This window comes from Macaca thibetana, chromosome 4, assembly GCF_024542745.1.
Source record: "Macaca thibetana thibetana isolate TM-01 chromosome 4, ASM2454274v1, whole genome shotgun sequence".
Classification (NCBI taxonomy): domain Eukaryota; kingdom Metazoa; phylum Chordata; class Mammalia; order Primates; family Cercopithecidae; genus Macaca; species Macaca thibetana.
Window position 1 is genome coordinate 128,193,442 of NC_065581.1, and position 72,089 is coordinate 128,265,530.

At 40.5% G+C, this 72,089-nt stretch overlaps 2 protein-coding genes and 1 long non-coding RNA gene across 6 annotated transcripts in view; all 3 read left to right on the forward strand.

The window, feature by feature from the left end:
* The first annotated feature begins 13,499 nt into the window (after window positions 1-13,499).
* Window positions 13,500-56,881, forward strand: IL20RA (interleukin 20 receptor subunit alpha). Of its 4 annotated transcripts, none has more exons than XM_050786289.1 (7): window positions 13,500-13,615; window positions 41,111-41,246; window positions 46,720-46,898; window positions 48,667-48,842; window positions 49,431-49,575; window positions 53,406-53,545; window positions 55,803-56,881. In XM_050786289.1, the coding sequence occupies exons 1-7, from the start codon at window positions 13,531-13,533 to the stop codon at window positions 56,598-56,600; spliced, it is 1,659 nt and encodes a 552-aa protein (XP_050642246.1). In that variant the 5' UTR covers window positions 13,500-13,530; the 3' UTR covers window positions 56,601-56,881. The 4 variants fall into 4 exon arrangements, with proteins under 4 accessions (XP_050642246.1, XP_050642247.1, XP_050642248.1 ...); XM_050786290.1 differs by having other exon boundaries at window positions 48,733-48,842; XM_050786291.1 differs by lacking the exons at window positions 13,500-13,615; window positions 46,720-46,898 and having other exon boundaries at window positions 41,114-41,246.
* On the forward strand, window positions 14,005-20,354 carry LOC126952039 (uncharacterized). The gene is made up of 2 exons (XR_007724772.1): window positions 14,005-14,161; window positions 20,138-20,354. It is a non-coding gene; the product is annotated as an uncharacterized LOC126952039 (long non-coding RNA).
* A 7,546-nt stretch (window positions 56,882-64,427) lies between the features above and the next one.
* Window positions 64,428-72,089, forward strand: part of LOC126951998 (uncharacterized) — a 12,189-nt gene continuing 4,527 nt past the window's right edge. Inside the window, exons 1-2 of the mRNA XM_050786250.1 lie at window positions 64,428-64,763; window positions 68,105-68,440. Of these exons, the coding sequence (XP_050642207.1) occupies window positions 68,187-68,440 (254 nt within the window). The 5' untranslated portion in view covers window positions 64,428-64,763; window positions 68,105-68,186. The remainder of the gene's footprint in view (window positions 64,764-68,104; window positions 68,441-72,089) is intronic.

Genomic DNA, 72,089 nt, shown 5'->3' on the forward strand with positions numbered 1-72,089 from the left:
TATATTGGCTTGTTAGGGCTGCAATAACGAAGTACCACAAACGGAGTGACTTAAGTAACAGAAAGTGTCTGACATTTTGAGGGACTAGAAGTCTGAAATCAAGGTGTTGGCAGGATTGGTTCCTTCTGAGGCCTATGAGGAAAAATCTGTTCCACGTCTCTCTCGCTCCTGGCTTCTGGTGGTTTACCAGGAGTCTCTGGTGTTCCTTAGCTTACAGACACATCACCCCATCTCTGCTTTTATGTTCATGTGACATTGTCCCTGTGCATGTGTCTGTGTCCAAATTTCTCCTGATGATAAGGACACAGTCATTTGGATGAAGGGCCCACCCTACTCCAGTATGAACTCATCCTAACTTAATTGATTACATCTGCAATAACCTTATTTCTGAATAAGGTCATATTCTGAGGTACTGGGGGTTAGGACTTCAACATCTGAATATGCAGGGACATCATTCAACCCATAACAGCTCTTTAATTTACCTAAATTATTTTGTAGGTGATGTAAAATAAAGTACATACCCAGTTTTCCCAGAACCACTCCCTGAAAATCCCATCCTTTCCCCACTAATCTGAAATGTCCCTTTCACTTATCAAATGTCACTAAATGTGGGACTCTATATACTGTTTCACAGATCTTTGTGTCTACCACAATGTCTGAAGGTAATTTTATGAGTCTTGTTATGTGTAAGGGAAAGTCTCCCTCTCTAAACTTTTTCAAAAATATCTTGATTATTTTTAGACCTTTGCAATTCCACTCAAATTTTATAATCACTTTGTCAAGTTTCATAAAAATCTGTTACAATGTTGTTGGAATTGTATTACATCTGTAACCTAATTTTGAGAGATACTGAGTCCTCAGTCCATAACCACAGTCATATCCCTCCACTTAAAAAGGTCTTCTTCAAAGTCACTCAATGAAATTTCATACATTTTCCTATAAAGATCTTGTATGTCTTAGATATCTTTCATGTTATTACAAAATAGCACTTTAATTTCATTTTAAATATGTATTATTGGCACGCAATTGCTTTGAGAATATTGAATGCATGAATAGAAACCTATAAACTCTCACATTCATATTTGTAAATTACCCAGAGATACTTTTCCACTGTCTGTGCATATAATCATATTATCTATGAAAAACAACAATTTTATCATCATTTCTAATTCTTGTAACTTTCCTTCTTTTTCTGCCCTGCCATAATAGCTAGGACATCCAGCATAATATTGAATTCAGAAGGAATGACAGAAGACATACTTGCTTTATTCCTGACCTTAAAGGATACTTTCAGTATGTCATCATTAAGTATATGCTCATGAAGCACTAAGATCTTCATTATTAGATGAAGGAAGTTGACTTCTATTCAGAAGTTGCCAGATTTTTTTTTGTTTTGTCCTATTTAAATAGACATCTGATTTTTCTCCTTTATTTGTATTTGTAGTGAATTACAACTACTGATTGTTCTGATATTAAAACAACTTTACATTTTGTGAATAAATGCTGCTTTGTTATGATGGATCCTCATGCATTTTCTCAGTGTGATTTTTTGGCAATAGCTTTATGGAGCTGTAATTCACATTCCATGCAGTATATTCATGTGAAGTGTGTAACTCAATCGTTTTTAGCATGTTTGCAAAATTCAGCTACCATCATCACAATCAGTTTGGGAATATTTTCATTACCCCAGGAAAAAAATCTGTACTGTTTAGCCATCACCCCCAAACCACTCTCAACCATCACCTGCCCCAGCGCCTAAAACAACTAATCTATTTTCTGTCTCTATAAATTTGCCTATTATGGACATTCCATATAAATAGAATTTATTCCATATAAATAGAATGTGTGGCCTTTTGTGACTGGCCTCTTTCACTTAGCATATGTTTTCAAGGCTAATCCATCCATGTATCCATACTCCATTCTTTTTGACAAATAATGTTTTATTGTGTGGATATGCCTCATTTTATTTATCCATTCATCAGTTTATGGACATTTGGGTTGTTTCCAATTTGGGGCTATTATAAATAATATTGCTACGAATATTTGTGTACAAGTGTTTGTGTGGACATATATTTTCATTTCTCTTTGTTGGATACCTAGGATTGAAAGTGGTGGGTCATATCATAGCTCTTTGTTTAACCATTTGAGTAACTGACACACTGTTTTCCAAAGTGGCTGACTCATTTTATAGGCTCACGAGCAGTGTATGAAGGCTTTTATTTCTCTACATCCTTGACAATATCGTTGTCTTTGTTATTATAATATGGCACTTATACCCTAGTGGGTATGAAGTGTGGGTTTCACTGTGGTTTTAAACTGCATTTTCCTGATGAGTAATGATGCCAAGCTTCTTCTCCTGTGCTTATTAGCCATTTGTAGATCCTCTTTGGAGAAATCTCTTGTCAAGCCCTATGCCCTTTTTTTACTTGAGTTGTCTTTTTATTATCAAGCTATAAGGGTTATTTATATATTTTAGAATCAAGTCTTATTAGACATACAATTTCCAAATATTTTCTGTCATTCATTTGGTGTCTTTTCACTGTTTTAGTGGTGTTCTTTGAAGTGTGATAATTTTTAATTTTGATAAGTATAATTTACCTATCTTTTAAATTTTGATAAGTACAATTTACCTATGTTTTCTTTAGTTGCTTGTGTTTTTTCTGTCATATTTAAGAAACCATTTTCTCACTCAAGGTCATGAAGTTTACCTTATATTTTCTTCTAGGGGTTTTATAACTTCAGCTCTTACACTAGATCTTTGATCTATTTTGAGTTAATTTTTGCATATAGTATGAGACAAAGTTCAAAGAATTTTATTCTTTGGCTATGGATATACAGTGTTCTGCGTCATTTGTTGAAAAGACTACTCTTTTTCCATTGAATTGTGTTGGCACCCTTGTCAAAAGTCAATTGACCATATATTATTATTATTTTGAAACTCTCATTATATGTTATTGATGTATATGCCTGTCCTTACGTCACTGCAACATTAGCTTTGTAGTAAGTTTTGAATCAGGAAATTTGAGTCCTCCAACTTTGCTTTTTAAGATTATTTTGACTATTCTGGCTCCCTTAAATTTCTATATGAACTTTAAGATTAACTTGTCAATATCTGCAAAGAAACCAGCTGGTATTTTATTAATGATTGCATTGAATCTGTAGATCAGTTTGGGGAGTATTACCATATTATCAATATTAAATCTTCCAACTTATAAGCATTGAATTATTTCCATTTATTTAGATCTTTAATTTCCTTCAGCAATGTTTTTTAGTTTTTGTAGTATAAGTTTGTACTTCTTTTACTAAATTTATTCCTCAGCATTTTATAGCTTTTTATACTATATTTTAAGTAGAATTGCATTCATTTTCTGATTGTTTGTTGCAACCATGTAAAATAACACAATTGATTTTTGTATAATGATCTTGTATCTTTCAACTTTGCTGAACTCATTCATTAGTTCTAATAGTTTTTTAATGGGTCCCTCCGGGTTTTCCATATACATGATCTATATCTAAGGGTATGTCATCTGTGAATAGAGATAGTTTTGCTGCTTCTTTTCCATGTCTTTTATTTCTTTCTTGCTGAATTGCCCTGTCTGAAACCTCCAGTTCAATACTAAACAGAAGAGGTGAGTGTGGACATCTCATCTTGATCCTCATTTTATAGGGAAAACATCCAGTCTTTCACTATTAATTGTGATCTTAGCTGTTTATTCATACATGCCATTTATCAGGTTGAAGAATCCATTTTATTTTTAGTTTCTTGAGTATTATGAAGGGGTGCTAGACTTTTTCAAATGCTTTTTCTGACTCTATGGAGACAATCATGTCCGTGGTTTTTGTCTTTTGTTCTGTTGATATGGTATATTACATTAATTGATTTTTGGATATTAAACTAACTTTGCATTCCTCAGCTAAATCCCACTTAGTCATGATATATAATCTTTTCTATATGTTGGTGGATTCAGTTTGCTAGTATTTTGTTGAGGATGTTTGTGTCTATATTCATAAGGAATACTGATGTGTAGTTTCATTTTATTATTATATCTGTGTCTGATTTTGGTATTAGAGTAACACTGGCCACTTAGAATGAGTTAAGAAGTGTTCTCTTCATTTTTGGAAGTGTCTATGACAGACTGATAGTCATTCCTCTTTAAATGTTTGGCAGAATTCACCAGTGAAGCCATCTGGACCCAGGACATTTTAAAGATGCCTTTCCACATACATTTTATGAATAAATTCATCTATATCTAAAAGATAATCTTGCTAGTATTTTGATAGGAATGGAATTAAACCTATTCTTTCTTTGGAAAGAATTGACAGCCTTACAAAACTTTTTTTAAAAATTAAAAAGAAAACAAAGAATTTACAGCCTTGATTTTTAAATGTATTAGTTCATTGAGTACTTACATTACTGTGCAGTGGTATACATGATTGATATATTTGAATATACACAAGATTGATATATTTGAATATTTGAATAACCATGCCTTGGAATACTAAGTAAATAAAGAAGTACTTAACTGAATTATCAAAACTAACACCAAAACTTTACATTCCACTTTAAATGTATAAATCCTTTCTGTGCAAATCTCTCTTAGGTTTACCTCATATTAATTCAATACACAGAATAAGAAAACAACTGATGAAAGAAGAAAAAAAGTCAGAATATATGGATGATAAACAAGATATGATTCTGACTTTCAAATAATAGCTAATTTGTCCAAGTTACTTCATATCGTGTACAGGATAGTTGAACACTGAAATGGAGATGTGAGGATTTCAGAAAGGGAGTGTGTCTGCACATAGACATGTGTGTATTTTCTGTGTGGGTGCATATACATGCTGGTTAAGAAACAGACCCTTTGGATTTGCAGCTTAAAATACATAGAAAAAAACTTCAGAGAGGTTTTATTTGTTTTAACAAAATTCATTAGGAATGTACTACATTCCCAACATTATACTAGACACTGGAAATATAAAAGAGAACAAGGCTGGGTGCCATGGCTCACGCCTGTAATCCCAGCACTTTGGGAGGCTGAGAAGGACAGATCACCTAAGATCAGGAGTTCAAGACCAGCCTGGCCAACATGGTGAAACCCTGTTTCTACTAAAAATACAAAAAAAATTAGCCAGGTGTAGGCGCGGGCACCTGTAATCCCAGTTACTCTGGAGGCTGAGTCAGGAGAATCACTTGAACCCGGGAGGCGAAGGTTGCAGTGAGCCAATATCATGCCATCGCACTCCAGCCTGGGCAACAACAGCAAGACTCCATCTCAAATAATAAAAATAAAAATAAAAAAGAAGAAAGAACAAGGTACAGTTCTTGCCCTCAAGAAGTTCACAGTCTAATAGCCATATACGTAACCACTTCAATGTACTGTTATAAATACATATATAATTGATACGTATTTTTGACATTATCCGAACTGTGCGATATATATGGAATACATATAACAGTGGCACAAAGGAGCCATAAGAAACACTGGAAGTAATGCAAGAAATATACTGAAGACGAAGATGGAAGGATATGATGATTGAGTAGAGCCACAGAAGTCTAAGAGAACTCCCAGACTTCTCACTTGGGTAACAGAAGATATAGACACTGTACAGATGAGTTCAGCTTGGGACAAGTTGAAATTGAGGTACATGGGACTTACAAGTAGAGATGGGGAATTAAGAGAGGGATTTCTAGAGCTCAGCAAAGAGGTCTAGATTGGAGATTGAAAATTGAAATTGGTCTGCTGCAGTGCCTCACACCTTCAGGAGCCGAGGCAGGAGGGCCAACACTTCGGGAACCGAGGCAGGAGGACCACTTGAGGCCAGGAGTTCAAGATCAGCCTGGGCAACATGGCAAAACTCATCTCTACAAACATAAAAATAAAATTTAAAAGTTAACCAGGCATGGTGGCACGGACCTGTAGTCCTGGCTACTTGGGAGGTTGAGGTGGGAGGACTGCATGAGCCCAGGAGTTCAACACTGCAGTGAGATATGATTGTGCCACTGCACTCCAGCCTGTGCCACAGACATTGTCCCCCCTGCCAAAAAAAAAAAAAAGGAAATCACCCATGGAAATATTGTAGAGTGAGAAGAAAAGTGAATAAAAAGACAAAACTGAAGAACTCTAGTGTGTAGGTGATTGTTAGAGAAAGAGGAACACAGGGATAAAATCCAGATGCCACTGATTGTATATTATAAAGGTAGCCTGTGGTTGCCTGGGAACACGGCTGGGGGTGGGGGTGGATATATAAATATATATCTGTCTATATAAAAATGACCCATCTTTTAAAAAATTGTTTCTCCTTGGTTTCCTCCAGATTAAAGCGCACACAAACTTTCTCTCTCTCTCTCTCTCTCTCTCTCTCTCACACACATACACACACACACACACAGAGTACCTTTATATTCTGCAATTTCCAAACAATGGAATACCATTCTCCAATAAAATAAACCAGGGTTCCATGGAAAAATAGCTGGTTTTAGGGCTAGCAGAGATAAATCCAAGACGAGGCTGGAGTCTCTTACATTACCAGAAAGCAAGGAAGTGCTCAGGACAAATCAAAACAGTATGGGGGTGTATCAAGGCGACACAGGAGTCAACCTGAAAGAGCTCACAATGGCAAAAGCTGGAACAATTTGAGCAAGAAAATAAAGAATGTAGCATTGGACTATAACCCAAAGTATAAAATAAATACATCTGAATCCATATTAATTTAAATAAGTGATTTAAATAAATCAATAAGTAAATAGGGAGAAGGGACAGATCTTCCTTGTAGAAGATTCCCAAATAACATACAAAGATACTTCCTCCCGTCAGAAGGGGGAGCTTAATTTTGGCCACCACCACTGTCCCTCCCCAAGGGTAGGTTAGATTTAATGATTGTCTTCTCAAATATAGAGTAGGAAAATGTAAAACAATACCTTTACAGTAGAGAAACCTGGCAAACACTTCCTTAAGCAAGTGATGAAGGTTAACATCATTATCAATGTCATGTAATGTCATATACTCTTGATATAAAGAGTAGCCCTTCATAAAAAGAGCCCTTCACCTCTGTGGTACTTTTTCAAGAAACCATTAACTCCAGTCTAATCATAAAAAAAAACCATAAACCCAGACTTGGACACATTCTATAGGATACCTGGCCAATATTCCTTAAGACTGTCAAAAAAAAAAAAAAAGGAAAAACTGAGAAACTATCAGACTAAAGTCTGAGGAGACATGCGGACTAAATGTAGCAATGATACCCTGGATTGGACCCTGGAACAGCAATAGAAAAGCTAGAGAAATCCTGGCCATGTGTGGTGGTTCACACCTGTAATCCCAGAACTTTGGGAGGCCGAGGCAGGTGGATCACTTGAGGTCAGGAGTTCAAGACCAGCCTGGCCAACATGGTGAAACCCCATCTCTACTAAAATACAAAAATTAGCTGGGCGTGGTGGTGGGCGCCTGTAATCCCAGCTACTCGGAAGGCTGAGGCAAGAGAATCACTTGAACCCTGGAGACAGAGGTTGCAGTCAGCAAGAGATCATGTCACTGCACTCCAGCCTGGATGACAGAGTGAGACAAAAAGACAAAAAAAAAAAAAGGAAAGAAAGAAAGAGAGAGAGAGAAAGAGAGAGAGAGAGAGAGAAAGAAAGAAAGAAAGAAAGAAAGAAAGAAAGAAAGAAAGAAAGAAAGAAAGAAAGAAAGAAAAAAGAAAGAAAGAAACAAAGAAAGAAAGAAAGACAGACAGACTAGAGAAATCCAAATAAAATCTAAGTTTGCTTAATAGTAATGTGCCAATGGAAATGGAAGTTTCTTAGTTTTAGAAATGAACAATGGTGATGCAACTGTGTGAGGATTGTACAGAAACTCTGCACTACTGCCTTTGAAACTTTTCAGTATACAAGTACAAAAATAAAAACTAAAAAGTTCCTTTTGTTAAAACATGGTATTGGTGCAAAATGGACAAAGAGACCAAAGAGTAGACATCTAAAAAAGATCCAATACATATATCTTCAATTGACTTTCAACAATAATGGCTAAAGCAATTTAATGTGGAATGAGTCTTTTTAACAAATAGTACAAAAACAGTAAGACATCTATTTGGAAAGAAAATAATCTCTAATCTTTTCTCATACTATATACAAAAATTAGCTCAATGTATTGTAGACCTAATTATAAAAGCTAAAACTACATTTCTAGGAAAAACTATCTTTCAACCTTCGGATACACAAAGACTTCTTACATGAGACGCCACAATCATAAAGAAAAAAATGAAAAACTTGATTATATCAATATTAAAAACTTTTGTTCTTGCAGACATCATTGTAAAAATGAAAAGGCAAGTGATGAAGTGGGCAAAAATATTCGCAACACACATATCTGACAAAGAACTTGTACCCAGAATACGTAAAGGACACCTACAACTCAATAATGAAACAACCCAAATGTCTATCAACTGGAGAATGGACAATCAAATGGAGTATATTCAAATAATGAGACAGCAGGGAAACACAGATATGTTCACGTTTCTGGATGGCTTATGCCATAGACTGTCTCCTCTTCCACAGGGTCATTTGCTCCTCACATTGCAAGGGTGTTAGACCTGGAGCCATCTAGTCTCATTGAAAGAGTAATAAAATTTATCTCCCCACCATAGCCAAATGTTTATATTCCAGGGTAGGTACTTTCCCCTTTGCCTTCCTGAGAGAATTAATTTACTTTCCAAGAAATGTGTTGACATTAGGGAGCTAGGGTTTTTCTTCCTCTCTCAGAAGAAGACAGTGGCAACTAACTGGTATGTAACCTATATAAACTCAATATTAGATTGTCTTTTTATTTTGTTTTTAATTTGTTTGAAGCAATTCATTACATACGCTGGATATCAGGCCTTTGGCAATTATATTCATGCTGTTTTACAGTTCAGACCTCAAAAAACAGTAAGATATCTATATGAAAAAAATCAATCTTGACTCTTTTCTCATATACAAAAATTAGCTCAATGTATTATAGACCTAATTATAAAAGCTAAATCATAACATTTTCTCAAGTGTAAGAGGCATATAAGGAAATTATTAAAAGCACAAACTTTGAAAATAGATGAACCAGCATTCAGTTTCCAGTTTCTGTTGCTTATTAAAGGAATGACCTGTCCAAGTCTGTCTCCTTGTTTTGAAACTTGGGGTAATGTGACTAATTCTCAGAATTGTTGTCAGGATTGAAGGAGGTAGTTAGTAAATTTAAATTTCTTAGGTAGGATCTGACTCAAAGAAAGAATTCAATAACTTCATATTATTAGTATGTGTTATCCTTGGAAACCATTTAGGAATTAAACTAGGATAGAAAAAAATTATTTTTTGTCTATGGTATTAGTGTTTGGGGTGGGAGGTAAGGAGTAGTGGTTTATGGCCTTTTTGATCAGGAAGCTTGGAAATCCTATACATCAGGTTCCACAAAATTAAGATCTCAATGTGGTAAATCATGACAAGAGGAGTTGTAAAGTTGAGAAGTAGAAGAAAACCTCAATTCAAAAACATCATTTCAAAAATCTCTGAAGGACACACTAAAGATTACATTGCCTGGGAAGGCTTAGATGGGGAGGAACCAGGACAGCTAATTCCCAAAGTTAACAGAGGTGGGTAAGAGGTCAGATGCAAAGGTACTAAGGAAACCCACTAAGGTGAGTTCTGGGTCACAGATGCAAACAAAAGAAAAACTATTACTCCATTCTTTATTTCAATCCATGGGAAACATCAACTGCATACATGGCAAGTTCTCAGGTCACACTCATCCTGCAGAACCCTTAGGCATTCTGAGGACAGAGTGGTGAGTCTGTGAATATGTAAAAGACAAGCCTTAGAGGTCAAATTTTGACTGCCTCTGACAAGTGTCAAGGGGAACTTGAAGAGGAAAGGAGAGAGGGGACGAGAGGCATGCAGAAAACTGTTGGTTATCAAACAAGTGACAGCCCACTCATGAGGGGAGAAACTCCAATTCGCAGTTACCCCATGGCCTACCCCATTCCCACTTCCTGGCTGGACGAAAAACTTGGTGGAATAGTGAAACGTCACTGTGCAAGTTCAGAACGCTTAGGAGGTAAGGGAAGGCTTTGTACAAGTCTGCTTTAGCCTCTTGAAGGATCTGATCGATTCATATTTGAACAGAAATGTATAAAAAAGTTTAGATATCTAAAAATGATTGGCCCCAAACACTTTTGTAGCAAACATTTACCCTATTTAACCCACAAGACTTAAGATAATAATGATGAAACTAAACTAATACAATGTATAATTAAAAAGTAAGAACAACAGCAACTCAAGATAATATTGATAATGTACTGATCACACAGAGTCCTTCCTAAAATGTTCTGGGATTACAATGGAATCAATAAGAGTCCAGTTGGGAAGACAGAAACCACACTAGTCATTTCAACAGAAAGAATCTGCTGTAAGGAATTGGTTAAACAAATGTTGGAGTACTAAAAAAGTAAAAAGGGGATACTGAGATTGAAAGAGAGAGAGTGACCACTAGAAGCAACTACCACCATGGGGTTTAGATCCTAGAAGCAGACATGGGGTTTAGATCCTAGAAGCAAAGCCTCCACGAAACTGGGACTCAGACCTTTGAGAATGGGGCACAGCCTACTCAGTGCTGTTATTTCTCAGGAGATGCAGTGAAGCTGATTCTGGGAGTACAGGAAGGAGCTGGGAACTAGAAACAATTGCTCCTGGAACTAGCTGTCCTTGCCAGGGTAAAGAGGCACTGTGGGGCCTTAGTGACAAGAACAGCAAATAAATAGGAAGCAAGTTCCTTCTTTCCTCGTCCACCTTTCAGGATTCCTTCAGGGCCCCTTTTGGTGGAAAGGAAAAGAACCAGCTAACAAACAAGAAAAGTAGTTTGAAGAGGCCTCACGTCTCAGCACCACGAAGCTAACATCTCAGCCTAAGGGGCCCTCTGACCCAGATTCCTCCTCTGTTTCTAAGTCTTTCAGGGAGGAGAAAGTAGCATATTTAGGCAACTCAGAAAATCGTGCCCCATCCTCTATCTCCTTATTCCCTCCTCACCAAAAAAGATCTTTTTTTAATACTAAAGACCACTTAAAAAAAAAAAAGAAAAAAGAAAAAAAGAAAAGAAAAAGGAAACAATAGTTGCTCTAATTGGAGTATCATTGGAGCATTTGAAAACAGGCATTTAAGGGCAAAAGAGATGGAACACATCCGAGGTAAATTGTGTATCTCTCTACGGCTGCACCCAACCTTTAGAACCACCTAGAAAGGTGCAAAGCTGCAAGCCTCTCTCGGATGTTTCATATAGTATTTCAAGACTTACCTCTTAATTGCACTCTTCCCTGCTCCCATTATGAAGAGCATGGAACCTAGAACACACCGCCTTGTGTGGTAGTCCACACACCACTGGTCACAGGCCACTCACAGGTTTGGGGGACTTCACGCTGATTCCTAGACTTTCTGAGTTTCCCTTGCCTCATCTGAAAACTGGGCCAGGACCTAATTTTAGGTTGTGAGAGTTGAATGAAATCAAATTAGGTCAATGACAGACTGCATATACAAAAGTGGTCCCATAAGATTATAATGGAGCTGAAACATTCCTATTGTCTCTAAAGACCTTCCAGGAGGACAGGATGTGGAGGTGGCATCAGTAGCACTGACAGTCCTGACCCTGTGCAGGCCTAGGCTAATATGTGTGGTTGTGCCTTAGTTTATAACAAAAAAAAAAAAAAAAGAAAAAGAAAAATAGAAAAAGCTTATAGAAAGAACACAAAAAGGCCGGGCGTGGTGGCTCAAGCCTGTAATCCCAGCACTTTGGGAGGCCGAGACGGGCGGATCACGAGTTCAGGAGATCAAGACCATCCTGGCTAACACGGTGAAACCCCGTCTCTACTAAAATACAAAAAAAATTAGCCGGGCGAGGTGGCGGGCGCCTGTACTCCCAGCTACTCGGGAGGCTGAGGCAGGAGAATGGCGTGAACCCGGGAGGCGGGGCTTGCAGTGAGCTGAGATCCGGCCACTGCACTCCAGCCTGGGCAACAGAGCTAGACTCCGTCTCAAAAAAAAAAAAAAAAAAGAAAGAAAAAAAAAAAGAAAGAACACAAAGAAAAAATATTTTCATACTGCTGCACAATGTGTTTGGGTTTTAAGTTAAACGTTATTACAGGTCAAAAAGTTTAGGTCGGGTGTGGTGGTTCACATCTGTAATGCCAGCACTTTGGGAGGCCAAGTTGGGTAGATCACCTGAGGTCAGGAGCTCGAGACCAGCCTGGCCAACATGGCGAAACCCAGTCTCTACTAAAAATACAAAAAAAAAAAAAAAAAAAAAAAAAAAAAAGCCAGGCGTGGGGGCACACACATGTAATCCCAGCTACTCTGGAGGCTGAGGCAGGAGAATCATCAGAATCGGAAGGTAGAGGTTGCAGTGAGCCGAGATCCCCGCACTGCACTCCGGCCTGGGCTACAGAGCAAGGCTCTGTCTCAAAAATAAATAAATAAATAAATAAATAAATAAATAAAGTTTAAAAGATTTAAAAGTAGAAAGTAAAAAATCATAGTAAGCTAAGGTTAATTTATGATTATTGAAGGAATAATTTTTAATAAATTTAGCGTAGCCTAAGTGTAATACAGTGTTTATACAGCCTATAGTACTACACAGCGATGTCCTAGGCGTTCACATTCACTCACCGCTCACCGACTCAGCCAGAACGACTTCCAGTCCTGCAAGCTCCATTCATGGAAAGTGCCCTATACTGTACTTTTGCTGTACCTTTTCTACGTTCAGACATGTTTAGATACACAAATATTACCATTGTGTTACAACTGCCTGCAGTATTCAGCATAGTCACTTGCTGTACAGGTTTGTAGCCTAGGAGCAACAACAGCCTATACCATAGAGCCTAGGCGTGTAAGAGGCTATACCATATAGGTGTGTGTAAGTACACTCTAAGATGTTCACACAAGAAACTCGCCTAAGACGCATTTCTCAGGAGGTAATCCTGTCATCTTAAATGATGCATGACTGTAAGATCTACGGCTGAGTGCCTAACTGTATATTGAGAAATAACTCTCCATTTCATCCGTCTTCCGGTATTGAACTTTAAGTGACCATCAGACCGGCCTAAATACCAGAATCTCTTTGCAATGCGCTCACCTCGCTCATTACCAGAAGGTTTTACCTGCCTAGTGACTCGGTTGGTCTGGGCATGAGCCCGGAGAGGTGGAAACTTTCAGTGTCTCAGGACTGACAGTCGAGTGGCTGGGGACTATAAATCCCCGAGAACTGCCCTCGCGCTGCCATCCAGCTGGGTAGTCGGGGTCGCGCGCGTGGGGGCTGCGCGAGTCGCTCGCCCCTGGTTCCTGCGGAAGCCCGGGGAATGCGGACGCGGCCGCGGCGCCTCGGTCCTGGGCCTCGGGTCTCCTGAAGCGTCGCGCGCAGAGCTTCGGGAGAGAAGGAGGCGCCGCGCCGACGCGCTTGGCTCCAGCGGGCATGGGACGGAGCAGTCTGCTGCCCCCCGACATGTGACCCAGCCCAGCCGCCCATGCGGGCTCCCAGCAGCCCGGCCCTGCGGCCGCTGCTGCCGCCGCTGCTGCTGCTGCTTCTGGCGGCGCCGTGGGGACTGGCAGGTAAGTGGGTCGCGCCGCCAGGTGCGGGTCGGGGATGTCTCCCGGCCGGGGCCCCACCGGGCAGAGCGCGCGACCGAGTTCTTCCCTCCCGCTCGCCGGCCGGGTTTCGCTTTCCTGCAGGCGGAGTACGAGGTGCGCGGGGGCCGGCGCTTCCAGCCCGGGGGTGCGGGAAGCCCGGGGGACACTCGCCGCCGCCGCGCGCACCCTGGCTCGGGGTCAAGTTTGCAGGACCCCGCGTTCCGCACTTTCGGTCTGGAGGATTGAGGTGGGGTGGGGGGAGTTCGTTCGGGGGCGCTCTGCGCAGTGCCCACAGCCTTTAACTTGCCGTCGGGGACGGTTACCAAGCGGGGCCCCTAGCCCGCACGTCCCAGGCTCCCGCCACCACCGCCGCGGCCGCGCCGAGGCGCCCCTGTGAATTCCGCGTCTCGGCCGCCGGGCCCCGCGGTCCTGCAAGCCGCGCGTCGCGAGATCCGCGCTTTAAAAACCAAACTCCCTGAAAGGGTCAGCCCCGAAGGAACGGGATCCAGAAAGACGCAGCTTCTTAAAGTAAGCTCCCCCTGCCCTGGGTACGCTGTTGTTTCCTTTGCAGTTATGACCATGTACAGACAGTGCTCTTTGATTTTTCAGAAATAACAAAAGTTTTAACTCGTTTACGACGTAAGGTAACTGAAGAGCTCTTTCGTTTTGTTTGGTTTTTAAGTTTAAACTCTCTACCAGTTGGAATCCAGTAAACCAAAATGATTCACCTGATTGCTTTTTTTCCTGTATTTCTCATATATGAGAAAAAGATTTTTTTTTTTTTTAAAAACAGAAAAACAAAAAACAAGATATCTGGGATCCTTTTTTTAAAAAGTTATTTTAAAAAACAACAACAAAGTTTCTCCAGATACTGTGCTTTGTAGACACTTGGTTCAGGCCCCGCTGTCTTTTAACCCAGAACTGAACAGTAAGAGTGAATGCGGGAAGAAAGTTGACGGTGAATCTGGAGTCCTTGGTAGTTAAAGAAGAAGTTAAGTTCAATATAGTTACAACGGTAAGAAAAGTATGCACACAGATCTTGAAGAGATTTTCAGTGATAGCTATTATACATAAAATATTTTATCTTCTACATTTATCAGAAGTTATAGTTATTTTGCCTTTTAATATTCGTGGGTAAGCTGAATGGGAAGAAACGACTGACGGGCAAATATTGAGCCTTCAACTAACAGAAATTTGTTTTTATTTTTAATCGAAGAGAGAAGGCTGGGCGCCGTGGCTCACACCTGTAATCCTAATACTTTGGGAGACAGAGGCATAGGTGGGAGGATTGCTTGAGGCCAGGAGTTTCAGACCAGCCTGGGCAACATAGGGAGACCCCTGTCTATACTAAAAATTAAAAAAATAAAAATAAAAAACTAGCCAGACATGGTGGCAAACACCTGTAGTCCTAGCTACTCCGTGTGCCCAGGAGTTCCAAACTGAAGTGAGTTATGATCACACCACTGCAGTCCAGTCTGGGCAAGGGTGAGACCCTGTCTTTGTTGGGGGGACGGGGGAACAAAGAAAGAGAGAAAGAGAAATAAAATCGTTGGGTGCTGACATTACCAGGTAGTAATATTCTTGACTTCAAAACAAAATTCGCAAAAGAAACAATAAGAACGCTTTTCTGACCCAAGAGACCTGGATACTTTCTTAGCTCTTCTTAGGGTGTTCCTGTCCTCTCCTGGGTCTTCGGGCTAAGGTCTAAGGACTGCTGGGAAGACCTCCTTAGAAGCTGTATGTAGTTACCTGGATACTACCTGCTCTTAATTGAAGGTTTAACTACAATGTCTTCTGTACAACATGGGCTTACTAAGAGTTCTATGAATTTACTACTCTCAGGTAGATTAATGCTTTAATGCTCTCATTTTTTTGAACTTTTAAAAAATTTCATCTCGCACCTCAGTGCCAGATCAGGCTGTAAAATACCAAAACATCCAAAGAGGAAAAAAAAAAAAAAATTCATCATGTCATGAACCTTGTAGGGAAATCGTGGTATTTCATTTCAGATAAAGTTGTGACGGAATTCAGAATGTCTATGCGGCCCCCTCAAGGCAGGTGCGAGACACCGTCATTCACTCTTGGACCCCTCCAGGGACAGAATTTCACAGGGAAGTTTATCCTTATGGCTTATCAAACTCTGCCCTGTTGGCCTATCCCATATCCTGTCCTCAGGAAAGATAAAGAACCATGGTTAGCATAATATACACAGGCATTTAAAGTCACTAAGATGGAGTGGGAGACGGTGACTTCTCAGGTCATGTGTCTCCTCTGCTCAAAGCCCTTCAGAGGCTTCTACTGTTCCTGGAATCATTCTCAATTCTTCTACAAGATCCTGTGTGGCCAATTCCTGTCTGTCTCTCCAGCATTATCTCACACCACCTAGTTCCTGCTATCCTGGCGTGTTTCTACTTCCCAGAGCAAGCCAAAGTGTTTCCCATCTCACTCATAGTGGCAGTTCCTCTGGAAGTTCCTACTGGAGATTCATACTGGCAGCCCCTCTGCTAGAATGCCACTGTCCCACTCTATCTGCAGCTAACTCCTGCTCAGACTTTGGCCTCTCACTGCCAATGGGCTTCCCTCAGGAAAGTCTTCCCTAGGGAGTTGAACAATGAAAACACATGGACACAGGGAGGGGAACATCACCCACCGGGGCCTGTCGGGGGTGGGGGGTAGGGGAGGGATAGCATTGGGAGAAACACCCAATGTAGATGACAGATTGGTGGGTGCAACAAACCACCATGGCACATGTATACCTATGTAAGAAACCTGCATGTTCTGCACATGTATTCCAGAACTTAAAGTGTATATATATCAAACAACCAAAAACAACAGGGTCTTCCCTAAATCCCCAAAGAGGAAAAAAGTACATCTTTTGATGTCTATTAACAAATAAACCTAACTTTAGTTTTGGAGCTTTAGATTGCAGTCTAGATATTAAAACAACTATGCTTATTAGAATGAATTAATGGAGTGAGAGTATTTGTCAGAATGTCTCTTCTTTGATACAAACATAGCAGCATTCAGTATTTTATTTCACTGAGAAGTTATTCCTGGAAATACTTCACTCACACACACACACAGAGACATAAATGATTCTAGTGAACTAATTAAACTTGCAGAATTATTTTCTTTTTTTAACTTTTAATTTTGAACTAATTTGGGACTTGCAGAAAAGTTTCAGAAACAGCACAGGGGGATAAAGAGTTCCCATATCCCCCTCACCTAGTTTCCCCCAGTTAGAACATCTTATATAACCATTGTACAATGTTCAGAACCAGGAAATTAACACTGGTATAACACTACTTACTAAATGATAGACCTTGTTGGAGTTTCACCCGTTTTTCCAATAATGCCCTTTTTCTGTTTCAGGATCCAATCCAGGATCTCCCATTACGTTTAGTGATCATGTCCCCTTAGTCTCCTCCAATTGGTGACAGTTCCTCAGCCTTTCTTTACTTCATGACCTTGATCCTTTTGAAGAGTCCCGGTTACCTCTTCCTTAGAATATCCCTCAGTTTGGGTTCATGTAAAGTTTCCTCAAGCTTAGAATGAGGTTATTCCATTTTGGCAAAAATGCCACGTAAATTGTCACTTCAAAGAATTTGTAATATCAACATGTCTTCTTAATGGTGATGTTAACCTTCATCGCTTGGTTAAGGTGGTCTCTTCAGAGTTTACTATAAAGTTACCATTTTTCACTTTGGGACTAATAAATATTTTGCAGACAGATACTTTGAGATTATGCAAAAATCCTGCTTCTCCCCAAACTCACACCCAACTATTTTTAGTATCCATCAGTGGATTTTGACTGCAACAACTACTATGTCTAGTAGTGATTTTTTATTTCACTCTTTTCTTCCACGTTTATTCATTGGAATTCTGTTGCAAGGAAGGGCCATCTTTTTTGCTTTTTTAGTTATTTATTCAATTGGTTAAGTATATCAGTATGGACTCGTGGATGTGCCTTATTCTTTCATTTATAATCCAATACTATCATTATCAGTTTTATTGCTCATGCTGTTCCAGCTTTGGCCACTAAGAGTTCCTTCAGTTTGGCTTCTGTGTCCCTCAGAGGAACCCCATCTTTTTTGAGCGCTTCATTAACTTTCTAGCACCAACAGCATTCCAGACTCATCTGTGTTTTCCCTGCCCCAGGCCTGGAATTAATGACTTCCTTAGGAAGCTCTGGTTCCTTCTATTGGAGAAAGGTGTTTAGAAACTAAGATTTGGGTGTGAGGCATGCTTATTGCTACTGGAATGTTGTTTCTAGGTGCTCTCGGTGGACAGAGCTGAGAAATATGTGTGTGTAGACTAACCTAATTATACACGCACATCTATATTTCTGTATCTATCTCTGGGTGTGTATATATATTTAAGACCGTGAGTTTATAATGGTGCCACCAATTTCAACCTAATAGTCAAGGTTCATTCTAGCCCTCCTGTTTCATTTATAGCTTCTTTGTCTAACAGTGAGAAACCCAGATGTCATTATCTACAATAGACGTATTTACCTAATTCTAATATAGTTTCAGGATTGCTAACTCATGCTCCTATGAGAAAAACATGTACTTACTAAATTATAGCCTTTATGTACAGTTTTCTTGTCTTAATCTTTATAATATCCAGTGAAGATACTGTTGACCAAAGTTACCTGGGTTAGTCCTTTCTTTTTCTTTACTCCTTTTGGTGTGGTTATTCTATCCATTTGGGAGAAGTTCAGTTCATTTGTTAAACTACTTGTATTACAATTTGGGTTCCCCCCGTGCTAGTCGTTTTGTTTGTGGCGTTTGGGGTATTAGGCAGCTAGGTGAAATAATTACTGTGCTTATAAAAGTCAGAACTATACAAAACGGTTTTCTCAGAGAACTGTGGCTCCCTCCTGAGCCCTACTACTCCCTTTCCATTCCTCACCATACCACCACCTCTTTCCCATTACACTATAAATGTGATTACGACGTTGTACTTACGCTGTCATTGTGATATTCTGACAGCATTTCTACTTTGTTCTTGGTCCACATTCCATGCCATCTCCTTAATTTCTTGTTTATTTTTTCTGAATTTCTTTTGCACCGATGAGCAAATATGTGTATGTTTTAAGATCCAGGTCTAAATCTGATTTCTGTACCGCACCTCATGGAAGATTTGTTCGCTCAAGTGTTCTTTTTATCGAAAAAGAATGTCTTCTTTTTCAACCTCTCTCCTATTGCCTTTCAAGCAGATTTGGGGTGATTTCTTATCTATAGATTTGCAGGCCTCGCCATCTATCAGCTTGAGGCCCAGCCCCAGCCTCCCCAGAGAGTATCATGTACCCAACATCCAAGTGTATGGCTATAGGTATATCCAGCCTCACTCCTCACAATGTGTACTCCTCCTGCCTGGAACTACTCAGCTTCCTATAGAATGAATTCAGGAAAGGCAGTATTCGCCACCTGGAGAGCAGTCAAGGAGATTGGTTTTCCATGGGAAGCGGCGAGGAATAGGAACGAGGTAGTAGGGCTGAGGAGGAAGCACCACTTCCCTGATTATACCTTTTCGTTTAGCTCTGACTCTTAGAACCATGAGGTAGGACGTATATATTTCATTTACTTATAAACTGTGGGTAAAGACAATAGGCAAGTGGGATTACTGCTGTAAAATTAAGATTTCAGTATAAACATTTCAACATAAAGCATTTGCTGTTTTTATAATTTTTTAATACTGCATGTCTCTATGTTGCCTTTTTTAGTGCTTGGCATAGTATTTTCACAAAATGGTTGTTCAGTAAAGTTGTATGGTTTGCTTAAAATCAACTTTCATTATATGCATTGACATTTTAAAAATGACTTTCTATTGCACCATTTTCTTCAAAGTACAGTTTTACCAGGTGTCATTGACATGTTGACTTCCATATTGATTTAAAAAAAAATGATCATCTGAGGCTTAAGGCAGCATATATTTTATGGAGTAAAACCACGTTATCCATCTTAATTATAACATTATACTTTTGCTATCATCGTGATGTTCTGACAGCATTTTTACATGTTCTTAGTCTACAGTTTATGACTACATGACACAAAATACAGAAACATGAATTAAATCACTTTAATCAATTCCAAGATCTATCAATTACATATAAAACTGGAGAACAAGGCCGAGGGTAATGGCTCATGCCTGTAATCCCAGACCTTTGGGAGGTTGAGGCAGGAGGGTCACTTGAGGCCAGGAATTTGAGAGCAGCCTGGGAGAGACTCCATCTCTACAAAAAAAAAAATTTTTAATAGCCAGCCTTGGTAATGCCAGGCTACTTGGGAAGCTGAGGCAGAAGGATCACTTGAGCCTAGGAGTTTGAGGCTGCAGTGAGCTATGATCTCACCACTGCAACTCCAGCCTGGGCAACAGAGCAAGGCTCTGTCTCAAAAAAAAAAAAAAAAAAAAAAAAAAAAAGGAGAACGAAAGAACTATAGAAAGTATCTGCTGATCAGAGACATTAAAATTAAATACTTCTTCTGCTTTATCTTTCAGAATTCCTTTTGATGTAGAAACCCAGAGTTGACAGGACCTTAAAGGTCACCTCACCCAGCTGCCACTCTCTTGATTGTCCTCTGCAGCATCACTTCCAAGTAATGACCTGTCTGCTATGTGAGCACCTCTCATCACAGGATACTCACTACCCTGCACCCAGGCAGGCAGGATGTCCTGTCACTGCAGATTTCAACTATTAAAAAGTTCTTTCATAAAATGAGCTGAGCCTTGATCCTTCAATTTTCACTTGTTGTTAGTCCTCATTCTAAGCTGATGAAGTCATACTGGACAAGTTGTTCAGATCATTGAATGCAACCATCACATTTCCTCTGTGTCTTCTTTCCTCTCCAGAAAACCACTTCCCCAGAAAACTGCCAGGTGCCTTCTTTCTCCCAGTATTTCCAGTGTATGTTCCAGTTTGTTTGCAGCCTCTCGGGCTGACTTCCTATAGATCATGATGAGACTGCACAATGTGTGTTAGAAGGTCTACGACATTCTAAACACTGAACCTTGGAAGGTTCATTTACCCTCCAGTGATTCAGCATCAGGTTCTTGATGAACACAGGCCTCTGATGTCTAAAAGGCGCCCTCCTTCCTTATCTTTGTTGTCATCTGTGAGACACAGACCCTCATTCAAACGCAGAATTTCATATTGCTCTGGAGGTGATTTTGTTTCTGTTTGCTTCTTACAATATAGAGAATGAAAGTATGGCATAGTGTTTTATCTAGAATTTATGACAATGGTCTTAAATGCAACTAAGGCTACTCTTTTCTGAAAGGACAATTTTTATTGACTATAAATATCTATACGAAATTGGGTCTGTTTTTTGAGGGTAGCGATCCCTGCATTACACTTTGCACCACCAAAATGGATACCTCAATTACTATCCACTGTTCAAGCAAATGCCAGCTCTACCCACAACACAGAGAAAAGGCATACTTTGTCCTGTACAGACTTGTGGGGAAGCTTTGTTTGTACTTCTTGATTTCAACATATATACCATGTCTACTTTTCACCGAGCTTCCTCTCGGCTGGATAATCCAAAGTTCCATTCCATACAGCTACATTTGCATTTTGATGACGTGGGATATTTTGGCAGCTATATGCTCCTAGTTAAACCATTTGTTTACATTATCAACCCTATTTAAATGTCCTCCTTACCAACTTTGCAGGATTTTCTTTGTTTTTGTTTTTTTGCTCAACATCAATCCCCTCATCTTCACTTTCAGGAGACTCCAGCAGCTCTTAGAGCATTCATTTTTCTTTTCAATAAACATTGTGCTCATTGTTGAGGAAAGATACGAGAAAGCAACAGACACCTAGTCTATTGGCTTCTCAAGGCTGCCATGGCAAAATGCCACAAACTGGGTGACTTAAAATAACGCAACTTGATTGCCTCACAGTCCTGGAGCCTAGAAGTCTGAAACCAAGGTGTCAGCAGGGTGGATTCGTTCTGAAGGCTGTGAGGGAGAATCCATTCTGTGCCTTTTCGAGCTTCTGGTGGTGCTGGCAATCTTAGGCACCCCTTGGCTTGTAGACACGACACCCTGATCTCTCCCCGATCTTCACATGGCGTTCTTCCTGTTTGCCTTCACGTAGTCTTCCAGAAGACTCTGCATGTCCGTCTGTGTTCAGATTTCCCTTTTTATGAGGACACCAGTCATACTGCATTTCAGCCCACCCTAATGACCTCATTGTAACTTGCTCATCTCTCTAAAGACCTTATTTCTGAGTGAGATCACTTTCTGAAGTACTGAAGTTAGGATGTCAACGTATTTCTTTTGGGCAAGACAGTCCAACTCATCACATCTACCACCCTCAAAGACTTACAGAGTAGCAAGCAGGATCTGTGGGCATCCTGGTGGAAAAGAATCTGTTTTCTCAGCCACATGCAGTGGTTCCTCCTCTCTAACATGTTTTGGAGTCTGTGTCCAGTGAAGGAAAACTTTTGCAGAAGGGTCAGAGCTGAAAGCCTCTACTGAGAATGTTGAGGGCCCGGACAAGGTCTCTTCTCTTGTGCTTTCCATAACTTGACCATAAGGCAGAGCTGTCAGTGGTTACTTGATATCAAGAATAAAGACCTTTATATCCAGCAGAGAAGCTCACTCTTCTGAGACCTCTGCCTCCCATCTTGCCTGCTTTAGGGAGCAGTTGCCCTGAGAAATCCTCTGCCTTGTTCCAACAAAGACCGTTTTCATATGTAAGGCATAACTACCCATAGTCTTCCAGCCCAGCATCCCTCTCCATTTCCAACGAACCTATCTATGTTGCAGAATGTCTATGAATTATCTACTAAATGCTCAACTTGTTATTTTTTTAAATTAGCGTATCAATTTTAAGTGCAAAGTAGAATATCACATGCAGCCCATAATTTAGGGGAATGAGGTATTTGAAGTGATCAGATTTAACAAAATAGGATTACCTTAATACCCCATGCCTCCATTTTGAGTTTTCAAAAAGTTTAACTATATCCCGACTCAATATAATTTCTAAATAATCCTTCGAGTGCTTTTTGTTCACTCATTCATTCAGTGTCATCCTTTTACACATATGAAGAGCTGCTCTAGGCTTCAGGGTAAACAAGAAAGCAAGGTCCCTTTCTTCATTTAGTCTTCAGAGAAATATAGACAAGTAAGTGATTGCATTAAAATATAAATGCCAGAATTGAGGACAACAGTTTCTTTAGAGGCATAGGATAACACAGCTGATCTAATAATAGTGTCAGGCAGGGCTTCCTACAGGAAGGTCCTTTCAACTGAGACTTATAAGAGTTGTTGGTTAATTAATATACATGTATGTATATGTATATATCACATCACATTCTTCTTACTCAAGGATAAAAGGTGAATCAGAAAAGAAACTTGATATCCCAGTAAATGCCTTTCTATGAATAAATGCCTTAAATACTTTTAGGAAAAACCATAGTAATTCAATCAGTAGTCATAAGTAGGTTGTCATCTGTATTATATAAAATATTTATAATTCAATATAAATTTAGGTCTTTTTAAAAATGTGGTACATACACACCGTGGAATACTATGCAGCCATAAAAACGAATGGGATCATGTCCTTTTGCAGGGACATGGATGAAGCTGGAATTCATTATCCTAAGCAAACTAACACAGGAACAGAAAACCAAATACCACATGCTCTCACTCCTTTTTTTTTTTTTTTTTTTTTTTTTTTTTGAGATAGAGTCTCGCTCTGTCGCCCAGGCTGGAGTGCAGTGGTGCGATCTCAGCTCACTGCAACCTCCACCTCCCAGGTTCTCGCCATTCTCCTGCTTCAGCCTCCCGAATAGCTGGGACTACAGCCGCCCCCCCACGACGCCCAGCCAATTTTTTTTTGTATTTTTAAAATATAAAACAAGTCCCTTGTATTAGTTTCCTGTATTTTTAAAATATAACATGGGGTTTCACCGTGTTAGCCAGGATGGTCTCGATCTCCTGACCTTGTGATCTGCCCGCCTCCACCTCCCAAAGTGCTGGGATTACAGGCGTGAGCCACAGCACCCGGCCCACATGTTCCTACTCTTAAGTGGGAGCTGAGCAATGAGAACACATGGACACAGGAAGGGGAACAACACTCATCAGGGCCTGTGAGGGGTGCTGGGGGAGGGAGAGCATCAGGATAAATAGCTAATGCATGCGGGGCTTATTACCTAGGTGATGGGTTGATAGGTGCAGCAAACCACTGTGGCACACGTTTACCTAGGTAACAAACCTGCACATTCTGCACATGTATCCTGAAACTTAAAATTAAATATAAAAAATAAAATAAATTCAGGTCTTTTAAATTTAAATATTAGCAAACAAATAAAGCTAAGTCCTGCTATCAGCATATTCCATGTATAAATTACCAAGTAGTTAATATTCCTTTTCACATTCTTTCTTATAACACTAAAAATGAACAAACAAACAAAAAGCCAGTAATAGCAAAATCCCATGGAAAGGATGATTTTTCTGAGTGGTAGTCATCTAGTGGGTAGGAGTCAGGAGCTTTGTGACTATAGGACACTGACCTCAAGATCATTGGCAGCCTCAGCAAGCCACTGTGGTCTGCGGCTCCTTGCAATACTCACTCAAACCACAGTAATCAAAAGGCACACATTATGCTGTGGCTTCTGACATAGGTACTATTTACCACTTCCTGAGTCAACTCAGTCCTTTAAGGACTCTGTTATGAACAAGATCAAAGGGACTGTCTCACCGGGTCCAGTATCCAAGTTGTTTCGGGAGGTGTTCCAGTGAAACAGTGAATTGAATAGTGTCCCCTCAAAAGTAATTTCCACCTACAACCTCAGAATGTGACCTTATTTGGAAGTAGAATTTTTTCAGATGTAATTAGTTCAGAATTTTGTATTGGTCCATTCTCGCCTTGCTACAAAGAAATACCTGTGACTGGGAAATTTATAAAGAAAAGAAGTTTAATTGGCACTTGGTTCTGCCGGCCACACTGGAAGCATGGTGCTGGCATCTGCTTGGCTTTTAGGGAGGCCTTAGGAAACTTACAATCAGGGCAGAAGGCAGAAGGGGAGCAAGCATGTCACATGGCCTGAGCAGAAACAGGAGAGAGCAATGGTGGGGAGGCGCTGCACACTTTAAACAACCAGATCTTGTGAGAACTCACTCAGTCTCAGGAGAACAGCATTCCATTCGTGAGAAATCCACCCCCATGGTCGAATCACCTCCCACCAGGCCCTACCTCTAACATTGGGAATTTTTAATACTTCAACATGAGATTTGGGTGAGGACACATAACCAAACTATATTCGATTTCACAATGAAATCATCCCAGAATTAGGGTGGACTGGTGTCCTTGTAAGAAGAGGATGGGACTCAGAAAATCCACATGAAGGCTGAGGTGGGCAGAGACTTGAGTGATGTTGCCATGAACACCTGGGGCCACCAGGAGCTGAAAGAGGCAAGGAAGGATTGTTCCCTAGAACCATCTGAGGGAGTGTGGCCTTGCTGACACGTTGATACCAGACATCCAGCTTCCAGAGCTGTGAGATAATGAATGTCCATTGTTTTAAGCCACCTAGTTTGTGGTACTGTTTTGGCAGCCCTAGGAAACTAATACAAGGGACTTGGACTGTTCTTTGTGGACATCTCTTCATTATTGCCCTGCTTTTATCCTGACTACTCTTCTTTTATATCTTGTGGCAAAATAATGCAGGTACCTTAAAGAGTCAGTCTACTGCTGCAAGGTCTGTTCAGCGTGTGGAAACTGTTCATTTTACTGCATTTAGTTACATAACTTTATCAAGGCATAATTCAGCCTTAAAGAGGTCTGATCCTAGTCTGGGTCACCTTCAGAACAATTCACCATTCTGATAGTGTTTTTGATGGCTACTGAACACTTCCATCTTCCTAGTGTGTGATTGGAAAGTCTGAGATTCCAGTTGAGATCACACCATCAATCTCATTTGCCTCCAAATTCCAAGCAACAATCAGCAGAAGTAAATACTGTTCATTATTTTCTTGAAAGTTAAAAGAAATGCAACATTGAAATTACTGTACACAAATGCTTCCACCAAAACAGAAAGTGAGAACTTGGAGCCAGGATCTCAGGGCCATGTGGAAAGAATAGCAATCGGGAAATCAGAGGATGGAAGTTCAGCCCCTCCTCATCCACTGCCCTCTGTGGGCAAGTCACTTACCTTGAATGGGCTTTGGTTTTCTCATCTATGAAAGAGTAGGTTCCATGATTTCTGAGGCCCAGAGATGACCACTGCCTGGGCAGTACCAGGCCATCACTTCACCTGCCTTGTGCCCTCCACCTGCCTGAGGGAACCTGCCCTGTCACTCTGTCCTTGGGGCTGGCCTCTGTACCCTGGTTCCCACTAGCTCTCTCCTGCCACTGAGACTAGCCCCTGCCTAACACTCCACATTTCTTACGTTTCCCCCAGGAGGCTCCCCACATTACCACCTATGCAACAACACAAAAATCTTTTTTCTCTCCACAGAGCTTATTCTAATTCATTCCTAGTGGATACCATACTGGATTTCTTTCCTTTTTTTGAGACAGAATCTTGCTCTGTTGCCCAGGCTGGAGTGCAGTGGCACGATCTTGGCTCACTACAACCTCTGCCTTCCAGGTTCAAGTGATTCTCATTACTCAGCCTCCCAAGTAGCTGGGATTACAGGTGCATGCACTGCCACACCCGGATAATTTTTGTATTTTTAGTAGAGGTGGGTTTTTGCCATGTTGGCCAGGCTGGTCTAGAACTCTCAGCCTTAAGTGATCTTCCCACCTCTGCCTCCCAAAATGTTGTGACTACAGGCATGAGCCAACACACCCAGCCTCATACTGGATAACCATCCTCTTTCATTTTCTTGATCACAACCTGATACAGGATTATACGAAGGACATAGTTCTAGACAGTGAAGCATCACTTGATGATGGGAATACCTTCTCAGAAGTGTGTCCTTAAGTGATTTCATCCTTGTGCAAACATCATAGAATGTACTTACCCAAACCTAAATGAAATAGCCTATCACTACACACCTAGGATATATGGCATAGCCAATTGCTCCTAGGTTACCAAGCTGTACTGCATGCTACTGTACCGAATACTGTAGGCATTTGTAACACAATGGTAAGTATTTGTGTATCTAAAAATACATACACATCTTATATATACATAATCTTATGGGACCAGCATCACCAAACGTCGTTATGCAGCGCATGACATATTTCTGAAGTGTGCACCAGTGGTTTAAGTTGATCTTTGAGCTAGCAGTGCAGTTAACCAGCTATACCCAGCTGTACATTGCATCATCCAGAGCCCCAGCAACAGCACTGTTTGTTAATTTATTGTGGCTGTTATGGGATGAAAGGTAACTTGTGCAGGAAGGGTATCCAGCATTAGGCGAGTGAATTGGATGCGCCTGCAGGAAATGGGCTGTTTTAAGTCTTTTGATGTCCACTGCCATTGGCCTGCCATTTGCCTGCTTTCCACAGATAAGTAATTCGTGGCAATGTTTATTACTGATAATAATGGCAGTTATTCATATAATAACAATAGTTATTGTTAATGGTAAAGAACAGTAAATATTTACAATGAATAGTAACTGTTGAGATGCGTGGCTGGGAGGAAATAAGTATAAAAGGTGAGAATGGGTACATAATAGTGGAGGAGGGGAAGGGGAGATGATGCTGAAAGCATACTCCAGAGATGTCCAAGGAGTGTTTGAATCATCCCTGTACTCATCCACTGGGCAAATTGAAAAGTTACTACACCTGAGTATTGGGAAACCTTTTTTTTTTTTTTTTTTTCATTTTTTCCCTTTCAAAAAGGAAAAGAACCAACTCTTGGGGTTAATCAATAAACTAACATTATTTTCACCGCCTTTCTCAAATGATTGGTTAAGATTAAATCATCTGAGAAAGGCAACAAAAATAATGTTAGTTATTGTCTTGTCCCACTGTTCCTTTTTCTTTACTCTTTCTGTCCTTCCTAAGGACAATGTCACATGTGAAAGTATAAATTAGATACATAAATACAAAACTTTGGGAAAGCTGATGATAGGGACATGTGGTCTTTATGAGTAAAGGAGGCACCCAGAAGTGTGTGTCATGAGGGAAAAGAGTTACACTGTATTTCATCCCATCAATCTTATTTATTCTTTGCCAAATAGCCTTACTGTTGCTTTTCAGCTTACTGAAGTACTTACTGATACATGCATTGAAAACTGGTGGCTGAGCATGGTGGCTCACGCCTGTCATCCCAACACTTTGGGTGGCTGAGGTAAGAGGATCGCTCGAGCCCAAAAGTTTGAGACTAGCTTGGGCAACATTAGTGAGACCCCATCTCTACAAAACAGTGTTTTAAAACTTAGCCAGGCATGGTGGCATGCAGCTGTAGTCCCAGCTACTCAGAAGACTGAGGAGGGAGGATCACTTCAGCCCAGGATTTTGAGGCTGCAGTGAGCTATGATCACGCCACTGCACTCCGGCCTGGGTGATAGAGTCAGACCCTGTCTCAAAAAAAAAAAAAAAAAAAAAAAAAATCACAAACTGCTGACATTTTCCACCATAATTCTTTAATGAAAACGAAAGAATCTCTATTTTCCTCCCTTTCTCTAATGTTCTTTCGTCCATCATTTACCATTTAATCATTTCTGCCTCTTTTTTTTTTTTTTTTACCCTTTCTATTATTTTTTTCTTCCACTTTTATCTTGTTGACTTTCCTCCTGAAAATTTCAAGTCATGAAGGTATTAATGGAAGAATTGCATTACCTCTAGGAGGATAAAAAGAAGTACGAGTGTTAAAAATGAGTTGAGGAATAAACTGTCGATATTTAAGAAATAGTTATTGATTGAACTTGGAGTTTCCAACAGCTATTCTTTTCAGTACTTTAGTGGTCCTGAACAGTTTGTCTTTGACCTTGTTCTTTCTTTTATATTTTCCCTTCTGAGGCATATTACCAAGTAGTAAAGATTTCAACCCACATTCGAATCTACTTTTCCAGTTACTATGATGATCATTACTACCAACTGAGATGCTTTGGAGATTATAACATGTGAAGAACATTAGGTACTCACTCTCAAAAAGTTTATTTTATTTATTTATTTTATTTTATTTTATTTTATTTTGAGACAGATTCTTGCTCTGTTGCCCAGGCAGGAGTGCAGTGGAGTGAACTCAGCTCTCTACAACCTTCACCTCCCAGGTTCAGGCAATTCTCCTGTCTCAGACTCTCAAGTAGCTGAGACTACAGTTGCACACCACCATGCCCGGCTAATTTTGTATTATTAGTAGAGACGGAGTTTCATCACATAGGTCAGGCTGATCTCGAACTCCTGACCTCAGGTGATCCACCCACCTTGGCCTCCCAAAGCGCTGGGATTATAGGTGCAAGCCACCGTGCCTGGCCCAAAAAGTTTATTTTCTAAAAGGTAAGGGAAGAGCTTTATATAATCTAAGAGATGACATAAAGTAGTGGGACTGGTTTTCTAACAATGGGGCTGGCTTATACAAATTAATAATAGTCATTATGGGAGGCTACACACAAAAATCTCACAACAATGAATTTCATAAGCTCCCTTTTCTCAGTTGCAGGTACAGCCTGGCACACACTGATCAGAATATTCCATTGAGTGGCAAACTTTCAACTTGGGGGAATGAATTTTATTTTTGAAAGCATTCAAAGCCACTTTCCACAAGTTTGGGTGATCAAGCTGGGTAATGCTATATTGAGCAAAAGCAAGATGTAACTATTAAAAAAATGAGATTGAATTTTTTTGCGTGTTTCTAAGCTACCTCTAAAGATAATTGTAGCTGAAAGGAAGCATCCCTCAAATGCCATGACCTAAGAAGTATCATGAGAATAATCATAAACCCTCCCAAGTAAATGACTTTGAAGGTACACACTCTCTTTAATGGGTAAACTTCAATAGATTTATTTTTTTAAATAGTCTCTATGTTAAAGTCTTACTTGCTGTGAAGCACCAACAGCAAAATACTAAAAAAACATATTTAAGCACATCATAGATTTACTTATGGAGGTGTGGCCATAAAGAAATGACACCAATTTTTCTGTATGACTTATGTATTGCTCATCCATATAAATGTGCAGGTACCTGGCAGAGAAAGAATATATTGATGGTTGTGCCCCAGACTCAGAAAATATCTTCTCCATGAGAGCAAGGCCTTCTGTCAATTTCTTTTTTCTTTTTTTCTTTGAGATGGAGTCTCACTGTCACCCAGGCTGGAGTGCAGTGGCACGATCTCAGCCCACTGCAACCTATGTCTCCCGGGCTCAAGCAATTCGCCTACCTCAGCCTCCCAAGTAACTGAGACTACAGGGGCACGCCACCATGCCCAGCTAATTTTTGTAATTTTAATAGGGACGGGGTTTTACCATGCTGGCCAGGCTGGTCTTAAACTCCTGACCTCAGGTGATCCAATCACCTCAGCCTCCCAGAGTGCTAGGATTACAGGTGTGAACCACTGCGCCCAGCCCTTCTGTCTATTTCTGTCCTCAACTGTACCCCCGTGCCTATCATAGATTCTACTTCTAGCCCATAGTAGGTGCCAGTAACTATTTGTCACAGGAATATAACTGAACAGTTCCACCAGGAAAAGCTTAAAAGAATAATACTTGAGTTTACCTCATTGACTTTCTTATATCTTTCCTTAGAAGCTACAGTCTAATATGCAGAATTGATCATGGTCATATAATCTTTTCTTCCCACAACACTGTACTTGGGAGCATTTCCCACTCACCTAAAGGTAAGTATCCCAGGGGAGAGCCCTGTCTTGGCCAGCACACTTGGGCCTGAGCATCCACCAAATGGCTGAAAAACCATGGGCAGTCATTCAACCTCCCTGGGCCTCTCTCCACTAAGCTGTAAAATGAGGATAGTAACTTTGGAGGACAATACTGAGCGAATAATTATTGAGCTCTTTCTTTGTGCCAGACACTGTTCCAGGAACTCTATGTGAAGAATCTTAATCATTGCAACAAGCCTAACAGGCAGATAGTACTGTTCCATTTTCCAAATGGAGAAATAGAGGCACAGAGGTTAAGTAACTGGCTTGAGGGCACAAAGCTGGTAAGACGTAGAGCATGGAGTAGGCTCCAGTGTGACTCTAGAACTTTTGTTCTGGAATCTCTCCCTGAGCTACTCACATAAACAATGACTAGAAACCACTGGGTTAGGGCAGTTGGCAGTACCCTGTAAGAATGGACAGTATTATTACAGAGAAAACTGAGGCAGCGCACTGTTCCAGCAATTAGTCAGAGAAATAATAGTGAGGTGATGGTTAGGGAAAGAAAATCAAGTGCAAAGGAACTAATCGTGCTCTGTCCTTTATAGAAGACAGTTGTGCAGCTTTTTTCTCAGGTAGGTACTCATTGAATCATATTTTAAGTGCTGTTTAGAAGACTTTTCAGCTGGGCGCCGTGGCTCATGCCTGTAATCCCAGCACTTTGGGAGGCCAAGGCGGGTGGACCACCTGAGATCAGGAGTTTGAGGCCAGCCTGGCCAACATGGTGAAACCCCATCTATACTAAAAATACAAAAATTAACTGGTCATGGTGGCAGGCGCTTGTAATCCCAGCTACTTAGGAGGCTGAGCCAGGAGAATCACTTGAACCTGGGAGGCGGAGGTTGCAGTGAGCCAAAATCACGCCACTACACTCCAGCCTGGGCAACAAGAATGACACTCCATCTCAGAAAAAAAAGAAGACTTACTTTTTGTGGGAACTTGATATATAATTAGGAAGAAGAAGGGAGATCAATTAATATTTTTCAAGAGAAAGAGTTTGTAACTTGGGACAGAAGAAAACATGCCTTTCCTTTCAGCATGATGAAATTAAAACAATGCTTAAGGTAATCTATGTGAAGGCAGTCATACCTGTTTTGCTCTTTGGTGGTTAGAATGTCATTGTTTACAACATCCGCTTCCTGAAATTAGTCAATCATCCTCTGGTGTTTTTGTACTGCCTTTTAACCTTGTTCCCACAGTAGAAAACTCACTTTGGGTGGAAATTTTTTTCCCCAACAAGCCTATGAAGCTATTTTCCTATTTAAAAATACACATAAAATATGTAGCAACCACTTGCCATACCATGGGTTCCTGTGTCTTCATTAAAACGCAGCTGTTGGGTATCTTCTGACTGTGCAGTCCTGTGTGTAATGTAAGCTTACCGAGGTGATTTCAAGCTACACAGATTTGGTGGTTCAAGCTGTTCCACTTCAATTCAATGCTCATGTGAATCTAGGATCTGCCATGATTTGCGTCAGCCCCAGGGGTTCCTGGTCAGTTCATTTCCAAAGCATTTATTTGCCAGACATCGAGAATACCAAGACCTTATAAGACCTGGTGTCCTGTGTCCAACAGATCAGAGCCTCTGATTCCTTCACAACTTCAGCCTTAGAAGGGTAAAGGGGGTCGGACATCTGGGGACCTTCTCTGAGCAAGGTTGAGCAGGGCTTCTGCAATGCTAGGGCTGCCCCAGTTGGTCATAAGCTTCAGAAACTTGAATGGTCGCCAAGGGGAGTCTCCAGAAGTGATCACATTTGGCTGTCCGGTCTCTTGCGATTTGTTTGCTTTCTGTACTGGTTAATGAAGGTGATGGCCATAATGGGAAAGTCTAAATGCCTCAGCCACAAAAGAGAGAGGTTGGGTTAACCACAGAGGCTGATTACCCTGGCTCTTTGTGAGTTCGCCCTGAGAGCCTTAGCACTTCTAACTGGTGTTCATCAGGCACTCATCTATGCATAGGCTTTTCCTTGAGTACAACAAAAAAGAAGTAACTTTTACTGTGAGACACATAATTAAAACTGTAACATACTTAGATGGCAACCCTGGTATTCACTTTGAGGCCATTAGGAAAAGGTCACAAACCATTTTGCTATATTTACAGACCTGTATTCAAGGTAATTCTTAGAACCGATGTAGCAGCCACATTTTATAAAACTCCACTAATGATAAATTTACCCATTTAGATCTATCTTAGTAATCCATTATCTTCCTACTGGAAGGACCTAAGAGCAAACAGAGGACTTTTTCCTTTGGTGCTAGAGCATAAATGAAGCTGGGCTACAAGAATTTCCCAAAGGCCAAATGCATTAGTTCATTCCAGCTGCTAGAACAGAATGTGATAGATTAAGTGACTTATAAACAACAGTTTATTTCTCACACTTCTGAGGCTGGGAAGTTCAAGATCAAGGCAGATTTGGTGGACGGGGAGGGCCCACTTCCTGGTTTATAGATGGTCGTCTTCTCACTATGTCCTCACATGTTGGAGGGGAGAGGGACCTCTCTGGGGTCTCTTTTATAAGGGCACTAATCCCACTCATGAGGGCTCTGCCCTTACGACCTAATCAACTCCCGAAGGCCCCACCTCCAAACACCATACATTGGGTGTTAGGATTTAACCTGTGAATTTTTTGGTGGGGAGGAGGAACACACACATTCCATTTATGGTGCCAAGGCATAATATAATAAAAGGGAAATAAACACTGAGAGGGGACACAAATCTCGATGTGGCTTACAAGCTACAGGAAATCAATCATTACCTCGAAGTTCATTAAGTGGATAGTTCCTTGCCAACTCCTCACAGCTTTGTGAAAGCAGAGGCCATCTTTACACCCTCACATATCCTTCCATCGTTCAAAGCTCAAAGGGAGTCCAGAGTTGATGCCCCTTCCCTCAGTCTTCTGAGTTCTGCTTCCCCTGGAAAGATCAGTCTCCTGCCCAGATGTCTGTAGTCAGGATTGCTCACTTTAGCGGAGACCACACATACCCTACACATCACAGCACAATCATGTCATTAAAATAGCACAAGCCAATATTTATTCAATGATGCACACATGGAAGACCAAGGGGTCTCTTATTTCCAAAAGAATACTGGAGGCAGAAGGGACCTAAACTGTAAAGGTGTGAATAAACAGGGTAGGTTCGGGTATTGAAGGTATTTTCATGTGGCTGGTGAACACGGTGCATTTGGCAGGATTGCAAAAGGAGACATTGGACCTGCCCATCTGAAGAATCTGTGTACCAAACCAAAGTCATGACGGTCTGGCACTCCCCAAACATAAAAACTATGTGCACCGATCCAGTGGCTTTATAATTTGGGATGTGAAATCTCAGATATCTCAGAGAATCAGAGCCGTGCTTCCAGACCATAAATCTATTTGTTAAAGTGCATTTGTTACCCATAAATTGGCACACATTTCCTAATAGCAATGTGGGTGTGATATGTTTTCACTTTGGTGTTGATTCAGTGATCTTATCAGTACTAGCAGGTTAGAAAATTGATTTATCTCCATTGAAATGTTCATTCAGGAATGTCTTTCGTCATGCTTTTCAAACTTGAAAAAAACACAGTGCCTAAAAACTTTGCAAATTTTTTTTAAACAAAAGAGAATACTAGTCATCAAATTTATTTCTTTTTTAAATGTACTATTTCTTTACCTTTAAAAAAAAAGTGCCAACTCTGTTTTGTTTTGTTTTTAGACAGAGTCTCACTCTGCCACCCAAGCTGGAGTACAGTGATGGGATCTTAGCTTACTGCAACCTCCACCTCCTGTGTTCAAGCAATTCTCCTGCGTTAGCCTCCCAAGTAGCTGGGATTACAGGTGCCTGCCACCATATCTTGCTAATTTTTGTATTTTTAGTAGAGACAGTGTTTCACCATGTTGGCCAGACTGGTCTCGAACTCCTGACCTCAAGTGATCTGCCTGCCTTGGCTTTCCTAAGTGCTGGGATTAGAGGTGTGAGCCCGTGCACCCGGTGAGCCCACGCACTTGCCTAATTCTGTTTTTTATGACTCCTTTGCATCATCAAAATAGATAAAAGCATGAGTATTCCTTGCTAGATCTTCATCTGTTAATTTTACTTTCACAGCACAGCCACTCTCTTCCTAATGGGACCCATGCAGTTCTGCGTCATCAGCAGGTCCCACTTCTAGTTTGAAACTTGAGCTCCAAGCTTCCCACGCATCTCCCTCTCCACAGCCTGCATCTTGGTGCACACTAGGGCTACGGCAGTTATGGTCTCACTAGCTTCTCCCTTCTTCTCTTGTTCCATCCAGTCTTTTCTCCCGTCAGGAGTGTAGTGATCCATTTGAAATATAAATAGGTTTATATTTTCCCCTGCTGCCAAGGATTCAGTACTTTCCCATGAATTTCAAATATAATCCAGACTTTTTCCCAGGGTTTAGAGAGATGAGGGATCTAGCTCTTTTGTACTCAGATTTCATCTTGGCCATTGTCCTCTTCGTCAGCTTTCCAAATTGATCTTTTGACAGTTCCAAAGACACTGTCTTTTTGGATAGGCCCTTTCCCATCTCAGGGGTCTCTGCCTAGAACACTGCCCTCTCATCCCACAGCTGACTCCTAAGGCCTTGTTTAAATAGGTTCTGTGACCCACCACTCCAGCCTTATTCCCTTTCTTAGTCTGATCACCAATTTATTATGTATATATTTGTTTTTGTTTTTTACTTTTTAATGGTGTCTGTCTTCCTACTGCCCTGGAAGCTCTACAAGGGCAGGAACTTACCTGTCTATTCACCATAAGATATCCACATGGTAGGCACCGTGTTAGTATTCAAGGGCTGCCATGGCAAAGTAGCACCAGGTTGCTTAAAACAACATAATTCATTCTCTCACAGTTTTGGAAGCTAGAAGTCAAAATCACGGTATTGGTAGCACCACACTCCTTCTGAAGACTAGAGGAGCCTCCTTCCTTGCTTCTTCCAACTCCTGGTGGTCCCAGGCATTTCTTGGCTTGTAGGTACATCATTCCAGTCCTTCAACTTCACATGGCATTCTCCTTGTGTCTCTGTGTCTTCCCATGGCTGTCTTCTTATAAGGATATCTGTTATAGTGGATGAGGAGCCCACCTGACTTCAGTGTGATCTCATGTTAACTATATCTGCAACAACTCTATTTACAAATAGGTCACATTCTGAAGTACTCAGAGGTTAGAACTTTAATATATCTTTTATTTGTATTTATTTGTTTTTGCAAGAGAGGGACACAATTCAACCCGTAAGAGTACCCAATAAATATGAGTTGAATGAGTGAATAAGATGAGTCTCAAACTGGTGTTTCTCATCAATACAGATAGGATTGACTATAGTATGATTTATATGGGAGACAAATGGCTAACGTCCAAGGCCAAGGTGAAATATATGTATCCACAACTATAAATTTGACTGTGGTTTCAAATGAATAGAAATCCTGTTCTCGGACTGTAGAGTCCAACACAGTTTTCTAGGAATCCCTACCTTTGTGGTCACCATATCATCTGAAGAATGTGTCAAAAAAGGAGTTTCTGCTTGCATTCCCTAGGACCAGATAAGGGAGTACATATTCTGGCAGGAAAAGGAAAGGACCTCCTACAACAAAATGTGGTGGGATCCCAAAAAACTTTGCTGAACAGATTAGTATCTAACATTTTTAAATTCCCAAATTATTTGATGTGTTAATATCATAGATTAATACATGTTTTCTCATCAGCCTTTTCTTGTCTTTAAATTCTGTTTAAATTCTACTTGGTTTACAACGCTGGCATGTGAGTGAGGAGGTTAAGAGTGTTGGTTCTGAACCCAGCTCCTGCACTTACTAGCTGTGTGAATTTGTGGCAACTTACTAAACTCTGTGCCTCAGTTTCCTCATCTGTATAATAGAGATGATAACAATAGTACGTACCATAGAGGAGTTATGGAAACCGAATGAGTTGGTTTGTATAAAGCACATAAACCATGCTGGCTGTGTGGTAAGGATTTAGTAAGTGTTAGCGACTATTTCTATTATATGCTAACCAACTTGCTCGTGTCGACTAAATACGTTATAACATATAAAGGCCTTCACGATATTTATTATTATTATTATTAAAACAGAGCCTCTTAGCCTGTTATAAGTGGATCCCACTTTCAACATTTTATTTTTTGAGACAGAGTCTCACTCTGTTGCCCAGGCTGGAGTGCAGTGGCTCACTGCAACCTCTGCCTTCCTGGTTCAAGTGATTCTTCTGCCTCAACCTTCCAAGTAGCTGGGACTACAGGTGCCCACCACCATGCCGGCTAATTTTTGTTTCTTGTTTTCTTTGGTAGAAACAGGGTTTCACCATGTTGCCGAGGCTGGTCTCAAACTCCTGACCTCAAGTGATCTACCTGCCTTGGCCTCCCAAAGTGCTGGGGTTACACGCGTGAGATACCACACCTGGCCACAACATTATTTTTAATAATACTCAAATGTATGATACCATTTCCAGGTGAAACCAGAACTAATCCAAAGGAACAAGCAGTCCATGTGAGAGAATTCTTTTAACTCCTCTTTGCAGAAAAGTCAAACCTCTCTGTAGTAAGAACCATCTATTTCCATTGATCAAAGACAAACTATTAAAAGTCCATAATTAACAAAATACTACTAATCCACAGCAATTTATAAACATCCATTTCTGAAAATAAAATGTCGACAAGCAGGGAGACAAGATGCACTTTGCCTGATAAGGAAAGGTGACTAACATGGCTTAATGTGCTCTGATTTAAGGGGAAAAAAAAGGTTTCAAAACCAGCAGACCATGTCATAACAAGGAATATTTTGTGTCCTGGAGAGATTTAGAGATGGGCTGATATCAAGACGTGACCTACTTTTCTCATGATAGGTCTGCCCCTGAATAATAGTTTGATTTATTGACAAGAGGATGATCCAAAACTGATAACATTTTCTGCCTCTGCCATCGGAAAGATAATGTCAATCCAGAGGAAGAACCTGCAGGACTAAAAGCTGTAGTATTTTCCCCCAGATACAATGTATAAAATATAACATTCATTTTTAAGTGGATTTCTGTTAAAGGTGTTTGTTACTCTGAAACCTTGTCAGTGTATTTGCAATGACCTTAACTAAGCATTTGGGTTTTTAAAAAAATTTCAAAAAGTTTTTACTGTCATCTTCACTTGCTATTAAAAAGATAGTAAGTTTCTGGTCTTCTCCTTGGGTAGTTTTTAATTTTCTTCATAAACATAAAATCGAACTATTAGAAAGAATATTTCTCAAAATTGTTAAGGCAAGAGTCATTTATTAAATTATTGGGAATGGAGGGGGTGGTTTTCAGTGATTTGTCTGTCTTAGATGCTTTCACTTTTAGAATCGTTGTTGTATTCATTCTCTACTGTTAGGTAACAAATTACCTTACACTTAATAGCTTTAAGCAACAAATACTATCTCACGTATTTTTTGAGGGTCAGGATTCCAGAAATGGCTTAGCCAAGTGGTGCTGGCTGAAGGTCTTTCACAAGAGTGTAGTCAAGAGGCAAGCTGGGGCTGCAGGCATCTGAAGGCTGGACTGGGGTCAGAGGATCCACTGCTAAGATCACTAAGGTTCCTTTTGGCAGGAGGCATCACTCAGTTCTTCAGCAGCTTTGGGAAGCCTCAGTTACTTTGCCACATGGGCCTCCACGGGGCCACTCACAACAAGGCAGCTGGTGTTGCCCATGCAAACGATCCAAGGCAAAGGAAACAAGATAGAAGCTACAGTGTCTTTTATCACCTAATCTCAGAAGTGTCTTTTGTCCTGGCTTTTGTCATATTTTATTGGACACACAGACCAACCCAGGCACAATGTGGGAGAGAACAATACAGCCTGTGAATGCCAGGAGGAAGGGATTATTGGAGGCCAGCTACCACAGTCATGGTGATAGAAATGATTTACTCATAATGTAGACGTGCAGAGGAGGCGTACATAGTCCACAGCATTTATAATGAAATATATTCTCAAAGAATAGAATGGCATAAGAACATTATTTTTTTAATGTTATTATTGTCACATTATTGATTCTGTTGGTTTAATATCATTACCAGAGTTTGCTAACATTTCAACGATTGGCATAGCATTTGTGAAGGACCATTTAGACAATTACAAAGCATTAATCAAAATGTCTACTGAATCAATGAACATTAATTATTGACAGCACATTCCAGAGTATAGCTTATTTCAGAAGAGAAAAATTGCTTTGTTTCCTTATGACAGCAACCAAAAAAACTAAAGTAAAATAAAATTGCCTATTCCTTTTACTCCAAGTTATTTCTCAAAACTTTTTTGGGTATGTTTTAGGCATCTTGAGAGTTCTGTCATTTGTTCACTCACATTAAAAAACAAATAGGGCCAGGCGCGGTGGCTCACATCTGTAATCCCAGCACTTTGGGAGGCCGAGATGGCAGGATCACCTGAGGTCAGGAGCTGGAGACCAGCCTGGCCAACATGGAGACCAACCAACCCCAACTCTACTATAAATACAAAAAAAAATTAGCCAGGCATGGTGGTGGGTGCCTGTAATTCCAACTACTTGGGAGGCTGAGGCAAGAGAATCATTTGAACCTGGGAAGTGGAGGTTGCAGTGAGCTGAGATCATGCCACTGCACTCTAGCATGGGTGACAGAGTGAGACTCTGTCTCAAAAAAAAAAAAAAAAAAAAAAAAAAAGACAAGTAGAATACAGTGTTGAAGAAGATAAAGATTTGTATAGATTGAAACTTGAGACGATATGCCTGGACTATACTATCTAAGATAACTTCCGTGTTCTATCTCCAAACTCATGTTGCCACAAACCAAAATATTTGATTTCCCTGTCAGCTCTATAAAGCCATGTTTTGACAATGTCTTTCACCACTGATATTATAATACACAGTCTATTTTATTTTGTATAAAGACATGGTAACCACTCTTCATGTGTTAGGGCCATCTAAAAATGCAGGCCACAGCATTTTAGATCTGGAAAGATCCTTGGAAATTTTTATGTTAAATGGGTTCTGCATTTTTGAAGAGCTGAGAAGTATTATACTCAGTGTGCTGCCTCCCCATGTTCTGTTTTGTCTTCAAAAATCTGATTAAAATTGAGAACCTGGTAAACCTAGTAGTACCATAAAGCAGTATTAAATCATTGATAAATATTCACTCTATGTAATCTCCAGAAAATACCAACACCACTTGCTACGCAATGGTTCCAAATAATTACAAGAAGATGTTAGGCAGGCTATGTCCTTTTGAGATTCCCCTACCCCTACCACACACACACACACACACACACACACACACACGGCAGTGGTCAATTGATTGTGCTTCTCTGTGAGTAACTTTTTTCTTAAAAATAAAACTAAAAATTTTTTTTATGAGCAAGGTTAAAAGTAGGAGTCATTACAATTATAGCACAAGCATACCTACACTCAGCCATCTTTACACTAAAGAGCTAATTTTGCTTAGAATCAGGGTGATCCTACAAAGTTTAATTCTAAAGTAAATAATTTTTTTTTCATTTGGCTTGCAAAATAACAGTACATTGTATAGAACTAATCTTAACCAAGGATTACCTCACACATAATTCCTTTCTCTGACGTTAGTCCCAGCTACTTTACTCAAGAATTATGATACTTAGCCAAGATTGGACCTACCATCAGTGACTGAACTAAATTTTATTTCCTAAGTTTGATTTGCAGTGTTAATATTTTGTATTTTTCAAGTTCATTGATTGACTAGAATGTGCATATTTGTGACAGGATTAGTTCTTCATAAAACCTGATTGATTATCACTCTGTGCTTTGTGATCTTTCCAATATTTTGAATTAATATTTTGAATCCTACATATTACCACTGAATTTTTTCATTTACTTTAATTCAAGGATTATCTTTGCTTTATTTTACAAGAAAGTAGCCTCTCCTTTCCTTTTCCAAGTTTTTAGTAGTTTCTCAATTCTTTACCATTTCTCCACAAGGATTTCTATAAATTAATCCTGTAGGATACAGTTTTTCTTAGAGTGCACCTATGTGAACATATCAGTGTTTATTTAAATAAATTGTCTTATTTCATTGGTTCCTTTTCTAATTATTGCTTTACTATGTTCTTTAGTAAAGGCAGTCCCAATTCTAACCTTTGAAACTCTGGCCTCTCGGGGTCACCTACTCTAAATTTTATTTTAACATTTAATAAAGAGATTGTTTTAGTTCTCTGCAGTGCACAACAAACTATCCCCAAAACTTAGTGGTTTAAAACAATCATTTTATTATTTCTTAAAATTCTGGGGATTAACTGGGGCTCTACCAGATGATTCTTCTGCTGGTCTCATGCGAGGTCTCTCATGCAGCTTCAGTCTGTGACAGAAGGGGCTAGAATGACCACAGTGACTTCATTGTGGCCTCTTAATTGGAAGGCTGGGCTCAGCTGGGACACCAGGACAACTGAGCCTCTCTTTGTGCAATCTCTCAGCATGGTCTCTCTAGTAAGTTAGCTGTCATTTTACATAGCAACTCGGGAATTTTTTTTGGAAAGCAAAAGTCCTGGCTTAGTCCCAGAGCCACCTCTGCCACATTCTCTTTTGCATTTGAGAGATGTTACACAGGGCATGCGTACTGGAAGGCCATATCGGGGGCCATCTCTGGAGACTAGCTACTACAGGAATCATGTTTTCCTTTTCTGCCACTAAGACTTCAATTCCTTTCTGCTCCTTTTTCAGTTCCCTGTGTCTCTGGTGGTTTGCCTAAACCTGCAAACATCACCTTCTTATCCATCAACATGAAGAATGTCCTACAATGGAATCCACCAGAATGTCTTCAAGGAGTTAAAGTTACTTACACTGTCCAGTATTTCATGTAAGTTTCTTCTTTTCCTTTTGGCTAGCTTACAAACACAAGACTCTGACTCCTGTGAATTGTGCAAAGATAAACTCTCTGCGGTATTAAATGTGTTTGAAAAAGAGAAAAGTTTTAGATATTTCAGGTTAAGTTTTCTTGATGTTTTGTAAGATTAAATTAGAAAACAGTTTCTTCATGGAGACAGAGGCATTGGGAGGCTCAGGCAAGGCGAGGTTATTTAGACAGAAAAGTTGGTCAAAACATTATTAGGTGGCTGAGCAAACAAGGCAATCCATCATCTCTGAATTTTCTAAGCTGTTTGGAATTACAGGCATCCTTAGACTCCTTGAAACCACATGCACATTTTGTGCGATCAGCTGTTGCACTTAAAGATAGCGGTGAACAGACATTTCATCTGGCCCTCAAAACTCATTGCAAGCAGGAAAGAATGCAAAACAGGCAGTCAATGTCCATCTTCAGAGAAACAAAGGAAATGGCCACAACCCTAACCACAAACTAGGAACCATCCAAGCCAAATCCTGTGGTATCCGAAGAAAAACAGCTACAGAAACTGAAAGCAAACCTATACCTTCACACCTCCAATCACAGGAAATGATTTCACAAAATAAGTGTCACAGTACCAAGAGCCCACCTAACAATCTGAGAGCATGGAAATCTAAGGATCGCCACCACCAGAAATTAAGGAAATGTCCCCGTGGAGCCCCAGTTGGGTGCCACAGAATGTCACAGATGGAGGAGCTAAAATAGAAATCAGGCACACAGGACATGTCCATTGTGGAGGCCCTGTCACAGCCCAGGGAGAAGCTGGGAGTGAGCCAGGGGCAGGAGGAAAGGGAGGTAGCACTGGCTGGGAGGCAGCCCAGGAAGGCTACAACATCAGCCTCCTGCAGCCCCAAACCTGAGGGCAGGCAGGTTTCCCAGGGAGCAAAGGGAATAATAGATTTGGTGAGAGGGTGTTTAATGGAAACAGAAGTTTAAAATTATGGAGAGCATTGGCCGGATGCAGTGGCTCTCACCTGTAACCCCAGCACCTTAGGAGGCTGAAAATGGTGGATCCCATGAGCTCACAAGTTCAAAACCAACCTGGGAAACATGACAAAACCCCGTCTCTACAAAAAATACAAAAATCAGCCAGTCATGATGGTGCGTGCTTGTAGTCCCATCTACTTGGGAGAGTGGGGTGGCAGGATGGCTTGAGCTGGGAGGTGGAGGTTCCAGTGAGCTGAGATCATGCCACTGCTCTCCAGCCTGGGCAATAAAGCCAGGTCTTGTCTCAAACAAACAAACAAAAATTATGGAGAGCAAAAGCTCATTATCTGAGCCCTATTCTTATGTCCATTTGCGTGTTCAACAAACAGCTGGCCCCATTCAAACAGTAATAGTCCCAAAGGAACTAGCATAGTACCTATTCATAATTACTGGAAGAGGGAAAGAGGAAAAAAGAATACAAGTTTCCAGAAAGCTTTGCTATGGAAGTAAGGAAGAATTAAAACACATAACAGTCCATAATTTTGTTAGAGTGCATAAACAACAGGATCTGTAAAGGTAAAACTCAAAGAAGAGAAAACAGTGAAAGAAGAGATTCAAAGACAACAGGAAGAACATGTCTTTTTAGGAAGTGTGCAGAGCTTAGGAAAATGCTGGAATATAAAAATACTATATCAAGATGAAAAACCTGTTAGAGCTAAGTGATAGTAATGGTTGAACAGGTAATAAAGACTGTTTGGAACTGTGTGTCATAAATGTGTGGTATGTCTAGAAAAAAATTGGTAAAAACAATAGCAAGACACATCCTGGGAAGTTATTGGACTTTAAGATAATTAAATGATTCATGGCCATTTTAGCAAAAGCAGAACTCAAGTTGGGAGAAAGGGAGAATTTCAATCTGGCAACACTCAATAGAATACATTTTCTGAGGAAAAGACAAGCGTGACCTAAGACTCTTACTAAGTTCAGTAGACTGGTGTTTGGAAGCGGGTGGGAACCCAGGAGATCACTTTTCTGAGACCTTCCTGGGGGATGAGGTGGAGCACTAACTGAAGATGACCTCCAGCTAACAGAGAGATAAAGACAAACCCAAAAGAAGAACTTAGTGATGACAAAAAAAGACTGGTAGCATGCATTGAATTTATCTAAATATAGAACTAAGACTAAATAGTGATGGAAATGTAATTGTAGAAGTTTCTTAGAAATAATCTGAACTTAAACAATAATATAAGATGGAAAGGTGGGGGGACTATAAGTGTACTGATTTTCATAGCCAGAAGCCATTCAATGTGATCTAAAATGACAATATTTTATTATTTTAATAATTAACCTCTCAATATTTTTCACAAATCATTTTCTTAATTTAAAAGCTCTTTTAGGAACAAATATCTCTTGTGGTGACAAACATTTGCACTTCTGCAGTTCCTTTAATTTCGCGTCAATTTCTTTTTTCTATCAAAGTTCAAGGCACATTGAATTGACTACTTTTATTAAAACCATATGTATGGTATAATCTAATTTTTGTCCATCTATTCTGCTATCATATCATCCTTCTGTTTATACAGAAGCAAAATGAGATATCCAGAATCATACACACCAAATGTTCCAGGGTAATGGGTTTTAGGATGATTTGTTTCTCTTTTGATTATACTTTCTGAATTGTTTGATTGTTTGAATTTAAAAACATTACCATATTTTCAAAAAAGAATAATGTCAGTTTTGTCTTTGAAAAAAAAATTCAGATCACTAAAACCAGTGAAAGACTTCAGCAGCGACTCACAGTGACCTCAAATCTAGAACCTCATTCTCATTTCTAAGGAGTTTCTCAGTAGCCAGTGTTAGAGGAAAGAAACTGCTTTGCAAAGGGAAAAAGACTCACGAGCATGTCCTTGCCTCCTTATCCATTAGGTGGAGCAAAGAGCTTGCTCTGTCCTTTATGTTTTATGTGATTCAGAAAGGGATTTTTAAAAAATAGTCATCACTGCTCTGTGTGAGCAGATCACTTAGATTGTGCAACTTTTAAAAATATGTGTTTAAAAAGAAGCTTGCCATGTTGGCGTTCTTACATGCCTGTGCATGTGAGAGGGACAGGAATATAGGGCAGCATATTTCACTGCCAGAGGGCTCCAAGCTCAGCTCTGAAGTCAGACGGTCCCCAGTTCATAGCCAGGCTATGAACCTAGCTGGGAAGGTTGCAGATTATACGTTTATACTTTTGAGTGAAGTTTGTTTCCAAGATGAAAATTTAACAAAAGTTTAAATTCTATCCACCAAAACAATTAATGCAAAAAATAGAATGTTGCACTAAAAACAGAAGTTTTGGCATCAGGGAAGAATGGTTCAAATCCCAGGTATGCCTTTTACTAGTCATGTGAATTTGAGTGGATCCCTTAATCTTCCTGAGCCTCAGCTTCCTCATCTGTAAAACGGGATGAAAATAAGAGTACCTACCCCCTAGGGTTATTATGATAATTAGATGAGATAAAGCTTGTAAATCAGAGACCACTGAGGGCCCCACATGGCCATTTGCCATGTGTGTGTGTCATTACTGGAGTATTTGCTGAGTGATTCTGGCATCATTCATTTATTTTGCTGAAAATCTTGTAAAGAGCCTTTTCTCCTGCATCAGCATTGTCATGGGAAGCTGCCTTGCCTTTGGCAGAGTGAGGAAGTTTGAGGAGGGAGGAGGGAGGGGTCGCATAGGCAATGGCAATAGTCTTCAAACCACAACTCAAGACTCTTTGATGATTCATGAAATGAATGTTGAGGGACATTATTTTTGATGGAAAGGAATGGAATGGTGTGGAATGGAGTGGAATGAAAAATAACTGAATGCAAGACCTGTGGTAAAGTTTAAATATTTTCTTGCACAATTTTTGTTTTAATATGTTAGTTTTATATTTTGTGAGCTGAATCAAAATGTAAAATGTATTTTTCCCCCGTGGATCATGGTCAAAAAAAAATTGAAAGCCCCTAAGTAACAGTGATCACTTAGATGGAGAAGTTGATCAGTAAGATCTGACTATATTTCTGATGTCTTTTGGTAGGTGTGGTACTTAGGAAATGGGAAACATCTACTTTCAGAAATCTGTTGCCATATTCTGAAAAGAGAAAATATCCTTAAGCTTTGGCAATACATGGACATATCCTCTTTCTCAAGACACACTCTTCCCTTGACCTTTATGATATGTTTTTTTCTCATCCCTCTTTAGTTGCTATTTCCAGGCCTTCTTTCCGTCCAGCCTTTAAATCTTGACGCTCCTGAAATTTTATCCTAGACTTTGTTTTGTCTCCATGGATCATTCATTCATCCTTGTGCCTTCAATGAGCAGTTTGATGATACCGACTCCAAAATCCCTACCTCCCACTCACATGTCTCTCCTGAGACCCATTGCCCGCTGGGCATCTGCACTGGGGTATCTGTTACATACTCAGGCTCAAGGCATCAAAAGTGAACGTGTTTTCTTTCCCTTCTGCTCTGCCTCCCCATCCATTTCCCAAATCTGCTCTGTCTCAGTGCTCTTTATCGTAGTAAATATCACCACCATTCCACCCATCTGCCCTAGACAGAAAGAGACGGCATCCTTAATACCTTCATTTCCCTAATCTGTCACATGTTTTCTATCACCAAGTCCTGTCTCCTAATATTTCCTGCTTTTGTCCTGTCCTTATTCATCCTACTGCCCCCATCGTTGTCCAAGTGACCTACATCTTCCCCTGGACCACTGCAGTGTCCTCTCAGCTGTTCCCTAGGCTGCCACTTGTAACCCATCACCTTTCCCACTCTGCCTCCCCGTCCCTTTCACTGGCTTATCACATGTTACCTGAACTCTACACTTCAGTCTCTCCCACCTGAAAAGGGCTAAAAATATTGCCACCTCCCTATTTGCTATGGGGGTTGTGGTTTTAATAAAGAAAAGAAAAATCAATATGACCAACCTAGTCAATATTATCATCCTCACTATAATTATCAAAAATGCAAATTTCTGTATGCATTCCAGCCTCATGTATTTTCCCTAGAATCATTGATGCTTAGATTTTTATATGCACTGAGAACGTCGAAGTAATTTTTCTTCCAAGAAAAAAAATGACGAACTGTTCTTCAGACAATCCATCAAACTGACCTTGTGTGCACAGTAGACTAAAAACCTACATAAATAATTACTAGAAGAATTGATCACACAATATGTAAAAATTTCACTGTAGCCAAAGAATAACAATAAAATATACGCATTCAAAATATACTATCCACATTATAATTCACAGAAAGAAAGGTGATTACAGAAACTCTGACTCATGTTCCTGACAGCTAATGAAAAAAATTGCCCGCAGCAAAAGTGGATTCTTTTTTATCTCGATGACAGGCACCTTTGTTTTTCTGAAGAGAAGGTCGTCAGTTCCATTCAGTTTTATAAAATGACTACATTTTTTATTGTAAAGTATAGAGGGCACCTCATTATTAATTCAGCTTCTTTCTTAGCAGATATGGGCAAAAGAAATGGCTGAATAAATCAGAATGCAGAAATATCAATAGAACCTACTGTGATCTTTCTGCTGAAACTTCTGACTACGAACACCAGTATTATGCCAAAGTTAAGGCCATTTGGGGAACAAACTGTTCCAAATGGGCTGAAAGTGGACGGTTCTATCCTTTTTTAGAAAGTAAGTAATGCCATTATTGCCATGGTCAGTTAAACATGTATTAATATCAGGTTTAACAGTCTCAGCCTCATAGACAGCCTTGCCCAGAGGAAGGTGCTCTGCTTGGCTCTATTCTGGACCACTGGATTGAGTGAGCAGTACAAAGTCCTTAACCTTGCTGGCTCTGAGTCTCACCTTTATTGGTTGATTGATTGATTGATTGACTGACTGACTTTGGAGACAGGGTCTCATTATGTTGCCAGGCTGGTCTCAAACTCCTGGGCTCATGCTGTCTTCCCACCTCAGCTTCTCAAAGTGTTAGGGTTACAGGCATGGGCCACTGCACCCAGCCTGAGTCTCATCTTTAGAGTGAAAGGTTTAGCCAAGTGGTCTCTAAGATCTCTCCCAGATCCAAAATTGATACTAAATGACAATGATATTAAATTTTGACTTTGTCTTACTACTTAGTGGAAGCTACTTAGTGGAAGTTTGTTTGAGGAACAAAATGACTTTATTTAATGTGGGTTTATGGACTATTAATGTCTCCACAAGATTGATTAAAGATTGTCCTGATTATCCAACTATGCTTCTTCTTGTATGAACTTGGTGGTGTGATGATGTAATTTCCAAGTGTAACTCAGAATTAAGGCAACTTCTTCCTGGTATTTACTTTTATAACGTTGCCATCCCCTGACCTATGGCTGACTCAGTCATGAAGGACCCACTCAGGGCTGCCATAATGAGCTCTGCAAGCGCTCTGTAAGTGCGGGAGCCCTTCCGGATCAGAGGCCAGAAAACTACCCTTGGGACAAATCCAGCAACCCCCTTTCTGTTTTTCTGCAGTCAAAGAGTTAAGAATGGTATTTACGTTTTTAAATAGTTTCTAAAAATCCAAGGAATATTTTGTGACATTGGAAAAGTAAAGGAAATTGAAATATTGATGTCTATTCATAGACATCAATTGTATTGGGACACAACCCACACTCATTTGTTTACATAGTTACCTTAGACTGCTTTTGCATTACAACAAGAATGGAATAGTGCAACAGAGATCATATGGCCTGCTATGCCTGAAATATTTACTGTCCAGACCTTTAGGATAAAAGTCGCCTGGTCTCTGTTCTAGATCATTCTAATCACATCTCTGATTTTCCACTTATCAAATCATGTTGTCATTTATCACCAACTTTTCAAGTCACATAAATGTTACAGAGTTTTGATTGTATTAACCATCTACTGTTTATGCATGTGACTAAGGAAATAGAATACTTTAATTTGCTGTTCTAACATTGGATCAGGCTTGTGAAATGGTTTCAAGATTTGGCATAACTCAGGCCCACCTTTGTACGTTCTTACCTCCTGTAAGAAGGTGTCTTTTAAGGCTGAGTGCAGTGGCTCACACCTGTAATCCCAACACTTTGGGAGGCCGAGCTGGACAGATCACAAGATCAGGAGTTTGAGACCAGCCTGGCCAACATGATGAAACTCCGTCTCTACTAAAAATATAAAAATTAGCTGGGCGTGGTGGTGGGCACCTGTAATCCCAGCTACTTGGGAGACTGAGGCAGAAGCATCACTTGAACCCAGGAGGCAGAGGTTGCAGTGAGCCAAAATCACACCATTGCACTCCAGTCTGGGTGATGGGGAAAGGACTCCATCTCAAAAAAAAAAAAAAAAAAAAAAGAAAAAGAAAGTATTTTAGGGCCTCGATCCAAGTAGGATTATATCGTAGCTTTATCTAAGGTAATTTTTCATCTGAGCATAATACGCTCTTTCTTCCCACTTTAAGCACAAATTGGCCCACCAGAGGTGGCACTGACTACAGATGAGAAGTCCATTTCTGTTGTTCTAACAGCTCCAGAGAAGTGGAAGAGAAATCCAGAAGACCTTCCTGTTTCCATGCAACAAATATACTCCAATCTGAAGTATAACGTGTCTGTGTCGAATACTAAATCAAATAGAACGGTAAGCCTGAAATGGGATGGGGCATATGTTCATGAACCCCTCTGTAGCTAATGTGGGAACAGACAACTCTGATGCCTTGATTCTCTGCGTGTGAATCTGGGAAGTCATGATATTCAAAAGACAGGCTGCACAAAATACAGTTGAAACCTTTATACAGAAATTTTACAGAACTAACTTCAGATCTTCTTGACAGAAACTCTGTTGACAGGATATGGTGTTGTTATTGGAGTGTAGAGAGATTGTACACTTGACTTTGATGGAGAGCTTTCACTTGCACAGTCTTTCTCCAAGAAGAAAAAAATAATATGAGCAGGACCCAGGACAATGAATGAGAACACTATCTGTGTGTTGTTTAGAATCCCTCCCAGCATTGGTCCAGTTCCTGACCATGCTCTGCTGCGCTGAAGGAAAAGAGTATATTGAAACTGTTGCTGGAAAAAAAAAAAAAAAAAAAAAAAAAAAAACAGCTTATACTGATAGTAAAGGATTAAATGGTGGCTTGGTCTTTTATTTCCCTCTAGAGTTATTTGTCTGGGGTGGTCCCAGAAATGTCTGGCTCTAACCAGTGTTTGCAATTCCCTATCCTAGTGGTCCCAGTGTGTGACCAACCACACACTGGTGCTCACCTGGCTGGAGCCAAACACTCTTTACTGCGTCCACGTGGAGTCCTTCGTCCCAGGTCCCCCTCGCCGTGCTCAGCCTTCTGAGAAGCAGTGTGCCAGGACTTTGAAAGGTAAGCTTTTAAAAATCTTTGCTGGTCTAGGAAGGAGATGTGCTAAAACTAGAAGTCGGTATGATGGTTTAGACAAAGTTTTGACATATCTGTGTCTAACAGAAACAGGTTGAGGCAAAGGCAGAAACAACTACCACCAGAAATGCATGGAGCAGCCTGAGGCTCTGCCTCTGAGCTTGGCCAGTGTTCAGAAGTGTTCTCACCCCCTCGGAGAACTCAAACGGGTCCCGTGTCCACTGCCAGCAATCTTCCCATGGTCCCTCATCCACGTGCCTTGTGAAATAACAATGAGGCACTTTTACACATGCCTTGTTTCTTCTTTAAAATCATAATCAGGCTGGGCATGGTGGCCCACACCTGAAATCTCAGCACTTTAGGAGGCCAAGGAGGAAGGATGGCTTGAGCCCAGGAGTTTAAGACCAGCCTGGGCAACATAGTGAGATCTCATCTCTACAAAAAATAAAGTCAACCAGGCATGGTAGTGCATGCCTGTAGTCCTAGCTACTCAGGAGGCTGAGGTGGGAGGATCACCTGAGCCCAGGAGAGGCTGCAGTGAGCCATGGGTGCACCACTGCACTCCAGCTTGGGCAACAGAGTGAGATCTTGTCTCAAAAAATAAAAACCACTCTGATCAATAGAAGTTCTTTGGTCTTCAAGAACATCAGATAATTTTATTGCTAGAAACAAAGTGTTATTCTGAAACCACTGTAAAGAAGAATGTATTTTTTACTTTCCCTGGGGAATACTAATTATAGGTGCTTCCAGTTGTGTTCAGGTGCCACTAATTGTCTGAGTGAGGGTCTGGGATCTGCAAATCAGTGATCACTTCCTTGTCCTTACAGTTACTTCTCTCTGTTTCCTTTTATTTATCTCCTGCTCACATTTTCTACACTGGGCTTCCAGGAAACCGTGGTTAGAGATACCCATTCCTATGCGGAGACATAGAGTTGTGAGCTTGGCATTCGTTTAATTTTTCCGCCTTCAGAGTGAGAGGAACTTGAACTCAAAACTTGAAAATTCAAAGAAAATAAATCCTAAAGTTTGCCTGCGTCGAAGGACTCGTCATCCATTGTTCCTCCACTTCTTTTCCAAACAGCTGGGCTAGAGACAGAAGCCCACGACCTCCACCCCACACCTTGGCTGTATCACCAGCCTTGAATAGGAATCCATAACCCCTGCTTTCCTCTTCCCTCACTCCTCCCACCTTTCACGATGAAACTGTCCCAGAGTAAAGAAAGGGAACTTTGTGAGTACATATGAAAAGTGCAAGGCTTTACCCTTGACTCTCTGTCTTTATCATAGCTTATCATAGCTTTTCTTTTACAACGAAGGAGTCTCTACCATATATCAAATGAAACTAAAATGCCAAGCAAAACAAAGCCTATTGAAGAAATCGTATTTGTATTTGGGAGAAGTGCTCTCTTTACTACTAACACCTTGATCAGTGCCAGCTGCTGGGAATGAATTTCCAGTGGAAATCATTAACACAATTGGAGCAAAAGCAATGAAATGCAGATTGAATTCAAAACTTCTTGGTAAGCAGATGAAGCTCACCTTCTCACTAATATGAAAAAAGTGGCCAAGTGCAGTGGTTCACGCCTATAATACCAGCACTTTGGGAGGCCGAGGCAGGAGGATTACTTGAGCCCAGGAGTTCGAGACCAGTCTGGGCAACATGGTGAAACCCCATCTCTACTAAAAATACAAAAATTAGCCAGGCATGGTGGCACACACCTTTAGTCCAAGCTACTTGGGAAGCTGAGATGGGAGGATCACTTGGGGAAGTGGAGGCTACAGTGAGCCGTGATTGTGCCACTGCACTCTAGCCTGGGCAACAGAGTGAAACCCTGTCTCAAAAATAAAAAAAAAGAAAGAAAAATTAACGGAATAACTAGGCTCTATTTCTGGTTCTGAACCCCTGCTATCCCAGCTGTTAGATCACCAGAGATCTCTTTCGAACACACTGGTGTGAGGACCTGCTTTCTGAATAATCAGCATTACCTCTATTGGAACTATTTTTTAAAACATATTTCTGCTCTCTAGTCCCCCATCCCTAAAATACAGATACAGTTTATTAGGTTTGTTGTAGTAAACATGGATTAGTGCATACTAAATGCTGTCAGTCATTGTTATGACTCTTTCCAATTAGCACAGGCTCAATCCAGGGACCAGGGATTGTATTAAGAGGGTTGGACTGAGTTATAGGCTACAAGCAGGGCAGGTGGAGTTCTGACACCCGCAGCATCCGCACTGCTGCACTGGCACGTCTCTGTGTGGAAGCTGGTGGTGAATGTGCTCCGTGGGAATTATGCAGGGTAACAGGCCCACATGCGGGACTTCTCCCACCGGCTCTTGTTGACCACCCTCATCAGCCATGACACATCTGTTTCCAGGCTTTCAACTGGACGGTTAACCAGATAGTGACTCTGCTGCTTTCTCTTGGTCCCAAGCATCAAGAGCATCCAACATTCTCCTGGATTAGGATGCTCCGGTCACACTGCTGCTGGTTTTGTTAGTGTGTAAGGAGCACACTCGGACTTTTGTCATTTGTGCTGAAGCTGCTCTTTTTCCTACAGCTGTATCAGTCAGGATTCTCCGGAGAAACAGAACCAATAGAATACATATAGATGTTTGTTTAGAAATATTGATTTATTTTAAGGCATTGACTCATACGATTGTGGAGGCTGGCAAGTCCGAATTTGTAGCATAGGCAGGCTGGAGACCCACGGAAGAGTGGATGTTTGCAGTTCGCAACCAAAGGCAGTCTGCTGGCAGAATTCCCTGTTCCTTTGGGTCGTGAAGACATTTTTTATTAAAGTCTTCAGTTGATTGGATGAGGCCCACCCACATTATAGATGGTAATCTGCTTTACTCAAAAACCTACTGATTGAAATGTTAGTCTCCCAAAAATAAAAAAAAAAGTAAAAAAAAAAAAAAAACCTTCACAGAAAGCTCTAGAATAATGTTTAGCCAAATATCTGAGTACTGTGGCCTACCCAACTAGACATGTAAAATATACCATCACAACTTCCAAGTATACCACAGTGGCTTAACAAGTATGAGTGAATCACAATGAGCTCTAGTCATCAGCTATATGGCCTGATCAATGGTGTGGGCCAGCACTTTTATTAAAACTTTTATTAAAACAATTTCCCAGGTATTGTCATTCCTCTGCAGACTTTTACTCATCATGAGCCTACAGCACAGCAGGCCCAGGAAGGGAGTTAACTGCCATTCGCACTGTACCCTGTCCAGCCACCTCCCTACGCACATCCCCAGGCTCCAGCCCTACCCAGAAAGTCCAGTCAAGCAGTACAAGAACGGTTCTGCTACTCACATAAAAGGAGGCGCCATGCATTCATGTCCTTCAGTGAACATGCAGAAAGATTGAGTCAAACATGTGGCGTGGAAAAGTGGAGCAATTCAATGGGATCTTCACTGGAGGGTTTTGTTGTTTGTTTGAAGTTCTGTGAGTTACTTGAATATCAAATACACTTACTTTCAAATATAGAAACCTGCATGAATCTCATAGCCAGATATACGATGGTGGAATATGTGCTGACTTGGATGATTGATGTATTCTTAAACACTTGAGGTGTGTTCAGATGATTCCTTCAGACCATCTCTTGTCAGGGAGAGTAAGAATTCTGAGACCGCTTATAACATTTAGCTTAAGCTTCTCAACGTAGAGGTGAGAAAACTGAGTTCCCAAATGCAAGTGATCTGCCCAGAAGCCACTTAACGATATCAGTTTTTCCCATCACATCAAATCACAACTATCTAACCCTTCCCCCCACTTCCCACCTTTTTTTTTTTTTTTTTTTTAACAGATCAATCATCAGAGTTCAAAGCTAAAATCATCTTCTGGTATGTTCTGCCCGTATCCGTTACTGTGTTTCTTTTTTCTGTGATGGGCTATTCCATCTATCGATATATCCACGTCGGCAAAGAGAAACACCCAGCAAATTTGGTGAGTGCTTAGTGTGGCAGGGATCTTTATTATAATAGTACACCTCCAGGAGGACAGAAGAGGAGGTTCTAGAGCAGATTCAGTTCCCTTTAAGGGCAGAGTGAAATTAAAGTTAAATAGCTGGTGAATTAAAAAACACTTTCTGGGCTGGGCATGGTGGCTCATGCCTGTAATCCCAGCACTATGGGAGGCTGAGGCAGTTGGATCACTTGAGGTCAGGAGTTCAAGACCAGCCTGGTCAACAGCATGAAACCCCATCTCTACTAAAAATGCAAAAATTAGCTAGGTGTGGTGATGCATGACTATAATCCCAGCTAGTCAGGAGGCTGAGACAGGAGAGTCACTTGAACCTGGGAGGCCAAGATTGCGGTGAGGCAAGAGTGCGCCACTGCACTCCAGCCTGAGTGACAATGAGACTGTCTCAAAAAAAAAAAAAAAAAAAAAAAAAAAAACCTGCTTTCTGGATTAGCTCACTGACAGAATTTTTTTCCTTAGCTTTGAAAAGATTTTCTATGTAATGACCAAATTTTATAAGGTCCCACAGTTAAGTTCAGTCATGATCCCTGCCTTGCCCTTCTAGAAGTTCAAGCCTAGTTGGGGACTAGAATTTCAAAATAATACATGAAGGCTAAGATGAGAGCAGGCACTGGGAACTTGGGGGGTACAAGGAAAGCCCTGAAACCCTACACAGGGGTTCAGCTCTCATGCCAGGGCTTGGCTATGAGAGGTGAGTAGGAGTTAGGATCCGTAGTGCAGGCAGAAGAAACAGCAAGGTGGATGTGTGGAAACTGCATGACATTCGTAAACCAGGAGGCTCCAGATGAGGAGCTAGAGAAGACGACGAGACTGGAGAGCGGGCGGTGGGTCCAAGTAAGGGGAGAACTGAGGCGCTGTTCTAAGGAGCTCAGCCTCATTCTACCGGCAAAGAGAAATCTCCATAGGGTTTTAGGTTAGGAGCATCATAGTCAGTATCAAGGTTTAGATCCAACCAGATATTCGTTCCAGGACAACTTGGAGCTGAGTAAGACTAGAAACAAGAAAAGCACCTAGGGAACTAGCTTTGTCCAGGGGAGAGAAGATTCAAGTCTAACAGGCCAGAGTGGGACATCAGGTTAGCAAGAAAGACGTGGAATGGAAACACACTTAGGAGGAACATGGCCAGGACTTAATCCTTCACAGTAAGAAGCAGCAAGAAAGAAGAAAGAATTAAACCCACGGAGGTGGGACCATGTGCTGAAGGGTTCTGGAGGGCTGAGCATATTTTTAACAATCAAAACCATTTTCTTGGGAACTATTAAAAGATGTGTTCCCATGTACATGATAACATACCTTGGTTCCTGTTAGTTCCGTTTATAAGTTTTTCTATGATTCTACCTGCGTTCAGGTTTCAGAGTTGGCTTCCTAATGGCATTGGGAGACCTTTTCTGGAAGGAACATTCACAGGAGAATTGACCACCTGTGATTTTTTAGAAACTTAAAATGTTGTAAAAGAATGAGGCTGAAGGTTCTGTTTTGTAAAGTTAAATGAAATCACATGGTAGAGTGACAATGAGGATTGTAACTCATGCTCTCTTAGAAAACAGGTATCTTTCACGGTACCCACAGCAATAATTTAATCTCGTCTGAGCTTCCCTGACATGATTTGGAGTTTCTCTCTCTACCGTAAACTGGCAGATGAGTTTCCTTTTTTGGCCCTATTATAGCATGATAAGAATGGTATAAGGGGTAAAAACCATCCCTGCTCATGTATTTCCCTCCCTTTCTACATCCAGTTCTCATGCCTGTCCGCATTTCAAATATATCCAAAAACAGAGCAGGTAGCCCAGGTAACCACAGCTTATTAACAAGTACATAGCAAACTATAAATAAAACAATGTCACAAACTCTGCCACATTCAGTCTTTGCTACTCTTCATGTGGCTAAGATTCTGACTTTACAGAATGTAAAAAAGGTCGAGAAATGAAGAACTCCCCTGCCGGTTACAAGAGGGGGCACCAACGCCCCAGCCCCAGCCCTGGACTGGAGAAATGCCCACCCAGTGAACCACTTCTCACTTCCACGTATCTTTTGTGTGTCTTGGGTCTCTTGCCTCCCAGTGAGTGAGGTTTTCTGTATATTGCAAGCATAACTTTCATTTAGATGAGTTGGTAAGAGTAGGTCTTTAAAACTATCTGGTGACAAGATATTCTACCTAACAGCTGTTTCTAATGTCTCTATAAAGTGAAAAGGTGAAAACCATTCTCTTTTCTCGTTATAGATTTTGATTTATGGAAATGAATTTGACAAAAGATTCTTTGTGCCTGCTGAAAAAATCGTGATTAACTTTATCACCCTCAATATCTCGGATGATTCTAAAATTTCTCATCAGGATATGAGTTTACTGGGAAAAAGCAGTGATGTATCCAGCCTTAATGATCCTCAGCCCAGCGGGAACCTGAAGCCCCCTCAGGAGGAAGAGGAGGTGAAACATTTAGGGTATGCCTCGCATTTGATGGAAATTGTTTGTGATTCTGAAGAAAACGCAGAAGGTACTTCCCTCACCCAGCAAGCGTCCCTCAGCAGAACAATACCGCCAGATAAAACAGTCATTGAATATGAATATGATGTCAGAACCACTGACATTTGTGCAGGGCCTGAAGAGCAGGAGCTCAGGTTGCAGGAGGAGGTGTCCACACAAGGAACATTATTGGAGTCACAGGCAGCGTTGGCACTCTTGGGCCCGCAAACGTTACAGTACTCATACACCCCTCAGCTCCAAGACTTAGACCCCCTAACGCGGGAGCACACAGACTCAGAGGAGGGGCCAGAGGAAGAGCCGTCGACGACCCTGGTCAACTGGGACCCCCAAACTGGCAGGCTGTGTATTCCTTCGCTGTCCAGCTTCGACCAGGACTCAGAGGGCTGCGAGCCTTCTGAGGGGGATGGACTCGGGGAGGAGGGTCTTCTGTCTAGGCTCTATGAGGAGCTGGCTCCAGACCGGCCACCAGGAGAAAATGAAACCTATCTCATGCAATTCATGGAGGAATGGGGGTTATATGTGCAGATGGAAAACTGATGCCAACACTTCCTTTTGCCAGACCCCTACTGTGCAGACAAGTGATTCACCCCTTTGATCCCAGCCATAAAGTACCTGGGATAAAAGAAGTTTTTTCCAGTTTGTCAGTGTCTGTGAGAATTACTTATTTCTTTTCTCTATTCTCATAGCACGTGTCTGATTGGTTCATGCACACAGGTCTCTTAACGATGGTGGTGGGTGCCTAGAGTGCAGGGGCTGGCCGGTTGTTCTATGCAGAGAAAGCAGTCAATAAATGTTTGCCAGACTGGGTGCAGAATTTATTCAGGTGGGTATACTCTGGCCTCTTTGTTCATTATTTTCGAACAAGCACACTTGTACAGTTATTTTCTGAGTACTTCCCATGTGTACATAGCACTGTAAAAAATATTTTCCAAAGATCATTCACTTTATAAATACCACTTTTTCAGACTGGGTTTATTGCGAGCAGGAGGAGATACTTAAAACATGCACATATACCAGGTTGGTGGTAAGTTGGTCACATCTGAAAACCTCAACTATTTAATCATCATGATTCATATTTTGAGTGAATACATCAGGCACAGACCTTCATGATGTCACACACTCTTGGCTACTTTAAGAGGCCATCTTTAATACTTTATGAGTAGTTCTGGAGTATAAACATAAATGAGTATTCTTTGTAGTCAGAAAAGTGTCCTCTCAATAATTTAGTAGGGGCTTATTGTAAAGTACTGTGTTACTATTATAATATTAAACATTAGAGTAGGCAGTGGTTCAAAGATTCTTTGGAATATCTATGAATGAATATCCTCTATTCTTATAATACTAAAACCCATAAGTAAATATAGGACATGCAAGAGAAATAAGTTAAATGACTAGGTAAGGGAGCGTTGATTAAAATTTGACAAAATTTACTGTGGGAACTAAACTATGCCATAAAACAATAGCTTTCTAGCTCAATTCCAGTAACTGTTCCCATCTCCTTTACCACTCGTTAAGAAAATTAAATTCTTCAGTCACACTGCTTTGAAATGGGACAAAATCTATTAAGTTGAACCCTATATAATTGTTGATATTTTGCTTTTAATCTGACAAGCAGTAACTTCATATGGTTTGCCTTAATATATATTTGTTTTAATCATGAACTCATAATCCACTGATGCTCTTTCAAGAAAACAGATATCACCCATATTTCCTTATTGATATTTTTCGTACAGGCAGACAACCGTGTAGGAGAGATGGATTCTGGGGTCATGACCTTTTGTGATTGCCCACAAATGCAAACAGTTTCAGATCTAATGGTTTAATTTAGAGAGTAATTATATTAAGCAGAGTGTTCTGTTATTCTCAATCTTTATGGAAACGATTCTGCTGGTTTTGAAGAACAGATGTATTACACTAACTGTAAAAGTAGTTCAAGAGTGAGAATGAATTGTTATTAAGAGCAAAAGAAAAATAAAGTGATTGATGATAGTTCTGCTTATTAATTCCATTCACAAAATATTTTCTAAGCACCTAATATGTCCTTCAGTGTCCTCATCTGTGCAATAGAAATAAGAGCTGCCTTAGGGCTGTTTTGAGAATGAAGAGAGTTGGACTATAGAAGGTATTTAGACCTGTGCTGGGCACATAGTGAGTGCTCCCTAAGTGTTTGCCATCATCATCATTAACTGCCAGGTCTCATTACTAACTGCCAGAAAGAAACGCCATTTAGACATACAACTATAGTGATTCAAAGGCAGACCTTGTCTAACTCTGTTTTTCTTACCGGAGAGTAAATAGTAATTTGTTTCCTACTTTGTGCCCTCAGATTGAAATCCTTCAGTGGTTCAGCCACATTATCTGGCTTTGTAAAAGGGGAATGTAATTCTGAGTTGCTTTTACATCTCTTGTTATTCCAAGCATGTCAGAAATATTGAGCATTCTCTAATTTTGCTGCTTCAGTTCTTTGCAACATATGTATATATTGAATCTATATAGATATACACACACAAACATGAGCATACAGTATATATTTCTCATGGGGGTGGTGACATCTTCTTAGATGCGCTATATCTGTGTGGGAGGCAGCTGTCATGCATCCTGTTCCTTCTGTGGCCAGGCCTCACCATCTCCAAGAAGCCACCCTCTGGTCTGCTTCAGATTCCATCTCTATGCCTGAGGTTCAGGCGGAGCTGAGAAGTTGAAGTTTCAGAGTCCAACAAGTACAGTTGGCCCTCTGTATCTATGGGTTCAGCATCCATGGATTCAACCAATAGCAAATCAAACATTCATTAAAAAAGAAATCCACAAAGTTCCAAAAAGTGAACATTGAATTTGCATCACACTCAGTGCTACATTGAATGCACTTAAATGAAGTGATGTCTAGGCCTGTTGGGCATTACAAGCAACCTAGAGATGATGGAAAGTATACGGGAGAATGTGTGTGGGTTATCTACACCATTTTATACCATGAAGTTGAGCATCTGTGGATTTTTGGTATCCTCGGGGTTCCTGGAACCAATCCCCAATGAATACCAAGGGAAAACGATACTGTTCATCCTATCCCTGTTTATTCCCAGGATTTTATATACCACTTGCACATTAGTTAAGTTTTCCTTATCTAATAGAAATAAAAAACATCTATTAGCAGCTCCATTTCCACACCCCATCAATCCTAAACAACTGGTGAACGAAAATACCACCGCTACAAAGTGAGTGAAACGTAGCGCCACGTCTTCCTCTCAAGAAGGAAGTGAGGGAAGTGAACTTGTCACTGGAGCCCATAACATGGGAAAGATCTGGTGCCCCCTGCCCCCCATGCTGAGCCCAACTGGAAGGAAGTCAGTGCAGAGAAAAACTATTTGTACAGCCCAGAACACAAGACTGCCAGCTTGGTAAATCTAATGAGAACATTAAACAGAGGATTGGTTGTCATGGATGGGTACCCCTGGGTCATTAATCAAGTTATTTCTGGCCCACACATTACCACCCCCACATCTTGCAGATTAATTTTTGCTAAATTATCTTAGAACGTTATTTCCTTTTTAATTCCCCACATTATAACTTCCATAAACCTTCTATCTACAGATATTTTTCAAAGATTTTTCTCAAAAGCATGTACCCATAATTTTTAAAATAAATAGTGCTGTGGTTATGGGTATTTTAATAATAGCTTTTATTTTTATTATAGAAGACATATATTACGATATATGTACACATACTCATTGTAGAATAACTAGAAATAAATGGGGGAAGAAAGAAAAATTACCCATAATACTCTCACCCAGATTTAACCACCATAAACATATTTGAATAGAGAAATGATTCTCAACTGGAGGAAGTTTTGTCCCCAAACTTTGGGGCAAGGCCAGGAATAAATACTGCTAAACATCCTACCATAACAAAGTGTCATCCAGCCCAAAATGCCAAGAGTGCCTCACTTCATAAACCTTGGTGCAGGACTTTCTGGACATTTTCATTGCATGTATGCAAATATTTTTGCCAAAAGTGGGGATTAGATTGGATTAGTTTATAACTTGTTCCTTTCACTTAAAGATATGTAACTATCTGATTTTAACTACAGATTAAGTTTATAATGCACCAACCTTATTCAAGCTAGAACATTTGAAACAACAGATTGGGAATTATTTTTTCCAAACATAATGCTTTAAAACAGTTTTAGACCAGGCATGGTGGCTTCTGCCTATAATCCCGGCACTTTGGGAGGCTGAGGTGGGAGAATCACTTGAGGTCAGGAGTTTGAGGTCAGCCTGGCCAACATGGTGAAACCCCGTCTGTACTAAAAATACAAAAATTAGCCAGGCGTGGTGGCATGTACCTAGAATCCCAGCTACTCAGGAGGCTGAGGCGGGAGAATCACTTGAACCTGGGAGGCAGAGGTTTCAGTGAGCCAAGATGGCACCACTGCACTCCAGCTGGGGCAACAGAGCAAGACTCCGTCTCAAATAAAATAAAATGAAAATGAAAATAAAATAGATTTAGCCAAGCAGCAACCAGAAATACTGTAAGTCCTTTAAGCATAGCTGAACCTCTCAAAAACACTATTTCCTGAAAATTACTACCTCTCCAAGCTGGCTGGATGACTATTCTGGTCATGTATCATCCCTTATTGGAGTTAGACTCTCTGTGCTTAGTTCCTACTACCACTTCTCCCAGGCCTTGGGTCCTCAGTGACATGTGCTTGAAGGCAGCCTTGGCCATGCAGGCCATTACTTTGACCATCTCAGCAGGACTGATGTTCCTCCAGCCAACTTGGCCTGTTTGGTGGCTGCAAAACTTCAGTCCTACTAGTTTTAATCTTTAATAAATTTTCCCCTTGGTTTTCACTTCTGATTTTCATGCCAGTGAGTTTAGGTTCTTTCAGCATCGCTACATGCAAGACTCCCTTGAGGGAGGGGATGAGGGCTGCTGTGTGAGACTGTTTGGCAGTGCTTTCTGTTGTGCTTGTGTTGATGGGTGGAGGCTCCTGTCCCAAGGAACTGAAGCTCGGGCTCTTTGCTACAACTGGAAGCAAATGAGGCATTTTCTCCCTTACTCTCCCCAACAGATCTCTTTAGATTTCTCAATCTGTCATTTTCTGGATTAGGTGGTATTCGGAGGCTTTCTACCAACTCAGAAGATAGACATATGGCTCATGTTTATGTTTTCATGCACAGGCCACTGAGACAGATGAGCACTGACGGGGATAAACACCATTGGTCATTTGCCTGTCCCTGGAACTCATTTTGAGGGGCATATGAATTAGATACTGCTCTTAAAGGTCTCATACAGTTAAAATTATTTACATATTATTCTTTCTTCTCAGGCAAGTGCATTCTTGCCCATTCTGAAATTGATTTGAAATGCAAAAACATCAGGATATTTGATATAAGAGTAAAATTTTTTAAATGATAGAGATTTTAACCCCAAGCCCCCAAAAAGGAGATGTGGCGTATTGGATCTCTATTAAATTTGTTGACTTTTTGCTTTAAAAAGAATTTGCCAGCATTTGATTAACAAAAGGATATATGGACAAATGGAAACACACCTTAGAACTTTTCACATTGACTGCCTGAGGGATTGATAAGCCAAAGAAGAATCAGTATGGTGTATTGATTGCAAGGATAGACTCTTGAAGCCGAGATGCTTGGTCTCTGTAGCTTTCTAGGTTTGTCACCTCAGGCAACTTAACCTCTTTGGTCTAAATTCCCTCATCAGTGAAATGAGGATAATAATTTTACATACCTCAGAGGGCTGCAGGAGATTTAAATGAATCAATATATTTGAAGCACTTAAAACAGTGCCTGACACAAAATAAGTGCTCAGTAAATAAAACAATAAAAACAGCAATAAAAGCACATATAAGAATGTTCATAGAAGCATCATTCATTTATTTAATATGCAAAAGAACACAAAGGCTTGGCATAAGGAAGCTTTGAAAATGAACTACAATTTCACATGGTAACATGAATGAATCTCATAAACATAATATTGAGCAAAAAGATTGATTTCTAAAAGAACACAGAGAGCAGAATTCCACTTGTATAAAATACGCAAACATAGAAAATTAAACAGTATATTGTTTAGGGATACATATATATGTGGTAAGACAAGGAAATGACTAAAAGTTTGAGATTGTGGCTCCCACTTGGGAACCAAGGACAGAGGTCACATTGGAATTGGCAATGGTCTCCTTAAATGGTGGTGAAAACAACAGTTTTCCTTTGGTTATTCCTCTTTAGACTGAGCATGTATAGTATACATGCCCTAATGTATGTATATTTAATTAAGCAAAACAACAATGGAATCCCAAAGCCCCTGAATTTTAGTGTCATACTCATGGGTTCCATAATCAGTATTAGCTTTGTGACGTTGGTCAAGGCATTTGAAATTGTGAGAGCTGTCATACATTTTCCCTTGCAATTCAGAAACAAGTATATTAGAAGTCATATTCTGTTTATAAAAACTCTTAGTTTGCAAACTTTTTACTAAGTCTAAAATTCTGAACAGGAAAGAGCCATTGACAGATTAGCTTCTATGCAGAAGGGCATGAGCTTAAAACCTTAGCTTTACTGAGATCTGTCATTATTCAAAATAAACAAATACCTGAACCCTGGTAGGAAATGAGGAGGACACATGATTCACACAAACTTCTGAAATGCAAGCACCTTTTTCTTACTCACAGGTAATAATGCATTAATAAGTAATAAGATCTCAGGCAGGCAAACAGGCTGTCCCACTGATAAAAATTACGTAGTGTAAACAAATCCCTTTTTTAAGAAGCAGCTAATAGTTTATCTCTGTTAGCTGATTTCAGCATGCAGGGAAAAAGGGCTAGGATTTCTCAAACGCTCTGCCTTTACAGTTCAGCTGATTGTTCCTTTCTGTAATAGTTTGCCTTGGTTACAATCGCTTAGTGACCATTAGCAAATAGAATGTGTTTGCTTTTCCTAAGGTCCATGTTTCCTGCCAGCTTGTAGCCACCAGCTTCCAAAATAAAATATTGTGAAATTACAGATTGAAACAACACCTTCACGTAGAAACATCTGTAGTCCAGGCATAATGAGGAACTTTAAATATTTAACCTCTGGGAGAAAAAAGAGTATAAACATATAAACAGAAGTATAGGTAAGACATTCATATAAACAGAATTATAGTTAAGTATAATTAAGGTGTTTCTTGGGTAGGCACAGTGGCTCATGCCTGTAATTCTAGCACTTTGGGAGGCCTGAGGCGGGAGGATCACTTGAGCCCAGGAGTTCGAGACCAGCCTGGGCAACTAACAAGACCCTGTCTCTACTTAAAATTCAAAAACATTAACCTGATGTGGTGACAAGTGTCTGCGGTCCCAGCTACTCAAGAGGCCAAGGCAGCAGGATGGCTTGAGCCCAGGGGTCAAGGCTGCAGGGAGCCATGATGGTGCCATTGCATTCCAACCTGGGCAGCAAAGCAAGACCCTGTCAAAAAAAAAAAAAAAAGTCTCTTGTTAGCAACCCACATCAACTAAACCCTTCGCTCAAATACCAGGAGTGTTGTGTTCATTTTGAGCAACACCTTTAACAAGGGCTTCAGCCAACCAGGAAACAACTTTAAAAAGTCTCGAAGCCAAAACTTAAGGGGCAGTGCAGAGAGAAAGAATCCAAGACTTAGTGAACCCCTGATAACCATATGCAAAGGACTTTCTTGCAAATGAGGACATTAGATATATATGTCTGTTGCTTCAGAGAATAAAATTAGGACACACATTTGGGAGTCTGTGGAAGGCACAGTTCAGTTCTGAGTAAGGAAGAGTCTTCTATAATTAAGTGGCAGTTCTGAGGTACTGAGTTTCCTGTCACTGGAAAGGTTCAAGTACAGGCTGGTTACTGCTACAGCTTTTGTAGACAGATTCCTCCACAGGGCTGGGCGTTGGGATAAATGGTCTCTAAAGTCCCTTTCACTTCTCAATGCCTAATATGAAGTATGAAAAAACAATATTTGAAATCTGTTTTTTTTGTTTGTTTGTTTGTTTGTTTTTTGAGACAGAGCCTCACTCTGTCACCCAGGCTGGAGTGCAGTGGTGCAATCTTGGCTCACTGCAACCTCCACCTCCCGGGTTCAAGCGATTCTCCTGCCTCAGCCTCCCAAGTAGCTGGGACTATAGGGGCACACCACCACGCCCGGGAAATTTTTTGTATTTTTAGTAGAGATGGGGTTTCACCATGTTAGCCAGGATAGTCTCAATCTCCTGACCTCATGATCCACCCACCTCGGCCTCCCAAAGTGCTGGGATTACAGGTGTGAGCCACTGCGCCTGCCCTGAAATCACTTTTCTTTCTTTTTTATTCCATGCAATTGACTAGCTTGCAACTCATTCTCTATTTTTCATATACTGCCATAAACTTGCCCTTTGTATACAGTGAAGAGGAGCCAAGTAATACTCATCTGATATGGTTTGACTGTGTCCCCATGCAAATCTCAACTTCAGTTGTATCTCCCAAAATTCCCACGTGTTGTGGAAGGGACCTGGGGGAAGTAATTGAATTATGGGGGCTGGTCTTTTCCATGCTATTCTTGTGATAGTGAATAAGTCTCTTGAGATCTGATGGGTTTATCAGGGGTTTCCACTTTCGCTTCCTCCTCATTTTTCTCTTGCCACCACCATGTAAAAAGTGTCTTTCGGCTCCTGCCATGATTCTGAGGCCTCCCCAGCCAATTGGAACTGTAAGTCCAATTAAACCTCTTTTTGTTCTAAGTTTTGGGTATGTCTTTATCGGCAGCATAAAAACAGACAAATATACCATCCTAGAATGGGACACACAGGAGCCCAGAAGTTCCCCCCTGAGGACTCAGCACCAGAGTGACACCTCTGAGTTCTCATCCTTACAAAAAATGAGTTCCAGTCTAGAAATGTCATCTTCCCCTCCCCCTTCTTCATGGAGATGATGCTTAAGCAAGTCCTTTTTACTTCCTTCTTTTCTCCTTAATGAAGTTTTTGGGTTGCCAGAAAAGGAAACACTGTACAAATGAGACTCAAGAGCTAACTTATTTCCGTAAATCTCTTTCTGACTCCTAGACCAGGACTGAACATTACTAGAAAAACTATGCATCAGACAGGTATAAATAAATGCTAGGTTTACACTTTTAAAACATTGCCTATTATCACCTTTCAATCCAAATAAATATTATCTGGCCTTATCCCAGTTGCTCAGAAAACCCCAGAGGCAATTATCATTAGAATGGAGGTTTCTTTGCTGGAAGTATCAAAATATGTTCTCAAATGTAACTTAGCCAATATCTCATTTCTTACTGCACTTAATTTCTCAGGTATGCCTAAATCTAAGAATTATATTATTGCACTTTTTTGATAAATAGAAAAAGTGAAAGTAAAATGAAAAGAGAGAGGAGGGAAAGGAAATGTCTTCATATCCCCATCGCACAGTGTGCAGCACCCAGTGCAAAATTGTGATGAGCCAACAAGTGCATGGAAAGTGTGAGCAAAGACACTGAGGCATAGGAGTGTGTGCCGTACTTACCTGGGAAAGACACGTGAATAACTCTAAAAATATTTGCATAGTCATACATCGCTTGACTTGTAGAATGTAAACTCCAGGAAGGCAGAGATTTTGTTTTTCACTGATATGTTCCCAGTACCTAAAGCAGTACTGATCATATAGTAGTTGCTGAATGAAATATTTGCTGATAGAATGTTTGAATAAAGGAATCTTTAAATTTATATTAATTAGTCCTCAAAAATAGACCCACACAATATTTAACTGATCCTCGACAAAGGCCCAAAGGCAATTCAATGGAGAAAGGATTGAGCATTCAACAAATGGTGCTAGAACAATTGGATAGATAATGCAAAAAAAAAAGAAGAAGAAGAATCTAGACAAAGACCTACCTTTCACAAAAATTAACTCAAAATAGATCATAGACTAAATGTGAAATTCAAAACTAGAAAACTTCCAAAAGAAAAACATATAGCAGAAAATCGAAATGCTCTTGGGTTGGCAATGAGTTGTTAGTTACAATACCAAATACATAATCCAAAAAGGGGTTCTGGCCAAAGGAAGAGCAAGTGCTCAGTCTCTGAGATGCACGTCCACTTGTACTTTGAACAGAAGGTCAGAAAGCAGGCAGCTGATCATAGAAAGGCAGGAGAAGCCTGGGAGAAGATCTGGGCAGGAGACAGACAGAGGCCAGATCACAGAAGCCTGATGGTTCCTGTAAGGAGTTTGAGTTACACTTCAATGGCAATGGGAAGCCACTAGAGAGTTTTAAGCAGGAAACTAATATGATTTGATACAATCAATAAATGTCTATTCAATCTGAATCTGAATGACCCTTTGATGGTGGATCAGTGGGCACCTTCAACTTTAAAAGAGAGAATATGGAAGAAGAAAATGAGTTATTTTGTTTGGGAGGTGGGGTTGGTTTTGTTTTTTATTTTCACTTGTTTTTGTTTTGCTGGGAGTTTGGAATAAAGTATTGAGTCTGGGGAATACTAACTTTAAGATATTTGCACTATCATCATGGGAAGATACCGAGGAATATATGGGAATACAAATCAAAAAATTGGGGAAAAAGAGCTTAAGGATGAATCATTCTCATAAATAGAATCAGAGGACAAACTAGCTAAGGGAGAGCATAGACTACAAAGAAGGGAGTCAAGAACAGAATTATGCCTAGATTTGTGGGCATTTAAAGAGAAGGCAGAGGAAGGATGTTGAAACGTAAGGGGAAATGGGGAAATTATAAAGGCCACTTTGGCCAAGCTCCATATAGTCTCTAGTAAAGGAATAGAAAACCCAAAATGAGAAATTTTCAGAGAGACTGTAACTAGAATGAAGGCTCAAGTCAGAGGAACTAATATGAAGAACTCAGTAGAGGCAATACTATCTTCTGTATCAGCAAAATCAGCTCCCATTGAAGGTGGCAGGTTATAGCCATGAGTAAAATCTCTGGTCAAAATGAAATTGGGTCCCAGAAAATTTATCTTATAAAAATAATTGGGCAAATGCACAAGAATATAAGATGTTCATTGCTGTATTTCCTATAGCAAATATTTTTCAGTAATTTGCATCTCCAACAATAATTAATTGAATTGATTTTATTACATCTGTATGGACAAATTCAGTAGCCATTAGAATAAAGGAAAGTGTTCATGCTTTATTTAGCAGAAAAATGTTTTTAAAATGGAAGGTATCACATTTTTATAAGTATGCATACATTTAACATATTCATATTTAAAAATATGTACATATAAGTGCATAGTTTTTATTTCTGCTTACCTACTTTCAGTTTTCATCATGAATATATATTACTTGTGACATTTTAAAAGTATTTTTAAAGGAAAAATGTGGAAATTCTATTAGGAGCACATTTACTCTGTTACTGGAACCACCCTCAGGATCAGAGAGGCCTCTAGGCTATTGTAAAGACCAAAGCCTCAAAGAAAAAGTAATTAGGATGGAATGGTGAGAATTCAATGAACAGTATCTTTCCAACAGTGCTATTAAGGACAGGCACAGCATATAAGCTCAGATGAGAACATTCAAAATGCATTTGAAATGAAGAAGTGAAACCAGATGAGTACAGCTGAAGATGAATAATTCCATGAGACGTCTATCTAGCTGAAATTAAGGACCAATAAGACTAGTGTCGATAAGGAAAGCTCTTCAACCCAGTCACAGAAAAGGGAGCTCATACGACCTGTGAACCATTATGATTTAATTTTAATTGTTTAAAAGAACCAAAGGAAACTCGGTAGTTGCAAGTGGTGTGTGAATTTTTATAACATTTTAATACTGTTAGATAGGAAACAGATGCTCACTTATGGAAGCCGTTTTTGTTTGTATAGAATCCGAAATACAAATGTGCAATAGTATAAGCAAATGTTTCAATCTTCATGTTTGCCTTTTAAGTACTATTTGAGGCCCATGGTATGTAGAATAAAAATTATTAAAGTTTCAAAGTTTACAAGGATTTTATAAAGACCCTACATATCTGATGGGAAAGGGAGCTAGTAAACAAAGATTTCTGTGTCATATCTCTATTTTCAGGGGAAGAACGGAAGGCAACGCCTCCGAATTAAATTTTGGGACCCCCAGTAAAATTTCAGAAAAACCCAGAATTGATCTCAGAATGCACAAACTCGACATGTCTTTGGCAGAGAAGGCTCCGAGATTTCAGTGTGTTCGTTGCTCTCCACTAAGGAGCTGCTCAGGCCGCCCTTGCATCCACAGCAAAGGGGCTTCCCTCTGCTCTGCTCTGCTCTGCTCTCGGGTTCGGAATCCGGAGCGAGTTTCCAGTGAGCGGCGCCCGCTGAGCGCGTGGGAAAGCATCGCGCGTGCCCTTCCCCGCGCGCGTCTGCGGATCAGCGCAGGCGAGGTGGGTGGGTAAGTGCAGGGGAGCGGGGCGGAGGGCGGCAAAGCACAGCAGTCAAGTCTTCCTTGAAATGCTGCAGGCAAAGCCAGACATTTACATCTAAAAATGGCTGGATCTGATCCCCACAGTCTTGCCAGGAAAGTCTGTCATTTCTTCGTGACCCTTAGCTGAGGGCCAGGACCTGTTCTTAACAGGGAGCTTTACATTGGCAGCGGCCCCGCGTACGTTCAGAAACGGAGTAGGGTTACTCGCTGTGCCTGGTGCAGCCCCCTACACGTCCTCGGCCTGCCAGGCTGCAGGTCACATCTTTCCCAGGGTGGCTCTGGACTAACTGCGTCCCTTCATAGTCACCATGGCCCCTGGTTGGAGGCAGCAAGGCCGGGGAGAGGTGGTGAGAACCCCATCCCTCCAGACGGGCTCCTTCTGCATCTCCCTCCCCCTTACCAGGAGTCTTGGCCCCCATACCAGATAAATGCTTCCAAAGTGACCTCCCCATGAAGAGGTGACTGAAATGGAAACAGCTCACCTCGGGTTCAGCTTTGCAGAAAATCACAGCTGCTTCAGGAAAATTCAAAAGAATTTTCACACACACAACCATGCTTCCTCCAGCCAAGGGACATAAATCTCCACCCAGAAGGCCCACTGTCCAGTTTAGTTTTAGTTCTAGCACCCATCCCCTGCAGCACCACGTTCATCTTAGTCAGAGATTTTGTAATGAGGACATCTGCTATTCAAGCTCACAAACGTGGCAATCTGATGTAATAACATATCTTTCATATGCAAGAAGGAACATTGTTGGGAGTGTTTTTGGAAGTTAGTTTTCCTGGTGCAATTTCATTATTTTGTTTTTCTCCCCCACTTCACAACCGAGATTTTAAAGCTGAGAAAAACTCAAGACATATAAACCATGACTCACAGCTATTTGTAAAAGATAAAATGCTTCTATTTCTCAGGCTTTAGCTTTGAAAATTAAATATTCAAATAAAAAATAACATTACTCCAATAGATGTCAGTGATAAAAATCATGGAAACAGTTTCTGAAAAGCTTCATAACACATCAAGACGGTTCTTTCCCCCTGTCCAATTCTGACCTAATTCTGAGCTTTTCTTTTTAAGTGCGTCATGACTTAATTGTTCACAAGTTGCCTCTCAAGCTTTTTTTCCAGGAGAAGCCCCAGAGGAATCTTCTAGGGGTCTAAAAGGTTTCAGGGGACATTTTATTCCCCAAGGTCAGCCGAATGAGGCCTCCTTTTCTTCAGGGTATGACAGTCTTTTTCCGGACCTGTCAGCATGCAGAGTGCCTGTGGGGACAGAGGGCTGCTCTGGTGCCCTGAGGTGCCACTGCTTGCCTCTCTCAACACCCCAGAGCCAGTCAGGAAGCTAATTGGTGTCTGCTACTCTCAAAGGAGCTGAAAACCTGAAGAGATGGAAAGGTTGCTTGTCAGGGTCTTAAGATCTGATTCAATAAGACAACAACGTCGACTTTTCAGTTCTCCTAAGAAAAATTTTTTTTGAAAGAGAAATATGTCTAGAGCCGACCGTTATCTGCTCAAGGACCAAAGACATCTATAAATTTCCTCAGTTTTATCTTACACCCTAAAGGGAGATGACTAGAAAAGGTCAAGATGATCTAAATTGGTTTCTATAAATCCAATAAAGATGTTGTCACCAAGCATCTACTGTATTGGGGCACTGGGGACGTAAGGATAAATGTTGGGTGTCCTGCCCTCAAGGAACTTACAAAACCTCCTCCGTAAAACAGTCATTTAAGACGAGGTGTTTTCTTCGCCAGCAGAGAAAGTCGCTACTAAATGGATTTCATACTTCTCTGACCTTTTGTCAGTGATTCCCAAGTCTTCATTTAAAATGTCAGCTGTAATGAGGTGATGCCCTCCGGATAGACTGGAGCCTCTAACTCTTTCTTCACAAAAGTCAAAAATCTGAGTGACATCCTGGACTCTTTTTTTACCCTTGCCCTTCACCTCAATCCATCATCCTGCAGTGCAAATTCTACCTCCATCATCGTTCAGTCTTACACATTTCTGCATCCCCACTACCCCGATCTTAATTTGGGGTTTCAGATGTCTTACCTGAAATACTTGAAATGCATTTTAGCTTATCTTCTGATTTAAGCCCGAATCAGGCACTTAATCATTCTCCACATTATATTGTAATTGCCTTTTTATTTGTCAACCTTTCTGCTAGATTAGAAGCCCCTAAGGGCAGACACTGAGTTCTTAATCTCTGTATTCTGTGCACCTAGCACAGTCATAGGCTAATAGTTGGCATTCAGCCCATGCTAATTAAATGTATGTAAGAAAGGTGCATTAAGAAAAGTACATGGATGCATGTATGCACTGAATATCTCCAAACTGGTTTGACAGTTCCTCCTTTCCCGTTTCCTCCCTGATGTCAATAATCACTCTCTATATTTTAGCAGCACCCTGCTACCCTAGTAAATTGTTGGTTTTAATCTGCTGCGGGTGGCAAACTGGATAATCAAAGTTATTTAGACAGTGAATAGTAAGGGTGAATAGGTTCTGACTGAGTCCCTCCTCTACAACTAAAACAAATGAGCTTCAGTGAACTGATTTTGTGAAAACTATTTCAGTGCCTCAGGGAATTTAGTTCCGTTGCTGTATTCCAGATGGCAGGAGTTGCCCTTAAGTCCTACTTCTAGGTAACTGAGGTGTTACTATATAAAATATTTTACTATTCAATGATTTTAATTTCTACTTTTATTTCAACAGGAATCTTTCAAATTTGCTTCCAAAAGTGTACAGCAAGGGTCTTGCTTTCACTGCTTTTTAATGATAAATCTGATTTCTTACCAAAAACATGTTCTTAAAATTTGTCTTTGTAGAAAATATGAATATTTCTATTTTTATTTATATTTTTGCTGCCTAACGTTTTTTTGAGGCATAATCTTGCTGGAGTGCAGTGGTGCAATCTTGGTTCCCTACAACCTCTGCCTCTCAGGTTCAAGCGATTCTCATGCCTCAGCCTCCATAATAGCTGGGATTGCAGGTGCATGCTACCACACCCGGCACTAATTCTTTTGCATTTTTAGAAGAGACAGGGTTTCACCATGTTGGCCAAGCTGGTCTCAAACTCCCGACCTCAGGTGATCTGCCCACTTCGAGCTCCCAAAGTGCTGCTGTTTAACTTTTTTGAAGCACGGTTTAATGTTGAGACAGGATGTCAAAAACCCATGCTAAAATGAGTTTAGAGTGCCCTTTACTAAAAACCTACGAGCATTTGCATTATGCTGTTGAAAATCTCCCCCAGTCCTGTTCTTAATGGGTTCTTTGTCAATGGAAAGCTGAGCAAGACAGCCCTGAGATACTTCTGAGGCCAGGGCATTGGTTTCTGCTTTTTAAGCTGTGATTGGTTATATTTCTCTTTTGGAGTGAAGCTGCTAAACACCTTGTAAAAGGAAGTGGAGCATCGAAGCCAGACAATCCTCTGTGAAAGCATCGTAAGTGCCTCAGTTGGAAGTACAAGTCCAGTCCATGCCATCTCCTCTGAAACTGCCTTCCACCTGAGCCCCAGCAAGTGTAGGCCTGGACAGCCAGGTGTCCTCAGCCCATTGGAACAGGACACCTGACCCTGGACTAGCAAATGCATGGGCTGGGCTAAGCCAATTAGATTCTTTCTCTC

Excerpts from the sequence above, each read along its gene's own strand:
- IL20RA (XM_050786289.1), top strand. The coding sequence starts at position 13,531 with ATGCGGGCTCCCAGCAGCCCGGCCCTGCGGCCGCTGCTGCCGCCGCTG. Across the intron at positions 13,616-41,110 it reads GGCGCCGTGGGGACTGGCAG|TTCCCTGTGTCTCTGGTGGT; the intron begins GTAAGTGGGTCG and ends CTCCTTTTTCAG. Across the intron at positions 46,899-48,666 it reads GTTCTATCCTTTTTTAGAAA|CACAAATTGGCCCACCAGAG; the intron begins GTAAGTAATGCC and ends TCCCACTTTAAG.